Raw genomic sequence first — 72,089 nt, 5'->3', positions numbered from 1 at the left:
AAAATGTTCTCAACGCAAAAAAGAATATCCTTCCACCAGCTTGACAAACCATTCCAGCAATCCTATGTTTACTTGTCCCCCATGACAACAGGATTTCCAACATTCTATGCCTTGGCAAGCTCCACAGCCGCAGGAGCAGGAGCAACACCACCAGTAGTTGGCCTGAAGGATTGCAGAAAAAACATTAGCATAAACCACAAAAGCATGTATATTAACCGAGTCTAGTGCTGGGAAGAACTTACAGCCCCACAAACACTTTGAAAGCATCATAGATACCCCACTGAGCTCCAGTTAGAGTTCCAATCATCACAATACGGAGGGGAAGACCACGGGTAAACAGACCCCATAATCCAAGCTTCTTCACAGCCTACATTGCCAAGAGATAGTAGAAGGGTCAAGGTAAAGTAAAAAAAACTGCTTCATAAATGAGAATTAAAAATCAAACGGATCATCCAAGACACAGAACTTACATCCCCAACAGTTGCTCCTTTGGCATTGTTAAGGAAGGAGACAAGGTTGTCAGCAGGATGCGAAACAATAGCACAGAAGACACCAGCGACATAACCACCAGCAAAACTAACACCAAGCTGCAGACTTTTGCTGCACTGCTCCTTGGGAGTGGGAATACCATACTTGTAGATCATCTCAACAATAGTTTCAAAAGAAGCAAATTTCATCATGGTATCTGAAACAAAGAAAGATCAAATAAACACTCTTACACTTTGCTACACTTAGCAAATGCTAAAACTATGAACAGAAAAAGTGGGTTAGAGAGAAGGGGGGAAAGGGAAAAAAAAGGCATGACCAAATAAAAGTACAAGTTCCCAAGCAATGATAATTGATAATAAAGGCAGTACTCAGCAAACTGTACATGGAAAACTTACATGGAATCTGTCGGCCCCAAAGAGGAACAATACCCTTGTACAATCTGCAAAGGGAAATAGTTAGAAAGCTCATTCTGACAGACGTTTCCTTGTATTATTTAAACAGAAAATTTAACATCGAGCATAGGAGCATACCCAACAGCACCTTCTGATCTGACAAACTTGGGAAGACCATCAGACAGACCCCTAGCAAAACCAGGCTGGGTTTGAACCCTGACCTTGACTGCCTCAAAGGGACAAAGTGCAACATCAGCAATTACCTCAGCAGATGCAGAGCCGGCAAGATAGATGAGAGTCTTGTACTTGGCAAAATATTCAGGTCCAGCAAGGTCAGAATAGTACTTCTTGAAGAACTCATAGAATCCAAACTTGCAAGCACCCTGTGCGCTGTAACCAAGAAGGGTAGGAACCCAACCACGGAAGAAGCCTCTCACTCCTTGCTCCTTTAGTAGAACTCCAAAACCAGATGAAATACTTTTGTACTTTGCAGGGTCAATCTGGCAAAACATTCCTTATGTCAGTCAACTTAATCATTCACCTTACTAATTATAGGTTAAATAAAAACAAATCAACAAAGTAACATTAACTGTTCTGTAAAATTTAAGTCTATGTATGACAAAAATGTCATCAGTTGCTCTAAATATCAACCATTACAGTATAATAAATAGCTAGATTAACTGCATAAAAACAAAAACAAGTATTCCAGGAAATTATGTTTGGGCCTAGGACTAAAAAAGGCAAGGACAAACCAGATATCTCAACAGGAATAAATGAGGTACAATCCCACGCGAAGGATAATGAGGACCTGATTCCTTTCTGCGTAAAGGTCTAATGTATGATTATAGTGGCTGATTCTATTGAAGACGAGACATTACATGCAAGGACACTTAAGACACTAGTCAATCACATAGGGATCCAAGTGGGACCGATTAGCAGGACAATGCATACTCCCTTCACATCCAACAGCACATGTTGAAGCCCTACATGACACAAGCAGCTTCCCCAGTTTTGTAGAAGCGTGTTCTTTTTGGCAAGGAATTAAAAGCCTCATTAAACTTCTCTTTAATTTCTTTTATTTTTTTTTCACTTTTTTTCATTAGACATACCTTCACTAGTAAGAAATGGATAGTATTAAACTTCGTACTTCTCAATATTTGAGTATTCAACTTTAGAGTTTATTATATCTTATGCTAGATATATAGACACAGAAAAAAACCACATACATATTGTGCTTTACTTCAATCAGACTAGTGCATTTTCCACCTTGCGCCTGAGGCAATGTAAGAGCTCAAGCACCTAAAGTGCACCTTGCCCCTTTGACAACATAGAGCTTCCCACACAAGATCATATCTTAAAGGATAAAAATAACCCCATTCCATCAGCTTCTTCCCCAAGATACTTCATATTGTGTTACTCCGTTAAACCACTTCCACAGCACATAAACACTAATCCTACTACCTCTCATCCACCGTATAGACCTCCATTCCTTCTCCGCAACCAGACTTTGTATCAACAAGGATCTAATACGAGATAACAGTTGAGAGATTTGAACAAAAAAAAATCAAATCTCAATTGCAACCGAAGTTATACTCCTAAATAGTTCCGTATTCCAATAAATGACATCCTAAAAAGTAAAACTTGAAATACAAGGTACCGACGTCGAAGGGACAGAAGCCTTGATCATCAATAAAACCGACAGACAGTGATTTTAGTACTGGAACTGAAGCAGTAAAAATTAGGCACCAATCTCATAAGCAAACAACTTGTCAATCAAAATTCTCAAGCGAACACCAAGCTTAGCTCAGATCTAATCTTAAAAAACTAGCAAAAATAAAGAACAATAGAAGGATAAAAAAAAAAGAAGAGAGCCAGATCTGTAAACCTGCATATTACACTTGACGAGGTCAAGAGGAGTAACGGCCATGTGAGTGAGACCACAGCTAAGGATACCGCCAAAGGTACAAGCAGCGTAGAACTGAGGCGAATACATCTCGATCTTCTTCCCGGGCTCATTGGGGGAGGGGATCATGAAAGTTCTCGCCTTGATCGATGGCGAGGAAGAGGCCGCAGGAGCATCGGGTATAGTGGAGCGCGAAGCAGAGAAAGCAGGGCTGTTGGCGTTGAGGAGTCGATCCAGAGAGAATGAGTTGGGGGAAGAAGAGTAAAGGAAGCTAGGGAGAAGGGATTGTTTAAAAGAATCAGAATTGGTAGCCATTGCCGGAGGTTAAAAAAAAGGAGAAATGGAAGCGGTAGAAATGGAGAGCGAAGAAATTGGGATTCCCTTCGGATTTTGTTTCTCTCGCTTGCCAAACGCTGTGTTAGGACTCAGATGTGTCCGGCTTTATTATTTGGCACTGCGAATGAAATGGGAAAGAAAACCCTCGCGTGCTTTATACGCACCATACCTAATTGCCCAAGTCATTTCACGTTAATTACGAAAACGGTCAATCTTTTTTCATAGGGGTGATATACTATGTGGTACCTAAATTTAGCTTTAATATTTAATTTAGTGTATGAGTTTTTTAGTCAAACTGGGTACTTGAGTTTGGTTTCAAAACTCGGTTTGGTAAAAAAATATTCAATTTGGTATCTGAATTTTTTTTAAATTGATACTTAATTTTTTATCCCATTTAGGAGAGAGTTAAAAAATTTGTGAGGTTAGAATTAAATTGTATATTTTATAATAGTAAAAATATAATTTTATCATTTTAATAGTTTATATCTTTATAACTTGTAAATGATTAAATCATATTTTATCATTTTGTGGCCCAAAGTACAATTTTATCATTACTAATGTAAAATTTTATAAATTTTAAAGGGGTCTAAATGAAAAACAATTCATTTTAGGGGTGGCTTCTCTACTGATCTCATTTAAGTTTTTGAATTTAGCTTCAATATTCAATTTAGTAATTGAGTTTTTTTCTATTTCAATTAAGTACCTATATTCTTTTTACTAGAGTACATGTACAAAATATTCATTGAGCCAAGCTGTGATGTTTGGTTTGAGTACCAAATTAAACATTAAAACCAAATTCTGATACTAAATTGAGACCCTACATACTAAATTAAACCTTGAAACAAAACTCAAGTAGCAAATGATATATTAACTCTTTATTGTTTACATCATTGATTTTGACTAAATTTGTACCAGCATATTCTATATGTAAATTACTCAAAAGCCGCGTTAAAATCAATTAACGAAGCAAACGTAATCTATCATTTAAGGCAAATTTGAACAATTCAAGAAAAAATAATGAGTCAAATTTGAGAAATAATAATAATAATAATAGAGGGGCTAAATTTACAGAAAATAAACATTCCAAGGATGTCCTCTGAAATTTAACCTTGTTTTCTTTATATCTTTTCGATTCCTAACCCCGAGGCTGATTCCGGCTGGAGTTAGCTGGACTCGCTCTTCATTGGTCAACTCTGACGGCACCTCCAACCACACCACAAAACAGGAAAATAAAAATTAGATACGTAATGGAAAATAATAAAAAAATCTTCAACCCTTTTAAGGTGATTATTGTCCTATGAACTAAGTTTAAGTTGTTAATTGTATATTTTACAAAAATATATATTATATTTTTCTTTAAATAATTTTTATGTATTTCTATAAAAAAATATTATATTTTTATATTAAATATGATATATTAATAATTTTCTTTTAATACATTTAACCCTTAAATTTTCACATAATATGTAATGTGATATTTGTATTAAAAAATTGTACAATTTAAGACTTGTATTTTCTTCCATGTATATCAACCTACTCCAAAGCATGAACACAGATAAATTTATCTGTTTGACTTGCTTTTAAAAATAATAAATGAATTTCATGTGTATATTTTAAAAATCATTTTTGCTTTTTAGAATGATGATTTGAATTTAAATTATTTTTTAATAGATAAACGTTGGATTAATACGTTATAATTTCATTCTTATCTAATTTCTATTGTTGATTATAAATGGGTGTTATTTTTATGTCCAAGTTCGTTTCGAGTCAATTTCGATCATCAAAAAACTTATTTTATTATTTAAAATTAATAAAATATTTTTAAAAATTAATTGATATTTTATATATTTTATAAGTATATTTAAAATATTTTTACTTAAATTGAATTCCGGCCAACCTAGTTTTATTTGAAACACAAAATCTTAGTTCAAATCAAACCCACATGTTGGGCGGGCTACCCAACCATTGGACAGGTTTTCCGTTCGCCTAATTGGTTTTTTTTTTCTTGTTTTTAACATCCAATTGGTTTTATATATTGATTCTAACAAATTTGATATATCCTTAACCTTCTTTATAATAGTCACTTGGTTTATTATAGAACTGATTTTTTATGTTTTATTTTTATCTTGTATGATAATTTTTTATCTATAATAATAATCATAAATTATGAAGTACACTCCTTTTAAATAAGTTTTTATAACAAATTATTATCTTCATTTTAATAAACTTAGATTTATTCTTAAATGAAATAAAATAATAAATTTTAGTTAAAATTTTATATAAAACATTTTAATAATATTTTATTAAATAAAAATAATTTTAAATAAATAAAATTACATTCATAATTTTTATTAAATATACAATTAAATCTCAATAATTGATAAATTATTCATATACTATAATTTTTTTAAGTTGAAAATAAACTAAAAAAAAGATCAATTACTAGGAATCGCATTCTCGCCCTGTTCTTGGGAGGGTTAAGCTGTCAGCACATGCTTGGTTTCTTCTTATTACGAAATGCAAATTTCATCGTGCGGAACTTGTATTTTGATACACATTCTGACATGGGTGTCCTAATACAGATGAAGTAGTGAAGGAAATTTTAGAGGTGGAAATTATATTATAATTTTATAATAATAATAATATAATTTATGATTTAATAGTTTATATTTTTATACTTTTTAAAAGATTAAAATTAAATTTTATTATTTTTAAAGGGTCAAAATATAATTTTAACTTTATAAATTTAAAATTTTAAAAGATTTATATGAAAAATTTTCATTTTAGTGTCTAGCCATAGGTATGCCCTGCTAATACATGAAAAAACTTTAAGAAGAATTGAAAATATTGTTTGGGAAGCTAAAGCAGAAATACAAATAGAGTGGCTCGTAAGGGTGGTCTATCTAGGGAGGCTGATAGGCCTCTCTAAAATGAAAAATTATCAATTTAAATTTTTTTAAAAATTTTAAAATTTTAAATTAATAAAAGTAAATTTACATTTTAATCTCTTTAAAAATAATAAAATTTTAATTTAATTCTTTAAAATCTATAAAGATATAATTTATTAAAAATTAAAATTTAATTTCGGCCCTATCAAAATTTGTATCATAACCTTGTTGGGGTAGTCCTGTTGAGTGCAAAATATGCTAATTTTTATGTTATTCCCAGCAGTATTTTGCATGTTTTGTTTTAGGATAATTGGTCGGATATCATTGTTTGGGGTAAATCTGTTAGCTTGGAACAGTAATCCTAGTTGTGGAGGTGATTTTTTTGTTGTTTTTGTGCTGACTTCCCTTATCTATGTTTATGTTTTCCTACTGAATATATCCATAAGGAACATGAACCCCTATGGGATATGGCTATCACACTCAAATTGGCTACTCTTCTGTCAGTTAAATAACCAATATACAGTGATATAAAACTTTGTTAGTGGGGCTTTGAGCACTGTTTTTGAGACTTAAAAGTCAAATATTGTAATGCAATCTTTTTGTCATCCAACAATTCATATGCGTCCAGGAAGTCAGATCGCTTTGAACATCTTCCAAAAATGTAGATACCAACCTCTCCCTATGAACCTGCAAGGTCAAATCCTCTCCCTTGGCTTGTATTTCCAAAATCCACTTCTCTAGCCATTCCTTCACTTTCTCCCTATAATCATAACTCTTTATTTTTCATGACGCACTGATAGATAAAGGATATGATCTAAGTTGGAAAAATCTCGAGTATTCCGACACTCACCTTCAGTCCAAGCAACATAGGATATGAAAGCAATTGACTCAACAAAAACTTGTCTATTTGTAACATTTCCATCATTTCCATCATTTTCATGTTCGTGGACTAATAACTCTTTGAAGGCCATCGCTATCTGGCTTGTTGTAACAAAAAAAAATCTTATTATTGCATTAAATCAACAATCAGAAGTAGAAAAAATCCTATTTTCATTCATATGATATAGAGTCAAAATATTATTTCTATTTTTTTTTCTTCCTATTTCTTTTTATTTCCATTTATTTTATATTTTACTAGAATAACTAGAATAAATAATAATAATAATAACACTATGGATTTTGCACAATCCATTTTTATGTTATTTATGTTATGATTAAATCCTTTTGTCGAATCCTATCTATCAAAACTCCTATAACAAAAGATGGCAAGACCTTAAATTTTTTAGGCTCCTATCTTGTAATTCTATCTTGATTACGCCCACTTACAAGGGTCCTTTTATATACAATAAATTTAATATATACAATAAATTCAATAATCGCATTGTAAGGGGTATAATTTAGTGGTAAAAATGTGATTCATATAATTTATTCCTCAACAATATATAATTTCATATTTAAAATACTAGTACTAATCAACTTTGCTTTATGGTATGAAAATTTGCAAGAGACTAAAAGTGGGGATTGTTACAAGAATCTAGAAATCAGTTTATCCTGAAAATTGCATACACTAATACAGTAGTAAAAAAACAGCAGCCAAGCATCTCAGATGAGATTACTAGTTATTTTAAACTACATACATATATGCTTAAACAGTGTAAACGAATCTCATTACAAATAAGAAAAAGAGTTGCAGAAGAGCAAGAATGGCAACATCAGGCTTAGCTGAAGTACAAGAACTCTTCCCCACAAACTCGCCTGAAGATGGTATGGGTCCAAAGGCTCCTGAATCTGGCCACTGTGGGGGAGCTTGAGAAGGGAAAAATGAGGACATATTGGGTGCATTCACATATGGGGAACCAGCTGGAGAGGCTGAAATAGCATGCTTACTGGTCACAATTTGCAAACTAGAAAAGATGATGACCAATGGTACAACAACAGCAAACAATTTAGAGGTAGCCATGGATGTCAGCTGCAAAAGTAGTGAAGTAATCTCTTATCTGTATCCGAATATGGGGAAAGATAGGAGGATAAAGAGCTGATGGTTGGGTGTGGTTGCTGCAGCAGCATCTCACGAGACACACTGTGGAAATGTTAATTTCTACCTAAAATTTAAGGCATAATTATTAAAGCCTTTGTGGTTATTTGTTTCCTTGATCTGTTCGGTGGGTTGGGGTTAAAGAAGAGTGGTAAGATTCTCTGCCCTTTCTCTTTTATTATATATGTGTGTTTGTCGGCGAATGCCTGCTTGTCTGCCACATGATTAAGCTCTTGGATTTTGTACAAAGAGGCCTCAACCTATTTTATTATTATTTTTGTTTTGTTTTTACTTTTTGCTGTATCCATGTGGTTACCACTTAAAAGCTCAGCATTTCATTTGTAAATTACAATAGGCCCCTTAGCATTCAGTTAGTAAGACTGTATTTTAGTCATGGGAGTTTTCTGTAATGATGGTAATTACAGATTTGGATATTACTTCATTCAACAGTGGAATCCTGTCTGCTCATTTGGGCCTTGTCAGTAAGATGTGCTCAACTCTCAACTGGACGTTCGGGTTCATGGCCGAAATAATAATAAAAAATTTACATAGGATATGAAGGACTTAAATTGAGGTCAAATCTTTTTGAATGTGTTTGACTTTTTTTATCATGTTTTTATTTTATTTTCTTTTTTTCAAGTAATATCTGTCTTAGTTATCTCATTTCTTGAGGTATTGCCCTTTACTTGCAAGGGTTCCCCATTTCTAGACTTGTGAATGGCAATTAACAACTTACTAAAAAAAAGACTTATTAATTCAGTTCCTGCAATTCAATAAAGAATGACAAATCTTTCAAAAAAAAAATGAATTGAAGACAGACAAAAGGCAAAGGCAGTTCTCTTTTGGCTTTTGTCATTGGCATTCACTCGTCTTTTGATCTAATGCCCCGTTTCTACCTCGTTTTTCTTGCACTAGGCTTTGTCTGTCACATTGAAAAAAAAGTTCTTTTTCTCTTCTTTTTAAGATACTAATAAACAAGTTCCACTGTCCAAAATTATCCAAATTTTTTAGATGAAAAGGTTAAACTTCTCTTTTTCAGGTAAAACAAAAGCCGAAATGAAGTGAATGCACATGATTCTTTGAATTCAGGTAAACAACAAACATGTTACTACTCTTAACCTTGGAAAAAGAAAGAGTAAGAATCGGGGTCATACATATTTTATTCAGTGAAACAATTTCAACAAGCAACTTCTTCAATGTCATGGCTACCTTGGACTTCCAAGAACATGAGAGCTATGCCTATGTGTGTGTTGTTGGGGGAGTCGTATCCTCAACATATTATTGTCTTTGATTAGGTTTTGTTTCCCAACTCTGTTGAGTGGGATTGATTAGGTTTGTTTCCCTACTCTGTTGAGTGGGAATATTTTGTGCATGGTTGGACTCATCCTCTATTATCTATATTATATAAGTCATTTATGAGAGAAGATGATACAACTTAAGCTAGAGTAGTATCGTCCTCCCCATCAAATGCCATAAATTATAAGGTCAAATCCAACTATGCATAAACTCTTCTGTTTTCAGGATTATTCAAGTACTTCGAGACATTCTCAATTTGTAAATCTATTAAAATTTTGTAAAATTAAGATATAAAACCCAATGAAAATCAATACCAAATATGTTGGGAGACACCTCAATGTTTTAACTAGATATTGCTGAACAAATTTAATTATTGGGCAGGCTAATTGCACCCTAGGAGACCGTGGTAAGGAGGTGGCAAAAAATAATAAAACCAAATATTAAGTCCTATAGTTATAAGTCATGCAGCACAAGAAAATGTGTGAGAATAGTCAACCTGAAAGGCTGCCACTAGGAGTAAATAACAATGAATGCTTAAGGAAAACTACAACATTAAGATACTCTACCAACAAACGCAGCAAATAAAGACAGACTTGATTGCGAACTGCAGAAATGGTGGAGCACAAATTTAACCTCAACCTCCCCAACTTCCAAAAATGCAAGGACCACTGTAGTTTCACATTGCTGATTTCTTTCAAGTGCCATGTTAGAAAATGCCATTCTTGCTCTATTTCCTTTAACTTTCTGTTTTAAGTTCTTGGTCGTAAATTATTTATTTGATGAAATGTTACTTTTTAAGTATTTTAGGGAACAAAACTAAACAAATTTATCAACTTTGCTTTGTGCTAGAGTCCATGAGTTCTCACAAGCCAAGGAAAAAAAAGAAGGCTCTCTTTGTATTAGAGTATTCACAATGAGTCTTCATTGCCAGGAAACCAAAAATAGGAAGAACATTAAAACTGTCATAGGTTTCACATGAAATTACTGAACAAAAATCAACAATGGGAGATGGCAATCCAAAAAGGAGAACTCAACCTGAACCTTATTAAATTACAAGAGAGGCAGCAGCAACAAAAGAGATGTCATTTTGCTACTTATTGAACACTAGTTTATAAAGAAAATAACCCCAACATGCAAGAGTGAAAGGATTCTATCAGCAGAAGGGAAGAATCAGACATGAATGCTCCACTTCTCCCAGTCCTAAATGTTTTTACTGATTCACTTCAAACATGCATGCGAGTAGAAAGCTCAAAACAATGGTAGAATTGAGAGAGTATCGTCATTTAAAGTTGATGAACAAAGCTCTTAGGCAAAAGTAAACTTCTGAAGCTTCGTAAAAGAAGTGGTTCTATGGTATTTAAAGCTTTAGTCGAGGATTCTTAAGCCGTTTGATGCAATAACTACTCATCAACTTGGAAATAGGAGATTATTAGGGGGCGTTTTCAATGCTTTTGGAATAGCAAAAGCACTTTTTCCCCACACAAGCATTGAAGAACACTTGGCTTTTAGAGATTTTACGTTGCCTCAAGGTCAGAAACTGCAGTTGAAGAAGGCAAAAGCAGGACATTTGCTAGCACTGACACTTTTATGTTGAATCCATTTGTTTCATTAAGTACTATGAATGGTCTGAGCTAGAAAAGGTAAATTATGACGGTTTGGAAAACGAAGACTGCCTGAAACTGCACCATTTTAAAAGGGTCAGTCATGAGTCATCCTTTGCATAAAACGCTTTCTAGAATAATTCATATGATGGCTTAAAGAAATCTGAGTTTGCCAAAGAATTTTGCAGAAATCTTGAGACAACACTCACATATATAATCTTTGCTCAACATCAACCAGAAAATAGTTAATAACACATACTAAGTGCTGTTCTCTTATATGTCAAGCAGAGAGTAGATACAAATTCCATAAATAAACATTAATTGGGTGATGAAAACTTCAGGAATAATAAATAGAGAAAAAGTTATATATGGGGTTCAACAAAGAAGGAAATAAGCTGAAACAGTTTTCCCGAAAAGGTAAGATCAGCAGAAAAGAACAACTGCGAAGTGATGACATAAGAACTAGGTTCATAATTGTTAGCAGACTTTCTATTGTAGGAAAAATGAAAGCTTTTGGCATCCAGATATAATCAATAATTTGCACTTTATTTCTTTTAGAGAAATAAGAGTTCTTACTTCATATAAGAAGAAACTGGACATGTATGACTACAAATTGCTATTTTTAATTTCACAAACAAACTGATTACCACTCCATCCAGACCTAGAGAAGAAGACAATTAAATTTGCCTTGTACTAATCAACACACCTCTGAATCAAAATAGAAGATAAGCCCAAAACCAAGCTACTAGGCTGTGCAAAGCTCCACCTGCACATTCCACAGCAAAAGCAACAAGGCATGAAACAGTTAAAACTTCTTTGAGGGCTGTGGAGGATGTTAGTTCAACAAAAGGCAAGAATCAAGAAAAAAGCACCTCTGTAATGGAAATCCGGGTGATGCAGCGCAGAAAGAAGGGGGCAAAATATCCATCCAGTCACCATAGGTTTCTGAGAGGCAAATTATCCATTTTTTCTCACTATTTTTTTCTCTCCAATTATACAATATTGAAAAGCATTACAAGAAAAGGAGGTCATCCTCTCTCAGCCATGCTACTTTTTAATCTTGCTCCCAAAGTTGATAACTTTACTCGCCTGATCCTTCGGAATCATCTTTAGCAGAGGGCTGCTGGTGGTGGTGGTGGTGGTGATTCTGATGTTGCTGTTGTTGATGCACTCTCGCCTGCCCCATCTGCTGATAAATCTGGGTCAAGGCTTGAGGATTTAGAACCCCAAAATGACCTTCTTGAGACAACCCAAGTTCCAAACCAGGGAGCTGTTGGTTAGCCGCACCCAGCATTGAGGTGAAACTCATCTGACCCATGGTAGTAGCTGTCAAGTCAAAACCAGGAAACCCAATCTTTTGAAGATAATTAGAACCTTCACTGCCTAAATTTGTTGTAGATGGAGCAGATGATGACTGAAACCCATAACCACTGACTGGGGGCCATGACCCTGTTGCCACATGATGGGGTCTCCCCAAATTGCCACCAACCATTCCCCAATTGGTCCTACTGCTCCCTGACCCTACACTGGACCCCCCTAAATCTTCCATCTTTTGGTGCAACCCCGCTGATAGAGAGCCCCCTTGCTGTGAAACTGAGGCTCCAGCAGCCGCCAAAGCAGATGCCGGTATCGTTCCGCTCCCCGTGGCGGCTATTATCGATGGTTCAGCTTGTTGTAACAACCACTGTATGGTTTCCCCATCAGATTTGTGACCCAATTCCCTGGTCAACTGAAAGATCCTAGCTGCACATAAGGCAGGCATCCTTATCCTTCTACCTCTTCCTTCAACTTTGATATGCCTGTCCTTGTTAGAACTCCTCTTTGGGGCCAACTGTTGTTTCTTCCCTTCTTCTTTATCTGCAACAACAACATCCTTCGTTTCAGCTGCTTTGCTCTCACCCATGTTTTGAAGCTCTTGTTGTGGTTGTGTTGGCAGGCTCAAGAAGTTGGGTAATTCCTTAGAACCCTTGGGATCCATTAACGAGTAGAAAGGGAGCCCTCTTTGATTGAAATACAAGGTGAGCTGAAAAAAAAACAAATCCTAAACTTTCATAAGTTTTCACTGCTTTTGGCAAAGGAATCCGAAGACGAAGTATTATTTATTGAAATCCCAAAGCACTCCCGAAATGTCAAAATTTTTAAACTTGATTTCACTTTACAAGATGTCAATTTTTCTTCCCCTCTTTCTCGTATATGCTTTAGCCGGCTGGCTCTTTCTTGCTTATTTCTTACCCTTCTTTTTCACTGTCGTAAAGGGTGGGGGTTTGACTGCTAGCTTTTCTTATATCATTGTAATTTTACGGTTAAAGTAATTAGAAGGTCCTATAAGATAGGGAGTGGATGAAATTATTCCTTTATAGTTAAATAAGTTAATATTTATAAAACTATTTTAAATTTTTTCTTTTAATTATAATTTAATTCTAAATAAGAATTTATTTAAAAATCAAAAAAAAAATTAACACCTTAAACAATAAATTATGCTTTTAAAAACAATAAATATTTACTTTTTTTTTATAAAATAAATAATTACACATAAATTATAGTATCCAAGGAATATTTTGAAAAATCTGTAGGTCAATACGAAATTGCTTTATCAAACCTGCAAGGGTTCTCTATTTCAACTTAGTATTATTAAATTTTTAAACAGTAAATTATTAGTCACTTAATTATTAAAAATTTTTATTTTAAATGATTAAAATAAAAATTTACAATTAAACACTCATGTTACATAATTCGATTATTTTAATTATTTCAATTAAAATAATAATTAAAAATCAATACAATAATAAATTTAGCTCTCAACTTTTATAATTTAATCATAATATTAAAAAATTATCTTCAAAATTTAGAGATAATCTTAATTTGAAATATATAAAATACATAAATATATTTTAAAATATAATAATAAATTTAAAAATGTATAAAATGTCAAGAAACGCCGTCCCCACGGATTGTAAAAGCATTCTCATGAAAAGATTCTCGTCCGTCGTCGAAGCGATGGATTGCCGTTTGAATGTTCTATCGGTGACGTTTTCGGTTAACGATCTTTCGATTCTGAAGACGGTGACGGTTTCCGTTACAGGGATGAATTTTATTTTATAAGATAACTACGCCGAAACGGGCTGCTCCGCCGCCTCTTATAGCCCAAAAAGATCTTCGCCCATGCTTTCCGGTCAAGGATTTTTCCGTTAACGTCGACTAATTTAACATCTACGACATGATCAACCAACAAACCGTCCAGCACCGCTTAAATGACCACCGACGCCGACAGTAGGACAAACCCCCGCCCGAAACTCATGAACTTTACTGTTTTTCCAAATGTTATAAAAAAGTTCACCGAGTGTAGCACCGGCGTCGACCCAAGCTGTTTCATCGGTCATATTAACAGAAACAGACCGGAGATTTAAACATATCGAGAACAAAAAAGGGTTTATCAAAAACATAAGATAACCCTTCGTGATCATGGCCGCCGCTACGAATTTTGAGTTGAAACCCAAGCTTTTAGGAACAAATAACGGCGGCGGAAACATGGGGTTCATCTAAAGGAGTGATGATGATGACTGGTTTAGGGGTTGAAGAAGTGTTGAAACGGGCATTTCGAGTGTAAGCACGTAAAACTGAAGTATATGGAGGGTTGGATTTAGAGATGATAATGGAGGAAGCTATGTCGGTGGGAATGGATTGGGTTAAACATTGAAGAAGGTATTGATGAGTAGGATCTGAAACTGCCATTGAATGATAAAGGTTGAAGAAAATCACAAAAAATGTCAAGAAATAAAATACTTTTTAAAAATATTTGTTATTATATTTTCAAAATTTTTATATATATTTTAAAATATATTTATATATTTCTTTAATTTTTAAAATTAGTATCAATTTGAGATGATTTGTACATTTTGAGGATTATTTTTTCTTAAAATTATAACTAAAATGATATAATATGTAAAAGTTGAATGTTAAATTTTTTATTATACCGATTTTTTAACTGACACGTTTAGTTGTTTGTGATTTTAACGAGTGTAACTAAAATGATCAAGCTATATAACGTGAGTGCTTAAATTACAAATCTTTTATTTTGAAGTGAATTTTTGAAAAATACCAATTTTTTAAAAAATTACTAGATTAGGTTGTTTTTCAAAAAAAATTAAGGGACTAAGCCTAAATAATGAAAACGCTTTAGAAAGCATTGTACACTCACCGACTGAAAGATGGAATGTGTGCATCTTGAGTCTCTACCTTTTCACCAATTCGCTTACAAGTGTGGGATCCAATTTACATCCCCTACCCATAGAGACCATGTTAAAAAATCTTGCATCTCTCAAGTATGATTCGATTACAAATGTACGTCTCAAAAATCTAATCTTTAGACTACATATAAAAAATAAAAAAATACTAAATTATAGTATAACAATAAATTATTTAAATTAAATTAGATTAAATATAATAATAAAAATTCTTATCATTTGCAATTGATCGATCAAAATGTACTTTCCATTCAAACGGATTAAAGATTTTGTTATTATTAATTTTGAAAACATGAAATAAATTGTAATAGAAAAAATAATTTAAGAAAATCTTAATACAATCTTAATATATAAAAAAAGTTGAGAGAAATAAAAATTAAGTGAGAAATTAAGAGAAAATTGAGAGAAATTCGACAGATATTTGAGAATGTGAGAGAGATATGTGAGATTGAATTGAAAAAAGAAATGAAATGTGGGGCTTATATAGAAAAAAAAATAATAGACGTTAAGGGGTTAACTGTTGGGTTTTAATGACTATTTAAATAGATTGGGTGGGGTAGTCGGTTGAGGAAAACACTTCCAAATGAAAGTGTTTTTGTTATTTCCACTTAATCCCATATTTTTGAAAAAATAGCCTAATTTAGTAATTTAAAAAAATGATATTTTTGAGTTTGATTTCTTAAATTATTTTTTTAATAATTAAATAATTATCTATATAATTTACCTTTTTAAATAACACAATAACTTAAATTGATATATTTAATAGTAGAAATAAAAAACCTCTGAAGTACATTTACCTTAATTTTACCCTACAATTTTACTTTTAAAAAATCTCAAAGAAGTGTTAAATATTCTTTAATTCTCTATATATTTAGCATATTTAAAATTTGGTTTTTTACTTTTATTTTAAAAATTTTAATTCTTTTATTTTTAAATTTAAAATTTTAGTTCAAAGTCATTACCGTTATTAAATTTCTTTTATTAAATGTATTGATGTGATATTTAAAAAAATAAAATCACTTGGTAATAATGTAAAAAGAGAGAGAAATTACATTGAAAATACTGATTATTTTTTCTTAGAAACACCTATTTAAACTCGTCATGATAAAATTCTTTTTTGGTTGGAATGGCATTATGGTATTCTTAAAAAAAATGACGTTGGCATTGCAATTGAAATAATTAATAACATTAATTATTTAGACTAACTAATGATATTATAAAAGTCTAAGGACCAATTTATGTAAAAAATTAAAGTATATGAATTCAATCCAAGTTTTAGCATAGTATAGGGATCAAATTTGAAATTTAGTTGTTAAGTTAAAAGGCCAATGTGACCTTACTTGCTAAGTTTAGGGGCTGAAAGTTACATTATCCCCATTTTTTTCACGACCATTAATAGAATGAGATTAAATGAATAATAACTTTTAAGTTCAAGGGACAAAATGAATCAAAAAAAGGTTCAGGGGTCAATGTGGACTTATTTGTCAAGTTCAAGAGCTAAAAATTACATTATCCCTAAAATTTACATGGGTGTGAAATTATTAACATATCTTTATGATCATTAAAACATTTTATTTGGTTGAAATATAATATTTTGGTCATTAATTGACGAAATATAATATTACCTAAAAGAATATTTTATTAATTCATTTTTTAAAGGATTTTAATAACTCTCTAATTTTTCATAAATTTATAATAATTGATGAAAATCATATTTATTACTAATCAATTTTAATATTTGAGTTTAATAGATCACCATTGAAAGTTTTTAACAATTCAACTTAATTATGATAATTTGCTTATATGGTTTATCAATTATTTATTTTGGAAAATTTGATGGTTTTCATTAAAACTTGTAATGTGGTTTGATAAATATATATAGACATATTAAAACTTGTAATGTGGTTTAGTTCCTTTTATATGAGTGTAACATTATGGTTTTTATGGTTAGAACTATTCATAGTCCCTTTTCAACCTTTAAAGAAGAGGATAATGCGCTTCAATACACTTGAACTCATATATTCTTATATTAGCAATAATACCAATACCAGTTGAATTAAAACTCAATCGACTTTTGATAAATATTAATAAATTTTGAATAGAATTACATATTTTTGCAAGGGTTAATTATCTTTTGAAAGGAAAAGTAAAAGAACATTTTTAAATCATATTTCTATCTTATTTGCATAAAATAAATGATGAAATTGTTTAAACTAATAAAAGCAAAAGATAAAATTGACCAAAATTTTAGATTCGGTCAAAATGTAAGATTACATAAAGAAGGGTTGGTATTAAGATTATTCACATGTTTAAAATACAAAAATAGTAATCATATTTCTTGAATCATAATCGCTATGAATATAAGATTCAACAACACAATTAAAATACAAAATGATAATCATATTTCTTGAATCATAATCGCTATGAATATAAGATTCAACGACACAATGTTTTTTTTTGAATTTTTGTTTGGTTTTTATTTTTAAAAGGAATAATTTTAAATATATATATTTCATTAATATTAATAAAAAGTTAATAGAAAATTTTGATAAATACAAGCATCGAGCGACTGATGATTGTGGGGTCAATTAGTCTCACAAAATTCTTTTGAAAGAAAAATATTTTATAAAAATTTTAATTAAAATTAGAAAATTGAACCCACAAAATTTTTGAGAAAAATACCCCACAATTAAAAAAACTTTTAAAACCAATTAATTTATATAAAAATAAATTAATCTCTCTTCAATCACTAAACTAAAAATTCTATAATATTTTCTTTCAACATTTATCATTTTTACAATATTGATGAGAGAAAATAATTTAATGATTCTTTTAGTTATTTTCAATTATTTTGTAATAGTTTTACAATTAATTATATCATATATTAATTTATCTGACATTTTAATCTAAAATTTCTAGCTCCAACGCTATAAGCATTTACAATGTTAGATTGTGAAAGACGTAGTTGGGTGTAACAGCTGCTCAAAGGTCATCAACAAGGTTAATTCTTTGCATATAATTGGCATTAACCAGATTTTACTTAGACAATGTTGTGTAAGATGCCAAGGCTGGCTGAACACTTTTGTTTTCAACTTATAACCAAGGGCAATATCTAACTTGCTTAAACAAGACTTGAGTTAAAAAAAAAAAAAACACATTGTAATCTAAAAATAGAAGAAATAATTATAAATAAAAAAATATGTATATCATTTTGTTATAACAATTTAGCTATACATAGAATAGTACAAGGGTGGTGGTTCCAGCCTTTAAAAGGCATGAAGAGCTATTGAGATAAAAATAGTTGACATCGTAAGTAGTGGCGGATGTCAGCTTGGAGGCATTGTAGGAATTAAACTATGGAAATAGGAGGAAGTGTTCATCAAGTTAGAGAAATGATGAATTGATATGTAAGGATTACGTGATATAGTTGATCTTGTATCTTCTTATGAGTATCCTTTTGCCTTTGTATTGAAAAGATCAGCTTTGCATGGCCTTCTACCAAAGACGAAGTCACATCATAATTGATCCCACCAATTTCTTTTTTTTTTTTTTTGTAAAAAATGTATTTTATAAAAATAAATTTTAATTAAAGAAATAGGAAATTGAACCCACGAATTTTTTTGAGAAAAATGACCCCACAATTAAAAAAAAAAACTTTTTAAAACAAATTAATTAATACGAAATTAAATTAGTCTCTCTCTAATCAAAAAAATTAAAAAGTCGGTAGCTTTTTTCTTTCCAGATTTATCACTTTTCTCTCTCACACACTCTAAATTTTTACAATATTGAAGATAATTCAATGGTTTTAATATATGAAGAGTCATTGTGAACACTTGTGAAAATTGTACGAGCTATTGACATTTTATTTCATCTGCCTTTTCTTTTAGCTATTTTTGATGGTTTTGCAATAGTCTTATACATAATTATGCATTAGTTTATATATTTTTTAAATATTTTAATTTTTCAAAATTGACCCTATTAGTCTTTTAGGTATAACTAGGGGTGAATATTCGATCGAGTCGAGAAATTTTTTTGAGTTAGTCGAGTTGATGAATCCTATTTTAACAACCGAATTCAATTTGAATTTTTTTAATCGAATCGAATCGAGTAAAAAAATTTCGAGTCAAGTCGAGTTAATGAATCCTATTATTTATACTCACTATTGCGTTTACATGGACCGATTATTTAACTAGTAGATGAAATACAAGATTATTTAACTCAATATTACGTTTATATGGACTGATTATTTAACTACATAAATAATATAATAGTTTTACCTTTTAACTTAATGGGTAAACATTTATCAAAACGACGTAGTTTCGTCTTTCAACTTAATTATTTTGACTTTTAACTTTAAAGAAGGTAAATATTTATCAAAACAATGTAGTTTTGTTTTTTCTTATTCGGAATTTCGGATAAGTTGAATTGTGTAATTTATATTTGAGTTAAACCGAAAATCTTAATTTTTTATTCAAGTTGACCCGAATAACTTGATTAACTCAAATAACTTGAACTATTTAATTCAAAATTAAAAATTTTTATCGAATTTTTTAAATTGAATTAGATTTTACACATCCCTAAGTATAATGGGTGGAGTGATAGATGTCAACTTAGTGGCATTGTTGGAATTAACTTGAGGAACTAGACAAAATGTTCGTTGGGTTAAAAAAGTGATGATTTTAAAGATGTTGGCATAAATCTTTCTCATATATCTTTTAGAGTCGCGGCATGATTTTTTTAGAAAACTATTCTAGTAATGAAATTATGAAATTAAATTTAATCTAATTTTCTTTTAATCATCATCAACAGGTAAGATAAGGAATATAAACTGAATTCAAAGTTGAGTTTAATAAATTTTTTTTATCAACTATAGTAAGCGTTGATTGTTGTTTATGTTAAATAGGGTGGTACAATCATTCTTGAAAATTAGGTGGTGGTAAGAGCACCAAACGTCCAGCACCTAAAAATTTCAATCATCTTAATTCGTTCACCAAAATTTAATAATTTACCTGCTTTTTCTAAAGCATGTCAACATCAGACCCATAAATGTTGGATGAGATTTCTTGATTTTAACAAAAGAAAAAGTCACACCCAGCTTTTGTTTCCATCAATCAGTCAAACATAACTTCCAAATTTGGTAGAACCATCTCTAATTGGCAGCACCATGGCTCTCCCCTTATCCTATCTATTCTTGCTATTGCTAGCTACAATTATTTCTTACACTTTTTCTTCAATAAAAATTAAATGATTTGGAGAGCTGGATGTCACCCGCCACTGCTTCATTTTTCATAAGAAACACAACCATCACTCTTCTCCTATCAATGATTGCCTTGCTTAATTTTTTGGGTAGAGCCTATAATGTAATAATACATTCTTTTTATTTCCCTTTACCAAAAATAAAAAAATAAAATAAAAACGAAGAGCACACTCCAAATTCAACAATAATGTCAATTTCCATGATATAGAAAGCTAGTACAGTGATTGACAAGGCTTTCTAAAAAATATAAGCTGAAATTCAAACTATACTTTTAAACACCATCACTAGCAGACGGATGACTACAGGAACCAACCAAATTCCACTGAATTCAACGATAATGTAAACTTTCATGCTATAGCTAGGGCTAGTGGTTCATACGAACAGAGAAGTTTCTTGTAAAACCGACTTTGAGATTTCAGAGAAGTCCTCTGATGAATCCAATTACTTAAGAGAGATTGTTGTCTTATAATCCACGATTGGAAATATACAAAAGAACAGACATATATACAGAATCTAATAAACCTTCCACTTCATACAATACACTTCCATATGATAGCCAGTCGATTTCCTAATCAACTACTCAGAGAAGGCCCAAAGTACATGCAAATTGGTGGATTGATCCTCAAGATAGAAAGTATGGCCGATGGTATTGTCCAAATACCGTCACCGCAAATTAAACCTGAAGCAACCGCACCAGCGTAATCCTCTGCATCCTTCTGGTTAATTCGTTCCCATATAAACAAGATTACTGTTCCGACGAACATGTCGACTGCAAAGTAAGCTCCAATGTAGAATGGAACTGCCATAGCCATTGGAATAGGAATGAACTGTGAAATTTCCTTGGGAGTCACATCCTTCAAGAGGTTTACAAGAAAAGCACCAATGAAGAATCCGAAACATAAAGCCAAACAATGCTTGGGAAGCTCCGAGAAGCCCTCAATACCAAGAATGGCCATTTCCCTGAATATCACCGCATAAGGTGCTTTGTATGGACCATCAGGTGACCCAACTTCAAAAGCAGTCCAAAACATCCAGAATGTGAGTGGAGCAATGACACATCCCATGGCTGTTCCCAGTAACTGGCTCACAAACATAGACTTGGCTGATGATAGAGTAAGGTAACCCGTCTTGAAATCTTGCATTAGATCAGCTGCGGTGGAGACAATAGACATCATAACCCCACAGGCAGCCAAACCAGCCATGACTCCACCATCGCTTCCGACTAAGGAAGCTATAATGAAAAGACCAATCTTCCCATAAGTGGAAGACAGGCTCCAGTCTGTAAGTCCAGTTCCATAAGAGTTGCAGAAGGCAAGAGCAGGGGCAATAATGTATGAAACAAGAACCAAATACCACTTTAGGGGTGGAAAGATTATTGGAATAGTAGCTGTTGATATAGCAGCCAAGGCCACATATCCAGAAGCAGCAAACCAAGTTGGTATCCTGTCTTTAAGAAATATGTCATCTCTTTTTCTCTGCTCTGCAAGTACTTTAGAACTCTCATTATCTGCGGAAGCACAACAATAGTTAAATAAACCCACAGTGGAGGACAGAATGCTTTAAGAACAATGAAAAAGATACTTGCATATACATTTTGCCTAGAAGTTCAGAAAAGATTCAGAAGTTTTGACAAGGCAAACTTACATATTCAAATTAAGGCACTAAAGTTGCATCTATCAATGAGTTTTCACCAAGAACTATGAACAAATGTCATATTAATAGAACCCACTCTCCGGTGACTATGACTTCACTATTCCTAAAGCTAGGGAAAAAAGCAACAAAACAGAGATACATGCACATGAACAACACAGAAGAATGCATGCAAAGCAGCCTAACCATGGCATCCTCACAGATGGCCAAAAGAAAGAAAAAATAGGGCATCCTCACCTATAACCTCATTAACAATAGGAAGCTTGCTCAGCTTGGTGCTTTTGTTGCACATTTCCTTTGCAGATATATATATTATCTTGATCAAGTTGTAAAGACCATCCCCAAGGATAAGAGCAATAGCTATGAAGACCTGTGAAAAAGTCATGACCCAGAAAACCTCTTTAGATGAGTTATGAGAAAAGAACATTTCCATTAGGACAAAAGACTGAGCAGAAAACCAGAAGATGAGGGACAGAACCATCAAAACTCTCCACAACAGTAACAGAAGCATAAGCATAAAAAATTTCACTGTACCTTATACCCATAAAGACCTTTAAAATTATTGCTTTCCAGGCCAGAAGGGTACCAATCACCGGCATGTGCAGAAATGAAGGGCCAGAGGAAACCCCACGATATGATAGCCCCAAGAAGAACTGAGCAGTTGACTATGTGAGGGCAAATAAGACCACAACCAACATAGGTTGGACTAAAGTCAAAATAGAACCTGTATGAGGGAGTCAGGTGAAGGCAACAATATTATTAAAACATTAAATACAGAAATCATAAATCATGCTGATGAGATTTTCCTAAAATCCAAATTAATGTCTGATTACATGCCAAGCTACTAGCATAAATCAATCAAGAAATGACATCTTGCATGCATTATAATTATAGACATATGTATGGCTTTGGAATACATGCTAATCAAGTTTGAAATCTTTCTATGTCCTCTTTCTTTCTGTTAGTTCTTTTCCCTCAACTGGTAGCATACTAATCCTATGAAGGACCAACTCACTACACATAAACTAATGCATCACATATATTTTACCATCAACTTTACCTCTGTTTAATGGTAATAAAGGTCCCATTGCCTTTGAATAGTGATTCAAAAAGAAAGATCAAGTATTCTTATTAACTTATACGAGCATTCTTTCAACTGGGGAAAAAGGAAAAAGTGGGAGTTTACATGAGAAACTAAATCTGAGGGGACTTACGTGTTTCTGAACAGCATTAAGCCGAAACTGGGAAAATTATCAAACCCACAGGAATCGCCAATACCACTGAAAAACCACTTGAAACAGCTCCAAATGAAACTTATGCTTAGATATTTTCCAAGACACTTGACTTGCTTCCTGTAAAATACCATAAATGTTATATATTTTGGCGTGTGCGTGTGTTTGGATGTCTGATGTATGTGTGTATATATATAATCTGGAAAAAAAAATGTGGTTTTAAATGTCAACACCATTCTCTCTAGTTATTTATAAAGCAAAAAAAAAAATGTGGTTTTAAATGTCAACACCATTCTCTCTAGTTATTTATAAAGCAAAGGTTATGATTTAAGCAGCAGTTTCATTAATGTTAATAAATGCATGATTGTTAGAACTAGATGGACCTTCCATTCTTAATTATCTAAGTTTGATAACTTAATGAGAAAAACGAATTTCCTTTCCACTAAGTTTCTGATTAAGTGCTACATCAATGGAAACTGCATGTAGATCTATGAAAAGGTAATGAGCACAATGTATGTAATAAGTACCCTGCAAGCTCAGCACCAGAGTGAGTATGAAAACTATTTATCAACATTGCTGTGGCAGTCCCACTTGGATATGTAAGTTTATAATCCAGTACCATTACCTGATACAATACAAAGATAGATTAGAAGGTTGAATTAGAAAATTACAACTACATACTGTGCAAAAACCTTCTGGAAGTGCACTCGTATTGGTAAAAGGATGGTCGTAACAATAAACAAAATATTATCACATCTAAATGACCAAGGTTTTTTTTAATCAAAGCACAAAAAATTACTGATAAGTATAAACCTGTAACACTTAAAATCGATTCACCAAGGTTGAATATAAACAATGCCAAAATTAAACCAAAATTACAGTCACGGATACTTGAATAAAACTAAGAGTACAGAGAACATCACTTTCACAACAAAAATGAAACTTTAACTGAAATCTAAACTATCTCATAAAAGGAGTTTATAATAAAGATTATAACAAGAGCAGTACCTTACGAAGGGGAGTAAGACTAAACAGGCCAAGGAAGCTGACAACAAAGAGAAAACCAGTCATCCACCCTAACCCCGGGTTCTTAATATCTTCAGCTCGGTTTCCAGGGTAATCAGCACCAATAAGTTTATATGTTCTCTCATCCATTGCAATCATATATGACCCAAACCCCCCTGTCAAAGATAAGATATTGCGGCAGAAGACGGAGCTAGTGAGCTTAAGATTCAATTTAATTACTTAATTTAACACTAAATCTAGAGCTTCCTCAGTCCATTTAATTACTTAATTTAACGCTAAGAATTAAGCTTCTTCAATACTTTTTAAGTTAAATCAATAATATGAAATTCTAACAACCTTACTAATACAACTAATAATCGTTTCTTAATCATTTAGAGATAAAAACTGATTAATTTCACTAAAAGTTGGAGGCGTTTTTCGCCAGAGCGAAACTTAACGGCCAAAATCAAGCTTCCAGTGCTTTAAACGGAACAGAAACAAGCTAATCATTTCTTAATCAATAACGAATTTTAATCAAATTTTGCCAAAAGAAGGATCAAATTCGTTAAAAGCTGAAGGCTTTTTTTTAGCAGTTTACCACTAAAAGCAAGGCCATAACAAGCCACGACGCAAGTTTGAATGACGGTGTTTTCTTGTTTGGTAAAAGGTGAGACTTGAAACCCTAACTTAGTCAGAAAACCGGTCCACGACTTCACAAAGAAGAATCCGAGCAACCCGGCGCCGACATTCAACGACGGAATAATCCCGACGGTTAAATTGAGCTTGTGCGTGATGATACAAAAGAGCGTCCCTAACAAGGCGCTTACCACGAGCCCTCTGATCGTTATTTGATCTTTCCATTCAGGGACTAGCTCCGACTCGATGCCGGCACCGTCGTCGATGCTTTCCTTGTCGAGAATCAACGGCTCCGATATCTCGGTTCCCATGATTTTTCGGATCTGGTCGGATTCTAGGGAATATTTGCAGTCAGATGAGGGGATTTAATGGGGAAGAATTCTTTTGTCTTTTGCGGAATTGGACTGGTTTGAATAGAGACGGAAATTTTGGTAAAGGGAATTGCGTTCAAAAGTTTGTTGGCAAATCCAACCAATGGTAAGCCTTGGAGGTTGATTTGTCCAGTGGTAGAATGACGCGTGGCTAAACTAGAAAATAGTTTCTCTTCCATTCTGAGTTATTATACAGCAGAAGCCCATGAGTGGCGTGTCAGAATTTACTAGGGATTCCCCCGCCCAAATCTTTATCTTTATTGGAAACTATTTTTTAATTATTCATTTTTTTATTCAATGGATGATATAAGTTAATTTTTTTTAAAAATAACAAATATTCTTATAATTTTTTTATATTTTATATAAAATTTATTAAAATGATTTTTATATAAATGATTTGAGCTATCTATAGTCTCTCTCTCCAATTAGATTATAAATGTGTTTTAACTCACTTGATGTACATCCTCTTAATACTACAATAATATTTATGTCAATTAAATTAAGATTCAATTATCAATTTATTAAAATAACTTAAATCTATTGTAAATTAAAAAAACACGTACATTCAATGATTTGAATCTATAAGTATGACCAAAATCCTCAAAAGCTTTTTTTTTTTTTTTTGATAGATAAGAGAAGGCAACACATTACCTTAAATTGAGTTATTTAAAAGTATTCTCCTAACATGAGTTGTAGGAACATCAACATAAACTAAATTAATATCATTAGAATGACATGATTTGGTTAGCCAATCAACAACCTTATTTCTTTCCCTATTCACAAACTAAAACTTAATTGTTGAAACCTGACCGGACACTTCCTTGATTTTCCTAACAAGAGTCATTGAATGTGTACTTCTGGAGCATTCTTTAATCATATCTATAGCCATCATGCAATTAGATGCGACAATCACCTTAGTGTAGCCTCTTCTTTGAGCTATTTCTAAGCCATGTAGAATCATCCACAACTCAGTAACCATAGTCGAACCCTTCCCAACAAATCTTTAAAACCCTTCAATCCAATTCCCTAACAAGTTGTGTAATACTCTCCCAATTGTTGACCAATTTCCATCCCTACTAATCGCTTCATCGGTGTTGACTTTGATCCATCCATGGTTGGGTGGACACCACCTCCCCATCACAGCTTGGAAATTGGAAATCTCCGGATCTATTATTCTTCAGATTTGCTTCAATGATATGTTTAGCAAAACACTCGGTGCATGTTATCATATCTTCTACTTTGTCAATCGCTTGCTGGAACACGCAATTATTCCTATTTTTCCATAACATCTAACACAAAGTCACGAAGATGATTATTGACTCAGCACCACTAGATCCGACCTGAAATTGTCCTCTAAGATTGGCAACCACCCATTCGGCCAAATCCAAATAAAAAAAATCTAGAGACACAATCAACAGAAATCGTCTACAACGATACTTCAGTCGCAAAATGACAATCACATAGAATGTGTAAATATGTTTCTTGAGGGCCTCCACAAAGTATACACTCTATGTTGTTAGACAAATTCCTCTTAACCCTTTCACAGTTAGTAAGGAGTCTTCGATGTAAAACTAACCAAAGGAAGTGTTTAATTCTAGGAGGTAAAGCATTATTCCTTATTTCCAAAAGCTTTTTTTTTTTTTAAATTCTTCATGTTTGTTTATAGCTTATGTTAAGAATCGGTGATTGCCTTTCTTAATAAAATCATTTTCAAAGTTTGAATATTTTATCATTTTAATCAAAATCTCATTACATTTTAGATAAATTATTTATAAATGTATTACTTTACAAAAAAATTATATACACATAATGAGTGTATCATAATTTAATATAAAATAATAATTTTATTATTAAATCAAGAGATTATTAACTTAACTATAATTGTTATTGATATTAATTTTATTAATTTTACAAATGATAACATCAATGTTAATAAAATCAAATTGAATATCAATTATATTCAATCTTCAATTTTAATTAATCAATTGAGTTGACACTTATTCAAATTATAATAATTAATAAAATAATTAATAACAAACAAAATATATATTTTACTTAATCATATTATTTTTAAATTTAAATCTTATTTATTAAAAATAAAATAAAAGTATATAAAATTTGATTTTCTATTGTTTTCTATTGTTCTTAATGATCTTTTGCCAGTTGTCGATTGAGTCTTAACTCCATTGACATTGATATTGTTATTAGTGTAGGAAGACGTGGGTTCAAATGCACTGGAATACATTATCCTCCTATTTAAGGGTTGAGAAGGAATTACGAGCAATTCTAGATGTTGTATAAAAAAGCAGATATAATAAAAATCTATAATGAGGTTAATGTTTAAAAAAAAAAATTATTCCAACTCATAGAGTTAGTTGCATAAGAAATTGATTATGATCCTCATTTGGAATTAGTTTTTAAACTTTAAAACATTCTAATTATATCCTCAAACTATCGATGTTATATCAATAATGTCTTTTTGTTCCTAAGATTGTTAATTTAATCATTAAATAAGACGTCGGTGTTATGTGACATAATTTAAAATGAAAATTTAATATTGTAAAAATATTAAATTTGAGGTTTTCAAAACTTTTGCTCACTCTCTTTTTTAGTTTTACTTTAATTTTTAGTTATTAATTCTAAAAGTCACACGACAATATCTTACTCAATTAATATTTACAAGAGGAGAGTAAAAGCCTAACAACAATGCAATTAGCACGATTCGAACCTAGACTATGTCGGGGCAATAAACACCTTAATTATCAGGCTAATATGGAGTTTTATATATTTAAATTATTAACTTGAATTTTATTCATTTTAAATATTTAAATAATAAAAATATTTATTTAATTGGAATGATTAATTGTGTAATATAAAATGAAAGATGTTGTTTGGGTTTCTTTTATTATTTGGGCTATTTAATTATGAATTTGTTTGTTGGTAGGCTTTTGCTATATTCTAGATTTTGGATTTAGTCATTTTATTTGTTAAAATTTAATCTCTTTATTTTTAAATTATTCATTTTCAGTCTTTTTGTTCATTATTTTGTTTAATCATAAATTTAAGCTTCAACTTTTATAATTTTTATTAATTTAGCGCTTACTTGTTTTTTATACTTTAACAATTCTTATGGGATAAGCCAAGATGGTAGGTGTGGTAATGTATATGCTATGTTATAACCTTAAAATTAAAAAAAATTATATATATACAAATAGCTAAAATTCATAAAAAATCTAAAAATAAAAAATTATTTGAAAAAAACTATAATTTGATAAAAAATATATTATTTACATATTTTTCTCTTCAATTTTATAATGGAGAAAATTATTGATTGGGTCAACAACATTTAATAAATAAATGTAATGAGTTTTTTATTTTTATTTGAAAGTAACGTTTTAAACAGTTATAAAATAATAAATATTAAGAAAGAAGGAAAAAGAAAAGAAAAGAAGGTTGGCAATATGAGATCATTTTCTGGTAAAATCTAAAGAGGATTGAAGAATGAATGATGGTGAAAGAAGAAATGCGATTTTTTGGATTAAAAAAAAAAATAGGGGTTAAATTAATAAAAGAAAGCTAAATTTTAAGTAGAGATAAGAAAAGGATTAAAATGAGTAATTCAAAAATTAAATGAACCAATTGTAAGTAAAAGAAATTGATAAATGTAGCCTCGATTTTATTGTTTTGGGTCATGACAATAAAATCATTAAGAAAATAGATAATCAAATTTAAAATTAGTTTTGGTCTACCTTTCAATTTTTGCCTATTAAGTAATAATCTTTGGATTAATCAAAATAGTCACTTTTTATTTTCCTTAAGTTATATTTTACTCACTTATATTTGAATTGTTATGTTTTAGTTACTTACGTTATTGTATTGTAACATTTTAGTCACTGTGTGATAATTACTATTAATGGTAAGCTGACGTAGCACGTTAAATCATCATTTCAAATGAAAATTTTAGGTTAAATTTATAATTGGTCCTTATATTTTTTTTCGTTTTGAGCAATTTAATTTTTTTTCTTTTATATTAAAAGAGATGGAGAAGGGACGGAAATAGAGGGAGAAGAAGAAGAGAATGAAAAAGAAGAAGAAAAAGTTAAAAGAAAAAGAAAAAAATTGCTTGAAATGAAAAAAATATGGGAATCAATTGTATAATTTAACTTAAAATTTTCGTTTGAAATGATGATTTAACGTGTCACGTTAGCTTACCATTACACCGTTAATGGCTCGATGACTAAAATGGTACAACATGTTAACATAAGTAACTGAAACGAATATTTCAAATATAAGTGAGTAAAATATAACCTGAGGAAAATAATAGTGACTATTTTGGTAGTTTACCTTTGTTTGATTTATATGGTAAAACAGCCAACATCTTAAAAGAGCTCATATTAGGTGCCTTAGAATCAATGATTATGATTTCTGAGATTTACCCATCTTACTTGCTACATCAACTGTAACTTAATTCTTAAATATTGATGTTTTTGTTTTATACCAATGCTTATTTAAGTTTTTATTGGATAAAAATTTAAATTTTTGTTCTACTTTTAAGAAATCAATTCATAATATTAACATCTCGGTTTAAAAGAATTAGATCATTAGAATTTTACAGGTTAAAAATAATTATATTTAAAATAAATAATAGAAGAATATATATAAATAAATGATATTTATTTTTTAACATGAAATTTATTTATTACCGTAATATATTTATAAATAAAATAATAATCTTATAAATAAAACAATTTAGGGAAAAGAAAGTTAATGAAGAAGACTTAACGTATTCAACTTTTCCCTTTTTTTTCAATATTAATAATCATCATATTCAAGTTGGATCAATACAACTTGAGGGTATATGCAATTTGGGATATATATCTACATACATATATACATATATACACACACAAGTGAAGATGAAGTCTTGAGATTCAGTAAGTGGAAAGTCATGTTGGCAACTTTGCAACCAATCCTAGTTGGATAGTATGACGACGGAAGATGTGAAAATTGAAAAATTCAAAGTAAGCGTTATTGATGGCAATGCCTAGCACTTAGTAGATTTGACGAGAACTAAAGAATAAGATGGAAATATAATAAACAAATTATTGTTTATAAAATGAAATTAAAAAGGAAAAAATTCAATCTAATTTAAGTTTTGTTTGTGAGTTTTAAAATTATTTTATTTAATAAATAAATTTGATGTTAAAAGAGAAAAATAGATATTCATCTATTTATGATTTTATATGTATTTTTATCAAATTTATGTATTTTATCAACAAATGAACTTTTAAATATTTTTTAAAGATTAATATTTAAAAAAATTAAGAGTCAAAACTAAATTGACAAAATCTATAAAGTTCGTTGTTAAATTTATTGATTTTTTAGAATTAAGACTAATGATTGAATTTGTAAACGTTGAAAGGCTAAAGTTATTACTATTCCAATAAAAAAAAGCTTCCATTAGTGATTTAACGAATAGGTGGCTAAATTATTATATTTCGATAATGTTAATACTAAAATAAAAAATTTTAAACTTGGGTGACCAAAAGAAAATATACTAATAGTAGAGTGACTATTTTTATAATTTACTCTTTAGAGAGAAAAATGGGAAAAACAATGAAAATTTGTAAAAGTTCCATGTGGGATTCACATGTCCACCATCAAATCTGGGGTTTATTTAGCCAACAGAAAGTCATGTATGTTGCACCCTTTTTGCTCGTCCTGGTATAGACTGTAGCACACAGTAAAAAGGAATTTGGGGGCACCCTTTCCCACTTTCTTCCATAAAATAGCCATTAGACATGTTTTATGTCTACTTGGGTCTTCTCTCGCAACCTTGTTCTTCACTCATGTTCTTTAGCAGCTCAAAATGAGCACCCTCAAACCCAAAACCATGAAATTATAAATAATGAGCATCCCCTCAAAGCCCTACTTTACCTCAAATACAGTATAGGGCATGTTTCACCTCAATCAGTATCTCAATAATGAAATATTTCAAGCAATCATAATCAACAAAGACAAAATGTGGGTTGTATTATCCAAACAGAAAAAGAGTACTGGATATGGATATGTGTCCAACACAACTATACTCAATTTTTTACGTGTTGGAAGATCGTATTCTCATACTTACGCCTTAATATGTATTGGATATAGGTGCTAGATGCGGATACTTAAAAAGTTTTTTATGATTAAATGAGCCATAAGAGAAACTTGTGTTTAAAGTTTCATTCACAAAGACTCTTAATAACAACGTTAGCTGTCATCAAATATACATGTAATGTAAGTAATACGGCCCTGCACTTTCACTGTTAGGTAATGATAGGATATGACTGAAGATAAGTATTCAACACAATGGACCATGATTATATGCAGAGGCACATGACAAAAAGTTGCCCTCACATCCAAATTTGGGGGGGGGGGGGGGGTCTAGGATTCAAGTTGAAGACATTTTGGGGTGGCTTTTGTCTTGATGCGAACCATATCTTCCTCCTCGGCTCACTCTAACATCTTAGACTCTTTGATGCTTTTGGGTATACTGAAGTATCAATGTCGGCAACCCTGTCTCATTGGCAAGTTTCTTAATCCAAAAATATACATGCAAGAACAAGAGAGCATGTTAGTACCAATCTTCAATTGCTAAAAAGGCCTCATTATCATGCCTGCATCAAGTGCAAATTCATTATAAGTATCACCAGCCATGTGTATGATAACGACTACGATGACATTACTGCATGGTGGAGTTCAGTTTTTTTCAATTTATGGAACCATGTAAAATCTAAAAGAGACTTGATGAAATTGTTATTTATTCATCTCAAAAGTAAGGCTATATATACACATTTAAATGGCTTAAAAGAGGAAAGAAATTAATCAGAAAATTCCCTATCATTTCCCTAGAATTAACCCTGATATCATGCATAAGATTTGTGTCTAATAATCTGTAACCAGCCTGTAACATTGCAAGATATAGAGATGTATTACCATGATAATTCGCAATAAGTAAAGCTGGGAAATCTAGATTATAAAGTGAAACTTGCCTCTGCCCTATGTCCCATATGAGATGCCCATGTTCTCATTTTAATCAAGGTCTAAAATTATAACGAATTCTAATTAAGAAGAACAAGGAACATGGTGTTAATAAATTCCATGAACAAAATTTATGAAAATGCATGATTACCGATTATCATCTGCAAACAGTTGAGTTGAACAATGTTGCAGGTTTCACCAAGCTTCAATTGAACTAAGCTGTGAAATCAATAATTGCAGTTCCTAACACATAAGATTGTTTGAGCTATTTTAGCTAGAAAAAACCAGAATGACATCAGTACAATAGATGAGGACCTTATTGAGGTAGAAACCTTTAAGTACGTCCCTAGTCCTCGTAATGGTGGCAGCATCCTACAAAAAAATACACATCATAAAGTAATTGTACATGAGATGTCTAGTCTCATTGATCATATGCACCCAATTTGGATATGAATTGTTTGCATGCTTCTCAGTGTACCATAATCTGATATAAGATAGACTTGGTAAAGTCATGGCTGTACAGATCTTGTATGCATTCAAGTAGGCATGCACATACTTCAACAATGCATGTAATGCAGGACAGAGATGACAGTCATGAAAGCAAGGGTCCAGGAACCACTCTCCAACTTTTCAATTTGATTTGATATTGCCAGAGACCAGCCAACCAAAGTCTGTATTTTTCTAATTGTTTCTCTCTAACAATCACTGGCCGATTACTTGCTACTAGTATTGATGAGGAGATCCTGGATGTTTCGTGCATTATTCATCTAAATTATCTATCTCTACACATTCCTCCTATGAAAACCAAAACAATCTGACATCAAACAAGCTCTTCAAAGCGAGAAAAAAATGAAGGTAAGTAGTCTCCAATTCATTAGATTCTTACAGTAGCATAAATGTTAAAGTCCTGCTAAGTTCACCTCTTACTGTTGTTGCTGCAGTTTCTAGGATGGACGTGGCATAAGTTACAGCAAAGTAATATTGAGCCTTTCAAGGATTTCAGAATTGGTATTCCGACTTCTTTCATTCACAAAGCAATCCTGGAGGCATGAAAATCATCACTAGATTGGATCAGCATAGCTGAATATGGATAATCAGTTGACTTGCCCAACACGAACTAAGGCATTAGTCATTAGAATCCCTCGCAGAGTTATATATAGATATAAAACAGATAGATTATAAACCTAAAACAGAGGGTAAAATATAGGCTCCTTACACTACTGTTGAAACTAGGTGGTGACGGCCACATAGCTAAGAGTCAGAACTCGGTATCATTTTTCCTCTAAAGATTTTCTAATGTAGTAGCCACCCATCTTCATGGTCTCAGGTGTATCTTATTTCTCTTCATTTCATGATGGCTAAACCAAGTACATTAATATAAGTGCTTAAAATGAAAATCCATAAGTTCTGCTTAAGCACAACATAAATTCCTTTTTGTGCAACTGTTGTCTGATGTCTTTAAACTCCTGACTTCAGGGAACTACTGCACCTGTCTTTCAGCTTATTCATCCTTCAATGAGCAAGACTCGCATCCTAAGTCAACTTCCAGCTGTGGATATGGATCAAGATACACAACCCAGCGCAAACAGGAAAGTGAAAACTCCACAGATTTCAAAGCTGGTGAAGTAGACAACTTTGGAGATGAAACATCCACTGACTTTCTGACCATTGGAACTCTGGCATCTGAGTGGGCTATTGGCGAGCCTGTAACACCAAGATTCACCATGTTTTTGGAAAACATAACCGAGGGAAAAACAGAGGTGACAGAAAATGATTTTAAGGTCATCAATGATGAACTGGAGAAGTTCCTTGGGCCTGAAGCTGAAGAACATGGGTCTCATGAATCATCAGGAAGGAACAGTCTGGTTAGCACAATTGCACTTAATGGTGAGCCAACACAAGAAGTGAGTGCTGAAGAATATGGGAAGGCAATTGTTTGTCCACTTCAAGGATATCTGTTTGGGTCTTTGATAGAACTCCCAGAAACAAGATTTCAGGTAAAGAAAGAAAAGGCAACACTTGCAGAACTGTTCTACGGTACAAAAATTGCAGATGAGAGTACTATGGAAAAATGTGGGAAAGAAGAAATGCAGACCAAACAAACAAGTAAACCTCTCAAGCATTTCATCAAGAAGATTCTGAAAATGCTTCATGCTTCTTCAAGGAGTTCTATCTCTTTCACCAAAGAAACTAATCCTGTTTCAACCAAGAAAAAACTCCAAAAGGTGAGTCTTCTGTCTTCAGGGGCTGGATTCTCTAACAACTTTATAAGAATTTTAAGGAGGAGGACCTCAATAATGTAAAATCCAATGGTGCATCCCTGCCTTCGAAAACACATATTTTGTAGCATTGATCTTAGTCAAAAAGTCTACAATAATTAAAGAGTACAAGGAGCAGAAGGTACAAGAATCATGTATGCCAATACCATAATTCTCAAGCCTTAGATTATAAACCATTCACTGAAAAACGAGTCAAACTCTGGCAAGTCAGAACATTTCAGTCCTAGAGTCTAGAAGTCCACAACATGGCCTTTTGTGGTAATAAAATAATAAAACATAACATAATTCAGTGGCATATATTTCTGGGACAGTCTTTAACTATAATACTTGAATTTAGGATGAGTCTGTATTACGAGTATGTGTTTAATTTTCATTTTAAAGTTGTTCCTTATATTTGGAATATTATATTTTCGTACCTATGTTCAATTTCTGTGCAAGAATTGGACATCACAGCTTTAGGACTGAAAAGTTCAGATAATATAGACCTAACTCTCTATCAGCAAAGAATACTTGCCAAAATTGTCAATAACATATCAGCTAGGGAGGATTTAGATTTTGCCCTTTTAAACAGAACTCGGTACCTACACTAGCAAGTTCAGAAAAAAAAAGAGAAGTGAAAAACTGAAATTAACCACATGCTAACATGACATATCAACCTTTTTCTTTTGGTAATTTGCAAATTCTATGGATATTCCAATAAATCTAATTATAATCTCACCATTGAAAAACACTTCTTGTTTCTTCCCTGAACATCGACATGGTCAACTGATAAGTCCTATGTTACTTGGACTTAGCTGATGTCGGATACAAGTACGTATCCAACTCAAGTATCCTCAATCTTTTCCAAGTTCATTCATACATTTGTAGAATCATAACTCATACAAATGGCTGAATATGTGATGGATATGGGTATTCAACATGGGACAAAAGAGAAGAGTCAGAGCAACATAAGACAAGTCCAATTCTCCATTTATTTTTATACCTTAGATGGAGCAGATCTAGGATAGTCCTTCAGATTAATTATTCTAATGAAAGGGGTAAAAGGATTTCTAATCCCCAGCATGAGTTTTACTTTCAGTGTGGCTTGCAGGTCACTAGACTGTTTCACAGAAAAATCCATCCTGAAAGCTCTATAGCTGAAAGAGAATCAAAAGTTCAGCATAAGAATGAGATGAATAATACTCCTTACAATGATGGCGATAGTACTGATGGAGAGCAGATGCACCAAGTTGAAGTCAAGAACTGGTTTTCTCAGGGATCAACGTCCAGGGCAGGAACACAAAATTACAAGTCCTCAGTAATGCCTCAGCCTCAATATGGAGTTACTGGTTGTACTGCTGCAAGTTCAAATGGGGCGCACTGGATTAAAACAGAAGCAGACTGTAAGTATCATGCACCCCTTGACATTGATATAATCTTTTGGTATAAATTTCAGCTATCTAGGGCATTTAAATTAATTCCCCAGCCTCCCCCCCCCCCCAAAAAAAACAGCCAAAAAAAATCATAGTATATAGTTACCATTGTTTATGTGGTTGATCCCAAAGTACATTCCATAAAACCGAAAAGAAAAAATAAAATCAAAACAATGATGTCGAAAGGGAAAACGGTCAAATGCATACCATCAGAATGTTGTACTGGACAAATATTTTTCTTGAAAAAGTACATAAATATAATTCAAGAAGTATTTGATACACCACCACAATTGATGTTCATAGTTAACCTATGAATAGGCAATATTTTTGGCATAACCAGAAATATATTGCTAACCAATATATTATTGTGATGTTAACACAAAGACAGTAGCAATATAGACTGTATTGAGATTTGCAATAAAGTAGTTGAGTGATTAATTTTTTCTAACATATGTCTTCCCATCTTCTGCTGCTGCCATTGTAGACTTGGTGTTGGAGCTGTAGAGAAGAAAGGACAACAAATGCTTACTAATAGCTTTCATCCTTCACAATAAGAATGTCAATCTTGTGTCTTCGCAATATCTACTCCATTGTAATGTGTTTAGTTTTGATGAACTCCATAGCCTATTAGAAGAAATCTATATTATCCTTCTGGGTGTCATAATAAAGTTGTTCACTTGGTTTCTCTAGTCTTCTGAAGAAATGCTTATGATTATTTTTAAGTCTCATCCAAATTCTTTCTTGAGATAATCTGATCCACAAGCAATGTACCCCAAAGAAATCCATCATTGAGCTACAGCAATACCTGAATTTAGTCTGAAAACTTGAAGAAAGAGAGGACTATCAAACCTCAAAGTGAGAAATGTCAATAACCTGAGCAATATTCTAAACTAAACCACTAGCTGCTCTTCCCTCAGAAATCCACCCATTTCCATCCTCCAAGATTGATCAACTAACTCTTCTAGCTCTCTGAAAATAAACCAAAATGCTCCATAAGCTGAAAGTATTAGCACATACAATCGAAAGAGAATTAGAAACAACAAAGTTCGATTTATTGCATCTTGGATATCATCATATAAATCATAAAAGGGTTTAGGTACAACATATATCAACTTGGATTGATTAAGTTGTACAACTCATTATTATAAAAGAGTTGTTAGAAGACGGCATTGGAATTGAATGAAGAGAGACGGTTCTTACCCAGTTCTCTTTTACCCAATTATGACATACATAAGCTAGATATTATAATACTCTAATATAACACTCCAATGGAAAAAAACTAGAATGGAAATCAAAGACTTACTTGAGATCATGACTGACAACAAGTATGGTTAATTCTTTCTTCAGATGCTTCAAAAGTTTAACAACATCTGCACGCGCCTTCCAATCTGATTTTGCAGAAGTATAAGGAACAATAAGATTTAGAGGGTAAAGAAATCTGAAAGTGAACTATTTATAGACATGTCAAAGCCAAATCAATTAGTACAATTTCTTGGTGCTTTTGAAAGCACTTCATAAGTCATGCTCTATCCAGGAACTCTAGTTTCTAAACTATATCATAAACAGAAGATAACATAAAATGTAAGAAAACAGAATAGAAAAAGCAATGCCATACCAAGACCAGCGAGAGGCTCATCCAATATTAATAAGTCAGGGACTTGTGCCTTCAGCCATCAGACAATGAAAAAGAACAACAAGAAAAAGAATTATAACCAAAATAATTAGTGGCCAGAAATCATGTCAAGATATAAATAATCACAAAAGAATTGGCATTATGAATATCCTTGTTTAAAAATTGTACTGCAGATTGCAAATAACTCGCTAGGTCCTTACTAATTGAATTGCAAGAGCAAGCCGTCGTTTGTAACCACCACTTAATGAGTGAGGATCTTTATCCAAGGAGATACCATTCAATCCAACCTAACATCATTTAAAGAATTCATCTTAGATTTGGCTAAAATGAAGGCTTTAAGAACAAATACCCACCAAAAGCAGTACATAGGTGAGAGGGAAAGTTTAATGACCCCAAGTAGATAAAAAAAATGATATGAGCATGCATACCCAATTAAACGCTCTTTGGAGATTTAATGCCAGATGCTCCTTCAATTGAGGTCCACCCCTTTGCCTTGGCCAGCCAAATGTAACTTCGTCAAGCACATTGTCCGCTACAAAATACCTAGCCAGCAACATATAGAACTTACAAGAAGTAAGAACATGAACAACGATAGAGAATAAATTAAGTTGACAATATATAAGAAGAGTTCAAACTACTAATTGGTATTAAACCAGTTAAACATTAACCAAATAAAAAGAAGCATTTTGCTTAATGGGCATAAAACATTGCATTAATAACAGAAGCAAGAGTTTTCATCAACAAGATACAGTACCAGGATAAACATGCATGTTCCTAAGACATCTTTGAAAGATTGCAAAAGCAACTACTTAAGAAAACTCAAAAGTCCAGCAAACATGCAAAAGATGACCCATGAAGAAAAAATTACAAGAATGTAGCTATCAAAGAGATCCAAAATCCAATCAAACAAACAAAGACGAACAGAATTTTTCAGTTGATATGATGTACCTCTCTGGGAACTGGAACACAATACCAACTCTTTCTGGAACCAATGACTTCGGAGATTGAGTTGGTTTGCCATCATCTGTATATCTCTGAATAAAAATAGAGCCTGACGTTGGTTTGCTCAATCCTGCAAGTAGCTGAAAGGAGAAAGAAAAATAAGAGACATACAAGGTATATAAAGTGAATGATCAAAAGCCCACATATACATATATAGCAGACCTGCAAGAGCGTAGTTTTTCCACTTCCACTCTGTCCAAAAATTAAGCCAAAGCTGCAACAATTCACACAAACCATTTACTCCATAACAAAAAGTCAGCTTTGAAGGTGCAGCAGGATATTCCAATGTTGTATGATCATTCTCTTTTTTTTTTTTTTCGAGAGCTTACATCCGATCAGCTGATAAATTGCCCAATGTTCCTAAGAGTATTCCCTATTCAACATTGATTTTAAAATAGTAATATTCTATTATTGACAAATAAAGCATTTACCTTCTCTCCGGAAGTGAAAAGCTAACTCCATTCAAAAGGTTAATCTGAGTCCCTGGAGGTCGATAATGAACATCCTTAACCTTGAAATGACAAGATGCAAGGTTTCAGCAAAGTCCATCACTTTCAATATTACCATTCAATCAAAACAAACAAACCCCATTAATAATAGCATTAAAAAAACCATCCATCTGCAAAATAAAACAGCTATAAAATACAAATTTAATAGTCATATTCACCAAATGCAATCCCCCAAACATGTTTAAGCTACCGCTATAATTATCAATTTGGTGCGTGCAAAATAATAACATCAAAATTATTACTCTAAAGAAAACTGACGAAGTAAAAACAACAAAAAGAAACAATTAATTCCCTAAAACCATAAAAATAAGATTAAAAGAAAAAACTTACTTCCAAGCAAGAGTAATCACATGAGATTTTAATGACTGGAGTTCTTTTGAAGTTCAACCTGAAAAAAAAAAAAACATTCTTTGAACAAATTCCTTTATTCATAGGGATTAGTGACGTTCTGCTGGTTAATAAGCTTACATGGATGGCGATTTCGAGGAGATTAAGGTTAATGGCTCGGTAATTCTGGAACCGAATAAAGAAGACGCTGTGAAAGTAAAAGCCGCCATGCTGGGTCCGAAAATGAAGTGAAATTCAATATTAAGATTATCGAAATGAAGAGAGGTGAGTGAGTAGGGGAAGAGGAGGAACACGGCAGTCGACGGTGGTGCAGCAGGCGTTTGGCGGGACTGAAAGTAGATGAGGCTTTGTATTATTTTTGGTGGAATTAGTACTCATTTTAATGGATCACCTCAATTTACCAAAAACAATCATTGGGCCACCGCAGCAAGCCCAAAAATAAAAATCTTCATTATGTTATAAAATAAAGAATAAAAAAGAAAGATAATAAGGAATAACAAACATAAAATATCAAAAGAGAAGTAATTTTATTAATCAATACAATGCATATTTAAAAAATATGAATGAAATAAATTTTTATTACTAATGAATTTTAGAGTTGTAAAGTATATAAAAGTTCTTATCATGGACATCCATTTTATAATAATAAAATATTTATAACATTTCCCTTCAATGTCCATTAATAGATAATGTGTAATGGCTTGATTTCCAGTGGTATCAGAAAATATGGTTTTAGATCCCGTTTTCATAAACTGAGTCTGTAAATATTAAATAAGGATATTTTCAGAGTTAATATTTAGATGAATTGAAATTAAGATAGTTAATTAAGTCGAAATTGTGTTTAATTAAGACCCATAAACTAAATTGTCAAATACAATTGTTATGAATTTTTAATTAGTAAATGGCTTGGGGACTTCAATTGGAATTAACCAAATATCCAAAATAAAAATTAGACCATGCTCAACCATGAGATACTGGACATTAATGGTAGGAGTAGATTAATTTAAGTAATTAAGGGTTTATTTAATTAAACATAATCAATTAAGTAATTAAAGGTTAATTAACATATAAATAACAAACAAAGTGGAAAGGAAGAGAAAATATGTCATCTTCTTCCCCAAGCTATGAGAACCAAAACAAAAAAAAAAAGAAAAGAAGACGCTTTAAGGGTTCAAACAATTAGCCAATAATTAGGTAATGCAATTAAGTAATTTTTTTTTTTGTAGTTTTTATAAATTTGAAGTCATGGGAGCTTGATTTAACTAGCTCAAATACCAATTTGTGAAACTGTTAGAGTTTTAGAAAGTTTCCATGTTCTAAAGATTTAGGTGTTAAATTGATCGAAATTAAGCTTAGTTTAAGAAAATGACTTAATTGTAAAGTCTAATTGCTAGTTTAGTATATTATGGACCAAATTGAATAAAATGTAAAACTGTTAAAAAAATTGATAGGAATAGAAAATAGAAGTTCCCTAATGAATATATGTGAAATTAGATTTTAATTCGAAGGTCTAAATTGAAAGTTATGCTTGTCTTGGAAATATGTATAACTTTGTAATTGAATGTGAATTTGATCTGGAATTTGATATTGCATATTTTTGTATTATTATTCGTATATAAAGATGACGTAGGACCGCTGAAAGGGAAAGGAACTCGAGTTTTCAATTTGTATTCCAATGATTCAAATCATTATAGTTGTTGCATATTTATACTGTTTTGCATAGTATGATATTGAGGTGAGTTGAAAATGATTACCTGGATTGAATTGTTATGATTGAGATTGGTTATTGAAATAGATGGCTAAACTGAATAGAATTGAAAATAGTGTAACTTGATGAAAATATGAAATTGCCTTTGAATTGGGTTGAATCATGTTATGTTATGTAATGAAATGATGAATTGGTTGATGAATTGAAAACGATGAAATGTAAATTTAGTTCTATAATGAATTGGATAATTGCTTACCCTATTAATTATTTGAGCAAAATCGGATATATTTGGCATGTCATATGATAGATTGAGTATAGATTACTTCGGCTATATGTCGATGAGTGCTGGGCATATTTTCCTTCAGACATTTCGATGAGTGCATGGCATAACTTTTATTTTGGTTATACCGATGAGCACTGGGCACAATCTATTTACTTCAGACATTCCGACGAGACATTGGGTGCCAAATTGGTATGTTGGTTGGGATCCGTGTATCCGTTCGAGTCTGAGTCATGCTAATAGAGAACATAAATGGTGAATTGGTTGATTGATATTTGGAAAATGATTAAATGTTATAAAGTTGAATTATAGGTATTTATAAACAATATTGATTATTGATAGCATGTGAAATACCATACGAATCGATTAACGAGCCTGAGGGTCGATATGGTAAGATAACAAATGAATTGATTCGATTCAGAAACGAAATGTGATATGATTAAATGTTGAAAATTGAGTAGGAATGCAAATATTATTGACATTAATGGTATTGGTATGATATGGATACTTAGATTGATAATTTAGGTAATGTATAGTTGATCCATTTGATAGAATTGGTGTAATTTGTAGCATATATAGATATATGTTGATATGTTGATTGAGGATGAACATGAATTGTATATGAATTGATTGTTATTAGGATATGAAGTTGAATATATGCAATTGATTGAAACTTATATTATTTTGATTTGAATCATGAAAATACCACTAAGCTTTATTGCTTAGCGTACGATTTGTTTTCTCGTGCACAAGTTTAGGTACATCTCGAGGTCCCGAGCATTGAATCCAGCATCCAACCTGTAATCCTCAACTCATCAATGTTTTTAAAGTCTCTTTTTGGTTTGTTATATGACATGTACCTAGTTAAAGTCAATTTTGAATTAAAGTGTGAACATTTAATGTATAACACCCCCTAACCCTTATCTGTCGCCGGAATTGGGTTACGAAGCATTACCGGACATTGTAGATCAAATACGAACATTTAAAAATCATTTAGACATCATAATTTAATCATATTGTCCCTCTTTTGAGCCATCGAGACCCAAAATATGTGTTAGAAAAAAAACGAAACTAAACTGGGTACTCTAGAAATTTTTCCTAGGTACAGGGGACACGCCCGTGTGGTCAAAGGACATGCCCGTGTGGCTATTGGACATGCCCGTGCCTCAGGCCGTATTTGACCCAGTGTAACTCTCTGACTTAGGTTACATGGCCAGTCACACGCCCGTGTGCTAGGCGTGTGCCTCACACGATGAGACATACTCCCATGTCTCTGCTCGTTGAAATTACCTGGGCATTCTGCTTGAAATTTTAAAGTTACAGTGGATACACGGCCAAATCACACACCATGTGTTAGCCGTGTGTCTCACATGGTCCAGTCACACACCCGTGTGTCTGGCTGTGTAAACTCAAAATATACCTTAAACATCAAGTTTACCATACCCTGCAGACTTGAACAGCGAGCAACTCAAAAACCATTTATTCAACCAATACAAAACACAATCAAATACATTTAAAACATGTCAAAATAATCAACCTAATGACCTAACCAATGTACCCACATGGTTACTTCACATATATTATCCAAAACAATCCAATGAAACATCATTCAAGCCAATTCTAAATTCATACCAATTTCAACTAAAACATACCATTTGATAGCCTCAACATAAAGCATATGTTCATATACATATAACCAACCAATATCAACTTATAATATCATTTACAATCACTTCACAAAATGATAAGTATTAGATAACCTAGGTACATGTCGACACAAAAAGAAATATACAGCACCACGTTTTGAGTTCGAGATCGTTGTGGATGCTGAATCGATGATCAACTTTTAAGTACTTAACCTACGCACAGAAAACAAACCGTATGCTAAGTATAAACTCAGTGGTATTTCTATAATTTGAATGCTTAAAAATAAAAAAAAATAACATACATAAATATATTAACAATAGTCATTCAATTGAACAAATTATTTATAACACATTCAATTATCATCAATTACTATCTCAATTAGCATTTCTCAGTATCACACAATTCATATGTCTCATTTCTAATTTCACATTCGGTATTTTCAAATACCTTTCATAATATCACTTCATTTATTTACCCCTATTAACAAGACTCAAACTTAGACGGATACACGAATCCAACCAAAACACACAAGTTTAGCACCCAGTGCCTCATTGGATAATTTGAAGTAATAAGTTGACAACCAGTGTCTCATCAGCTAAACCGAAGTAAATTGGTACCCAGTACCTCTTCAATTTATCAGAAGTAATAATTTGACACCCAGTGTCTCATCGACTCGAAGTCGAAGTATCCCTGAACTCTTCCAATCCTATGGTATGCCATCTATATCCGACTTAGCCCGATACAACTAATAGGGTTTCAATTTCACTTTTGAAAGTCACATTCATCCAATATTCAAATATCACAAAATCACATACTTTCAATTCAATGTCATAATGATAATTACTCACCTCATTTACTTACCATAACATTTAATCAAAATACAACAAATAATAATTTCTAGATTCGGATTATAGAAATACAAACCAGAATTTCTGAGCTACTCCTCGTCGACTTCATCTTTTCTTCTCTTAGCCGAGGTTTCTGACACAATGTTAGCTACAGAATTGAAACAATTGAAATTCATCAATACAATACAATTTCACATTGAATATTTCAATTTGTATTCAACTTTTGCCTAAATTCCAATTTAGTCCCTAAATCGAGACTAACTTTATTTCTTCAAAACTAATTCCATATTTTCATTCAATTTCTACTTTAGACTAAACTCAACTCTCTAATTTTACTTAAATCCCTAAATTTTGAAATTTTTACAATTTAGTCCCTAATACTCAAAACTTATAATTTATTTTACAATTCAATCCCTTTTTCATTCCTAACTTAAAATTCTATCAATTTAGTCCCAAGTACTTAAATTATTCAACATGAACAACATCTAAAAATCCAATAATTTATAAAATTTCAACTTAGGTTAAGTAGTATTTAATACTAGGACTCTAAAAACATAAAAATTTCAAGAAAAAAGGGACTAAATTGACTTACCAATTGAGTTTTGAACCTTAAAACCCTAATTTTCTCCTTCTTTTTCTTTCTCCATTTTCTTTTCTATTCGTTTCAACTTTCTTTTTTTTTCATTTCTTTATTTGTTTTGTTTTATGTTTTATTATAATAATATAATAATAAAATAATTACTTAAATAATAAGTAAATAAATATAATATAATTTAATATATGAATTTTATTTTAACACATGTCATCATCTACACCATCCACTTGTCAATTAAGGTTTAATTGCTTATTTAGTTCCTTTACTTTTCTATAATGTATAATTAAACTTTCTCCTATATGCAATCTAGTCCTTATACCTAATTACTCTTAATTTAAACAAATTCACCTAACCAAAACCTAATTAACCACACAACTAACTTCATAAATATTTGTTTTCCAAAAATGGAGACCCGAAAGTACACTTTTCGATTACCTGTAACTATCGGGTCGTTACATAATGTTTAAATGACATGATCAATAGCTTAAATCCTTGAAGTAAGAATTGGTATATAATGAAAATAGCTCAATTGTAGCCATTTTGGTTCTCTATACATATGAATGAATAGGAGGATTTGGCAAATGCTAAGAATGGTTCAGATGTGAGATTTCAACATGTATATTTGAACTTTATGTGTATGAATGGTATGTTAACTATGTTAGAATTCATTGGATATGTGTTTTGGGTGTTGAAATTGTAGTACAAATGAATTTGAATTTTATAGGTGAATGTAAACATATACCAAAACTTGACCATTTCAAGTCAGAATGTCATGTCATGATGTCGAATGTCTATTGCCGTGATGAAACCAGGTTGTCATGCCATGACGTGATACCGGGCTTTGGTTGTTGTGACGAGACTTACTCACTATGTTGTGTCACGACGAGGAACCTCATGATGTTGCGACACGAACCCAATAATTTGAAAATATTAAAATTTGGTCCTATTTTAACCTCGAGTTAGTTTTAGAGGTTTCGTAAGTTCGTATAAATTATTGTATATTGTATTGTATGCATGATTAGTTGAAATTGATCATTTAATAGTATAAATTGAATGTAGTTGATAAATTGAATGTAGTTGATCGTAGTTGCTCTGGACACAAATGTGACACCTTGTAAATTGGATCCAGCAATCGGGTTGGATATTGAGGTTTGTAAAAACCTTACTAAGATAAAAATCCTTCTATAATACGCATAATTTGCTGCCTCATTAAAAAACTTACTAAGAAACCCCAGTGTGAAAAACCTCGATTAAGGGAAAAAAAGTACAATGAATATTAACCCTTTATCATAACAACATTACATAATACCTCATATCTTATGTATTCCAATATTTAATACTAGCTTTTCAAATGATCACTTGAATGATTTTGGTAAACATTTATTTCACCATTATTCTGGAAGTCATGAGTCAGGAAGAATTTTAGGGAAATATATTTTGATCTCATGAAAAGTTCCAACAATAATCATAGTAAAATTTGATTATGGTCCTTCTACAATAATACATATGTTCAAATCAAATCCATAAATATTTACGCAAAGGTATTGAAAAATTTTCCAGAAATTTCTATATGCTTCTATCATTTTAAATCCTTCAAGGATTTTAATAAAAACTTGAGTATATAATGATTCGTATAAAATATGTATCAACAATCACTAGACACAAGTAAGATATTTCATGAATTGTTAGACTAATAAGATATTTAAAGGCCCTTGCATCCATCACAAAATAATATTAAATTTTCTCATAATCAATGTCAACTTAGTGAAAAACGTCATTCTCTTATTTCGTTTTTGTAAAACTACTTCATTTGTACCCTCACTAACTTTATACTTTTAGATATTTGGATTACTAGTCGAGAAACTTCAAAAAAATTAATTCTACTTGAATTGCATCCTTCTAATTTTTTGACCAATTTATTCCGTGTTTGTATTTCTCAACAAATTCATTTAAGATCCTCATTTTCTTTTATTATCTCAACAATATTATTACATGCAAAATCTTTGTCGATAACTTTTCTTTCTTGGTTCCACATTTGCTCATATTAATATAACTTATTGAGATATCTTTATTTTTATTATTTTTATATTTAATTTCAAGTACCTAAATCTCTTTCGGAGTTTTAATAATTAGTTGCGTCTTAGGTTGTTTCAAGAGCACATGCGTCCACTATATGACCAATGTGGCACAGTTAAGAAATTTCCATTTGGCACAATAAATATTTCCCACTTGGCACGATAATTATTTGCCACATGTCTTTATTGACTAAAGTTTAAAATGTATATTATTTCAATCTAATTTCCTTATAAAAATATATCAACATTGAATATCCATTCATATAACAAGGATCATATATGTCAATAATCTTTGATATGATTGATTTAGTCATAGATTATGAATTTTTTTAAATATGTACACACTTAGTCCAATTTTATTTTATTTCTTAATATTAATTCCTTATACAATTTTTAATATCCAATATTGGAAAATACAAATATGTGCTTCAAGTCCGTAAAATTTAAATTTTACACATTCATTCATGCACTCATTTTTAATTATTGAAATTTGAATTTCATACAAATAATTTTTGAGAAAGATATCAAAGATATTATTGAAATCATATAAATTAATTTATTAATTTAGTTAGCAATTGTATATTTTCTTGTTCTTTTGAACAACCATATTTTTATATAGCTGTTTTTAAAATTTTTGTTTAATAACTTAATTTCCATAATTTTTCTCTTTCAATTTTAAATTATATTATACATCATTTTTTAGGAGTAAAGCTAAAATCATAATTTGGAGTAATATCAAATCATTCAAGTTTGTTTTAAATATTAAATCGTGGCCTTAATTTATATTAATTATAATTTAAACTATCATCATTTAAAAATTAAATATTTATATTATTTTTACATTTTCAATAATATTATTTATGAAATGTTACAAAATTTTGTACCAATTTTTTAATTTAATATAATATATTTTAATTAATACACACAATTAACCTATGCATCGCATGGAGAAAGAAACTAATTGATTTATTATTTTCTTTTACAAGAATTTTCATTGTTGGAGCCAATTAATCTATCATGCTTTATGCATGCATTACTTTCATTTCTTTTTAACATATTGTCCTTTTTAAGGCATTTTTTCATCTAGTGCCTGGAACAATGTCAACTAACTATAGCACAGGTTACTCTATAAAGTTGCTATGTTTGGATTTATAAATTTGGTAACAAATATGTTTGGTATGAGATCTACTTGGTTGATTGAGATACTTGTCAGCCAATCCTTAATATCCAATCTAACCATGTATGGTAACTTGAAGACTAATTGGGATTAGATCAAAGCAATTGATATCCCTTAATCTAAGGAGAATATCGAATCTTATCTTGTCAAGAAAATATATCCTTAGTTGATAGAAGAATTATCATACAGATTTATGCAATATTTATCTTAGTTAGTTCAAGGGATAATTGATTGTATAGAATTGATTATGTAACACCCCTTACCCAGTCCGGTTTCCAGATCGAGCTATGAGATGTTACTACAGTAATCAGAACTAAAAATGTTAAAAGAATCATGCAATAATCATTCATATCTCAATCATGATCATATGATGTCATTAAAATAGAAATTGAGACTAAATCGAACTTACGGAAGCTTTATTGGTGACCTGAGCATGAACTAAGACCAAATTGAAAAGTTTAGAAAATTTAGACTCTACGTCGTGATGAGACATTTCCCACGTTGTGACATCGCTAGACATTGAGTCACGTATCAACATCGGACCACTTGATGTCAGGACGTCATAGGCTGTTGGATAATGTTATGACGAGAAGAATTCCATGTTGCAATGAGGACTCTGTTTTTAGTAAAATTAGGTCATTTCGTACCTAATTCATGCTACGCCACACCAAAGTCTCAAGTGATATTTATTTTGCCATTCAAACCTGCACAAAGCCGACTTAAATACATACAAAAAAATCTATTTAACCAACCACAAGAATAAACAATCCATTATACATGAATTTGACATTTTCTAAAGCATAAAAACTAGTGTTTTCATCTACCAATCAGACATAACTCGTCATTCATATCTAACACTTATATTCAACCAAAAACCCTCATCAAAATATGCCATTATATACCTTGACACATAACTTACCACAATACCGTTAGTGAACATATAAGCTTACCACACAAAACTATCCAAATTCAAGCATTGTCCAAAGATCAACCTATTACATCCATGTAGTCATTTTTATCTAATAATGTCTAAATTCATTCACCATACGTTCAAGCATACCAAGCTTAACATATTAACCAAATATCCATATTCAAGATTGACCATTTTCATCCTTCATGTATAACTACCACCATGCTACTAGGCACATATTTATACATTATACTTAAAGATTCACATTCAAAATGATATATATATACACATTACAATCGCTATTTACATGCCACATAATTGAGTTTAGCGATTAAAAGACTACCGAGATAGAAGCTGGATAGTGTGAGCTATGGAATGATCTGATAGCCGAGTTTTGCAAAGTATGACTACAAAATAGAAATATAATCGAGTAAGCATTTCAATGCCTAGAAAGTTCATAGTTTAAAACATTAACTCACCTTGATATACATTAACTAAATGGAATATCTAGATACATAATATCTTGTTTTCACAATTCACAAATATACTGTGAGTAACTCATTTGCAATTCATATAACATTTTAATCAAATTAGTATAATACATGCCAATACCATTTACTTCGATTTGTCAAACATATCCACTATTATATCCATTCAATCAATATAACCATTTTCCATTCACATCATATACATATCAACAGTCACATAAGTTTTCATTTGCACCTTTAAGCCCGATGAACTATAATAAACATATATGGATACGTAGGTAACCACCAAAACACACTTGATTGCTCAAACAAGCTAAACCACCAAAACACACTTGAACACTGAAGTGCTAATCCCGTAGGCTACACATCGCTCCTATAACACCCTTACCTATATCCGTTTCCGGAATAGAGTATGGAGCATTACCGAGGAGTACGAAACACTTACAGATAATTTAAATTTATTTTCATAATAACTTGTCTTGATTTTATACTATTTCATATTTAAGCTTTACTTACCAAAGTATTTGAAATATCATCTTTATGCAAATAGCACACATGAGGTACATAATTCCATAATTATGAATGAACACATTTATCAAACATATTCCATATTCATATATCAATGTCTCATGTCTCCATATATCAATAATCGTAATTTTTCTTGTTTTTCAGATAAATATGTGTAACCATTCATAAGCACGCAATTTACTGTTTCTTCCTGTCAATCACAATTTCAAATGACAAATTCATGTGAATGAGCTCAACCTCATTAGCTGTTTAAATTCTGTCACTTTGATTCACATACTCATAATTTACTAACATAACCTGTCAAACTCAATATCTGAATGATGAAATCACATAATTGAGCTTAATTTCAATGTTCACTAAAATCTATCATATAAATTCAAATAATAATTACCAAAACTTTGTCAACTTGGAGAACATCTTACGTTCATTGGTCTACACCGGTTTGCACTAAATTTTACTGATAACCATTGATGCCGTAACATAACTATGGTCTTTTCACTAAAATGCCATGGCTCAGCTATGGTCTTACATCTTCACTATCATTATACCATGGTGGAACTATGGACTTATCCGTCAATTCATCACTTTTTACTAAAATGGCATAGCCCAGCTATGGTCTTACACGGAAATCACTTGTCACTTGTAGACGAAGATACCACTATTCACTGATCAGGTAGCCGGAGCTACCACTTCTCACTGATCAAATTACTTATTATCAAATTAGGAAACACCTTACGAAATTGAGTACGTCGTTGCTCAGTGCCATGATTCACAATTCAGTATGGTTTTCCTCATTGAAATACCATACCTACATTTCACAACTCGGTATGAGAAATGCCATACCTACGTTTCTTAACTCAGTATGGATAATACCATACCTACGTTTCACAACTCAGTATAGTTAATACCATACCTACATTTTACAACTCGGTATGGATGATACCATACCTACGTTTCAGAACTCGGTATGGTTAATACCATACTTACGTTTCACAACTCAGTATGGTTAATACCATACCTACGTTTCACACTTTGCCGTGGACCAACCATGGTCTTTTCCGTCAATTCATCTTGTCACTGAACTGAAGTGCTCAATTTGATCATTTATTCAATTTTCATGCTTTTACATTATTCACGATTTTATCAGCAATACAAATGAAATAACACATCAGGAAATTCATAAAATTAACAAATGGTCATTAAAATTTAGTTATATAAACTCACAAGTTCGATTTTTGTATTATAACGATAATCGTAATTTCATAATAAAAATTCCAATTAAAACATTATATCATTTCTAATTCAACATTTATCGATTATAATTAGGTATGTGATCAATTTATACACAAGTCATTCATATATATATTTTTCCTCCTTTTCCTCTCATCCACATCCTTAGTATAAATAACACACTTGTAAGTAACATTATCCATAATTTTCACTATTTACTTATGTGAATATTCAAGCTATCCATCCTTGTCATAGTCACTAAATTATTTTTATCTTGAGCTACAGAACTCCAAATTAAGATCCTGATAAACCATAATTTATACATATTTTTATCCCATGCTTAGCACCTTTATGAATGATTTCTCCTTAGATTTGGTGAATTCGATGCTCCTAATCCTTTAATTTCATGTTTTATACTTAGGTGAGCATATGAGAGTAAAAAGAGCGAGAAACGGGCCGAAAACGAAGAAAATGGGCCAATGTGGGAAATCAAAACGGCCTAAAATTCCTCACACGAGTAGTTCACACGCCCGTGTCTATTTAACAAGTTGCAACACGGCTTAAGCCACCTCACACGAGCGTGTCACACGGGCGTGTCCCTGTCGAGCCCAAGTCTAGTCCTATTCGGAAAAGGCCACTCTTGTGGGTTTAGAAGCATTCTAAAGCCTATATAAACACCTTAGGAGGTACCTGAAAGACACACAGAGAGGAGGAAGCAAGGAATTACTCGAAGGAAGCCGATTGATCCATCTCAAAAGCCGGATTCGCCTTTAAGACTAAAGATCTCCCTTCAATTCCCTTCAAGAGTTCTTGGGTTTTCTTTATGTTTTGTTATCATTATTCTTTTGAGATGTTTTCTTTCATAAAAATGAACTAAACCCCCTAAATACCTAAGGGGAATGAAACCTAAGACGGATCTTGTTATTATTATCTAAATTATATGATAAATATTTGATTTATTCTTAATTATGTGTTCTTAATTCTTACTTTGATATTCCAGGATATTAATTCAAGTTTTGATGTGCTTATTCAGAGGAGCAAAAGTCTCTGTCTAAGAGTAGATCTAACATAATTAAGCGGAGTTGATTGTACGCCTAGAGATAGGGTGAGATAATTTTACTGGATTAGGGTGAAACCTAATAAGGGAATCCATAAATCGAGTTAATGCAACACTAGGGGTTTTAATTAGAAAGAGATTTCAATTAATCAACCTAGGGTTAGGCATTGTTAGTCTCGAGAGAGATAATAATATAAATTAGGAATTTCTACAGATCAAGTCAAATGAATCAATCGTCTGATTCAGAGTCAATAACAAGTGAAGTCTAGGTGGATTTTTCCTTAGGTATTGTCCAAATCATTCAGTTTTCCCAAAAGTTATTTTCCTAATTCACTTTATGTGCATTCTTAGTTTAGTAATTAGTTTAGATAAAACAAACCCCTTTATTTTTAGGCTAGATAATAAAAAGAGAGTTAATACTAGTACTTTTAGTTCCTTTGGGTTTGACATTCCTGTCTTGCCATAAGCTATACTACTGTTCGATAGGTGCTCTTGCCTTTGTCATGATAATAGTTAGTGTTAGAATTAAGTGACCCAAATTCTTATTTAAATAAAATACGATGGAAAATAAAATAAAAGTAAAATCCATATAGAGCTAGACTTCTTTTATTTTATTTTAGAATAAGGTTTTTAAACTTTATTAAACTCCATCTATTTTATATTGATTAGGATAAGGTGTTTCAATCCTACTAGAATATGGCTTTGCAAGCCTATAAATAGACACAGTCTATTCCTCTTGTATTTGAGTAAAAAATTTTTGACATAGTGAATTTTCTTCTCCTCTCGCCGTGGTTTTTTTCCGAAAGGGTTTCACGTAAAATTTGTGTGTTCTTTATTTTATTTATTTTATTCTATTTTATTTTTCACAAATTGGTATCGAGCTTCCGGTTATTCATCTCGATCACGGTAATGGCGTCTTTGAAGTATGAAATTCATTGTTGGATCGCAACACAGATTTGCGTTGTGGCAAATTAAGATGCAAGCGATTCTTGCACGATGGATCTAGAGGATGCCCCGCTAGGATAGATAAGATGCCTTCGACATTAACAGATGAAGAGAAGAAGCGTAAGGATCGAAGGCATTAACACAATTACATCGCATTTGTCCAACGAAATTTTGCAGGATGTGATGAAAGAGAAAACCGCCATTGCATTATGGAAGAGGCTAGAACAAATATGTATGTCGAAAACTCTAACAAGCAAGTTGCATATGAAGCGGCGTCTTTATGCTCATCGTTTGGAGGAAGGTGCGTCAGTACACGAACACTTAATGGTGTTTAAAGAAATTCTCTCAAACTTGGAGGCCATGGAGGTTCAAGATGATAAGGAAGATCTAGGATTGATTCTACTTTGTTCGTTGCCCGTCTTATTCAACCTTTAGAGACACGATTTTATATAGCCGCGAGTCTCTCACAGTTGATGAGGTTTATGATTCTTTAACCTCGTATGATAAGATGAAGCATCTTGTGGTTAAACCCAACTCTCGTGGGAGAGGGTCTCATTGTTCGTGGGAGACAAGACCGAATGTTGATGATGATCGTGGTAGAACACAGAACGGAATCCTCGTGGTAAATCTAAGGGTAGATCAAGTCTTCAAACAGAGGTAAAACTTGCAACTTCGCAAGAAGAAAGGGCACATTAAATCTGAGTGCTATAAGCTACAAAATAAGATTAAAAGGGAGGTGCGAATCAAAAGGAAAACAACGGAAAATTCGGTGAAGGCGATGTTGTAGAAGACTAGCGATGGTGAACTTCTAGTCGCTCATCAATGATTCTAAAGTAAGCGAGGAGTGGATACTTGATTCAGTTGCACCTTCCACATGAGTCCCAATCGGGATTGGTTTACAACTTATGAAACAAAGATCTCAAGGTGTTGTTTTGATGGGAAATAATGCTTCATGTAAAATCGCAGTGTTGGAACAATTAAAGTTAAGATGTTTGATGGAGTTGTCGAACACTTAGTGACGTGCGGCATGTTCCGAATTGAAAAGAAATTTAATTTCGTTGAGTACTCTTGATTCAAAAGGGTGCAGATACACAATTTGAAAGTGGGGTTTTAAAGATTTCAAAGGGTCCCTTGTTGTGATGAAAGGGCAAAGAAAGATTGCCAAGTTATATGTTTTCTGAGGTTCTATCATATCGGTGATGCAAATTGTCGCTTCCTCTTCCTTGTCGATGATGATATTACTAAACTTTGGCATATGCGCCTAGGGCATATGAGTGAGAATGGCATGGCGAATTAAGCAAAGAGGACTTCTTAATGGGTAAGGAATTTGCAAGTTGAATTTCGTGAGCACCGTGTGTTTTGGGAAGCAAAGAGAGTTCGATTCACTAGAGGAATCCATAACACGAAGGAAACATTGGAGTATATCCATTACGATCGTGGGGCCGCCCAGAGTGCCTTCGAGAGGTGGAGCTAATTATATGCTAACCTTTATTGATGATTTTTCTAGAAAAGTTTGGGCGTTCTTCCAAGCGAAAAGCGATGTGTTTTCCGCATTTAAGTCTTGGAAAATTATGATTGAAAAGCAGACGGAAAGCAGATAAAATACCTCCGCATGCACAATGGCTTAGAGTTACATTACGATGAGTTTAATAGATTGTGCAAGTCGAAGGGATCATGAGACACTTGACGATTCGTCATACTCCACAAACAAAATGGCGTTGCGAACGAATGAACAGAACGATCATAGAGAAGGTTCGATGTATGTTGTCAAATGCCAACTTACAAGTCATTTTGGGCGTAGCGACCTCATCTGCATGTTTTTGATCAACCGATCTCCATCCGTTGCCATTGAGAAAAAGACTCCACAAGAGGTATGGTCGGTAATCCCGCTAATTATTCCGATTTAAAGATTTTTGGGTGTCTGCGTATGCTCATGTTGATAATGGAAAATTGGAACCGAGATCCATTAAATGCGTTTTCTTGGTTATAAAGTTGGTGTAAAAGGCTATAAGTTATGGTGTCCGAAAATAGAAAAGTTGTGATTAGCAGAGATGTTGTTTTTGATGAAACGCTATGCTACCTAACTTATCTCTTAAAGACTCTTCCAATAAAGAAAACCAAAAGCGGTGGAGCATCGATTAATCTGAATCAACTCCTCAAGCTAGTACAAAATTGAGAATAGAGTTGCTTCTTCACCGCAATACTCTATCGCCAAAAACAGGACAAGAAGAGAAATTAAACCTCCAAAGAAGTATGCCGAGGTTGATCTAGTTGCTTATGCTTTAAATGTGGTGAAGATATAGATGCGAATCAAGAGCCATTTAATTATTCGAGGCGATTAGTGTGAAGACTCGTAAAAGTGGATGTTTGCTATGCAAGAGGAGATGGAATCACTCCACAAAAACAGAACATGGGATCTTGTAAAACTTCCTAAAGGTAAAAAGGTCGTTCGTTGTAAATGGGTGTTTAAAAAGAAGAAGGGACTCAGGAGTTGAAGAACCCGGATATAAAGCAAGGCTTGTTGCAAAGGGTTACTGATCAAATTCCGAGTGGACTTCACAGATGTGTTCTCTCCGGTTGTTAAGCATAGTTCGATTCGAGCTTTGCTTGGTATTGTGGCCATGCATGATTTGGAGCTTGAGCGAGTTAGATGTAAAACGCATTTTTGCATGGAGAACTTGAGGAAGATATTTACATGCAACAACCAGAGGGTTTTATAGTCTCGAAAAAGAGGACTATGTTTGCTTCTTGAAAAAGTCCCTTTACGGTTTGAAACATCACCAAGACAAGTGGTACAAGAGGTTTGATTCCTTTATGACTTCTCATGATTTCAAAAGAAGTAGTTTTGACAGTTGTGTCTACTTTAAGAAAAAGCAGTGATGGTTCTTTTGTGTATCTACTTCTTTATGTTGATGACATGTTGATAGCAAGAAAAGATAAAGAGAGATAAGAAAGGTTAAAGCCCAACTAAGTGAAGAATTTGAGATGAAAGATTTAGGACCAGCAAAGAAGATACTTGGTATGGAGATTCTCGAGATAGAAAAGCAAGTAAATTGTACCTAAGTCGGAAGGGTACATTGAGAAAGTTCTTTGCAAGTTCAATATGCAGAGTGCTAAGCTGTTAGTACTCCTTTAGCGACCATTTCGGACTTTCATCGGCCTTATCTCCTCAATCGATAATGAGATTGAGTACATGTCACATGTTCCATACTTTAGTGCAGAGGATCTCTCATGTATGCTATGGTTTGTTCACGCCCGATTTATCATATGCAATCGGTCAGCTTAGCGATACATGGCGAATCTCGGTAAAGAACACCGGAAAGCGATTCGATGGATTTTAAGATACTTACGAGGCACTACTAATGTTTGCTTACAGTTTGGAAGAACTAAAGATGGAGTTATAGGGTATGTTGATGCTGATTTTGCTGGAGACCTTGATAGAAGAAGATCTCTCACAAAGTTACGTCTTTACAATCGGAGGTTGTGCAATTAGTTGGAAAGCCACTTTGCAAACTACGATCGCTTTGTCTACCAATCGAAGTGAGTACATGGCGATTCTTGAGGCTTGTAAAGAAGCTATTTGGTTGAAGGACTATTTAGTGAACTCAATGAAGACCTTCAAATCAGCACAAGATTTTGTGACAATCAGAGTGCCATCTTTCTTACAAAAGATCAAATGTTTCATGAGAGAACAAAACACATTGATATTCGGTATCATTTTGTTCGTGATATTATTGCTCGTGGTGATATTGTTGTGAGCAAAATTAGCACTCATGAAAATCCTGCAGATATGATGACTAAGTCACTTCCTATAACCAAGTTTGAGCATTGCTTAGACTTGGTTGGTGTTCATTGTTGAAGTTAAACCCTTAAGGGGTTTTTGGAAGAGGTGAAGAACTTGTTTATTGAAAGTTCGCGATGAAGAACTTGTTCATTGAGAATTTGTGTCAAGGTGGAGATTGTTAGAATTAAGTGACCCAAATTTTATTTAAATAAAATACGATGGAAAATAAAATAAAAGTAAAATCCATATAGAGCTAGACTTCTTTTATTTTATTTTAGAATAAGGTTTTTAAACCTTATTAAACTCCATCTATTTTATATTGATTAGGATAAGGTGTTTCAATCCTACTAGAATATGGCTTTGCAAGCCTATAAATACACACAGTCTATTTCTCTTGTATTTGAGTAAAAAATTTTTCGACATAGTGAATTTTCTTCTCCTCTGCCCGTGGTTTTTTTCCCGAAAGGGTTTCCACGTAAAATTTGTGTGTTCTTTATTTTATTTATTTTATTCTATTTTATTTTTCACAGTTAGTTTTCAAGAACAGTCATTCATAAATTATAAAACTTATCGCGATTTACATCACATTAGATCCTTTAATTTTCTCTGAAACTAGACTCACGTATCTTTTTACCATAAGATTTTCATAATTTTTTGTTTAACCAATAAGTAAAGTTTATTCTTTAAAGTCACCTTTGTTCTGCTGTTTGATAGTTCTGACCCTTCTTCACTAAAAATTAATTATCTCCTCATACAAGATTCGAATGATGTTTCCATTTGTTTCTCTTGAAAATAGACTCATTCAGGATTCTAAACATATAAAGTTAAGCCCCTAATTATTTTTATCCAATTTTTTATGGTTTTCCAAATTCAAAACAGGGGAACCCAAAATCATTCTGACCTTGTCTCACAAAATTTATTATATCTCATGATTTACAATTCCATTTCTTACATCGTTTCTTCTATAAGAAACTAAACTTAATAAGATTTAATTTCATATTTTATTCATCCTCTAATTCGATTTTTACAATTTTTTGTGATTTTTCAAAGTTAGACTACTGCTGCTATCCAAAACAGTTTTAGTGCAAAATGTTGATTTCCATTTTGCCCCAAATTTCACAGTTTATAAAATTCAGTCCTTACTCAATTAACCCCTCAATTGAGCTAATTTTTCTCAATTAGTACTTTATTCTATCATTTTAAACGACTTCATAACCCTTGAAAATTAGAACTTTAGCACTAAACCTTATTTCCAAACTCTTTCACAATTAGGTCCTAAAATCAATTTCCATCAATTTTACTTGATAAAATCATCATATGTCAAAATTAAAGCTTCAATTCTATGTTTATTCATCATATGCTTCCAGCACTCATCCATAACAACTTTAAAAATTAGCCATGGAATCAAAAACTAATGAAATAGTAAGTTGGACCCAATTGTAAAAGTCCAAAAACATAAAAATTTCAAGAAGAAAGTAAGAATTAAACTTACATGAAGTTAGAGTATGAAAACCATCTTGAACCCTATTCCATGGTTGTTTTTCAGCTGATGAATATGATGAGAAATAAAGAGAATTTAGATATTCCAATTTAATCCCATTTTTATTTAGCTAATTTTGGCAATTTTCTAATTTTGCCCTTATTTCACCCATTTCCTGATTTTTCTCAGCTGTTTCCGCCCAAAATATCTCCTTTGGGCTTATTTTCACTTTAGGTCCTTCCTCATTTGACAATGGAGCTATTTAATTCTTTTAGTAACTTTTACACCTTTTTCAATTTAGTCCTTTTTATTTAATTAACCACCCAAACGTCAAAATTTTCTGACGAAATTTTAATACTACCTCACTAACATTCCATAAATATTTATAAAAATATTTATGGCTTGTTTTATGAAGTCGAGGTCTCGATACCTCATTCTCGACCCAATTTACCTAATTAATTCTTTTAAATCACCAAATTCACTAATTCAAAAATACTTCTATATTCACATTTGACTCATAGGTATTACTTTATTAAATTTTCAAATCACTCATCGGATTTAGTGATCTCAAATATCTATTCCCGACACCACTGAAAATTAGGCTGTTACACCTCTAAAACACACCTAGATCTCCGTAGAGATAATAAGTAGCAGTGGTTTCTATTGAGAAAAATTCAGTAACCTGCAACAAATGTTGGATTCCAGTACAATCAATAAATTATCGTACGTCAATCACATATCATTTATAATCCCATACAACGCACAAATAACCCTATTGGCATGCCAATTGTATCCTATCCTATCGTTCATTCGAGCCCAACTTTCACAACAATATTATTTATTGTAATTCATTCCATTTCTCACTTTTTTGTACCAATTTGTATCTAAATTCAGAGCATATTCAATCAACACAATATATAATTCAATCATAACATCTCCATATACATATACATATACATATACATATACATATACATATACATATACATATACATATACATATACATATACATATACTACATTTTATGAACTTACCTAGAAAAATGATAATAAACGAGGTGTCAAGGACTAGTCTACAATATTCCCTTTTCCTCGACTAAGTTTTAGTTGATTTGATTCTTAATATGCAAAGACCAAACCTCAAGCTCTTAAAAATGGCTTTCTTAGGGTAATTTTGATTGAAGAAACGATAGAGAGAAAATGAGAAAGAAGATGACAACTTTTTTTTATGTTTTAATTATATTTTTAACTTTTATTTAACATAAATTTTTAAGGGTTAAATATAAAATTGGTACCCGAACTTGTCCATTTCTCCCAGATTGGTACTTAATATTTTTTTGTCCTAGATTAATACCCAAACTTTTTTTCCGTCCATTATATTGGTACTTGAGACTAATGATGTTAATCATTGCTGACGTGGCAATGTTGGCAAATCACACGTCGCCACGTGGCATCCTATTGTACTTTTTTTTTAATTTTTGTTTTATTCCCCTCATTTCCTTTTCTTTTTTTATTTTTATTTTTTCTGGCTTTATCTTTTTCTTTCTTTCTTCTGTTAGGAACTGAAAAAGATTTCCCTCACTTTCTCACCATCCAATCAATTCTAAGTTGAAAAGCTTTGTTAATTTATCAAATTGGTGAACTAATGCTAGAAAAAATTGCAATCAATTTATTTCACAATTTCTAATATGTTTGTTTTTTAGAAATTAATAGAAAAAACAATTAAACATATTAACTATTGAAATTAGACTCATTGGAAGTGTTATAGTACATTAATGGTACCAGTATATAGAAAACCTTAAGAGTTGTATTAGGAAAAAAAAAATAACACTAGCATTCAATTATGTTAGAGATGTGACCCATATTCATGATAAAATAAAATACAAATGGCAAAATACAAGTGTGCAAGAGAAGTTTGAATAGTAGTATACTTCCTCTATTTAATGTTGATTTGAATAAGGTGTTTTAATCTTACTACATTACTTCTATTTTTCTTTGATTAGAATACGATTTTACACACCTATAAATAGATATAGTCTACTCATCTTTTAATTATTCAAATTCGACATAGTGAATTATCTTCTCTTATACTTGTAGTTTTTTCCTGCAAAGGTTTCCGCGTAAAAATCTATTTTTCTTTCTGTTTCTTTTACGATTTATTGCCATTATCGACTATATATTTTTCACAAATTACATAATAGTGCTGAATTGCACAATTCTAGTTTTTTTTTTGGGATGTATTAAATAAAGTAGTAGGTTTTTTCGTGGTTTGCTAGCGTATACCTGCAATCCTAAAGTGAGAGAATCTGTATTTAGTTTTTTTTACAGGTTAAAAAAAGAAACTTGGGTCTCTTATATAGTCATTGATGTGAAAAAAAAAAATATGTATTTTGTTCTTTCTCATATTTTCTCAGGAAACAAACAGAAAAAAAATCCAACTACCCAAAAACTGAAAAAAAAAAGAAACAAAATTGAATGAGAAAATCCAAAAATGAAGATGAATCAAGACTCTAAGTGTAAAATAGAGATAACCCAAAAACTATGAGCTAAAAAGAAAGCAATGTAAACAAAAAAACCCAACAGAAAAAAAAAATCCAACTACCTAGAAATATTATTAGTTGTCGGGTTTCAATAAAGAGCTCTTCATTTTGGGTTTATTGGGTAATCCAGATCTTTGTAGCTTGAATTTGAACCCACTTCCTCTATGCCTGGGAGTCAAGCTCAATACCTTCTACGTTGAACAAAGAAGTAGTAGCAGTAGAGAAAAGAATGAGAAAAGGGAATTGGGAAGAAAAAAGGTGACCAGGAAAAAAAGAAAAAAAATGAGATTAAGAAGAAGAAACCTCATTTGGAAAAAGAAAGAAAGAAAAGAAATAGTTTTAAAAATATTTTTATTGATTTTTAATATTTTTATTATGACATTATCATGACGTAATTTATTCCACATGTCATGATCTTATTCCGTCACTTGTCCTGAATTTAACGTCGTTAGTCTCAAGTACTAATATAGTAGACGGAAAAAAAATTTTTGAGTACCAATTTAGGACCAAAAGAAACTATAAGTACCGATATGGGAGAAGCGGACAAGTTTGGGTACCAAATTTATATTTAACCATTTTTTAACATAAAAACAATTTAAATACTAAGCCTTACAATCCACTAATATAAAAAGTGGTAAATTTTCACATAAAACCTTAATAATTACCTTTTAAGCCTTTTTAACTAATCAAAATCAATAATGATTAACTTTTGTGATTTTTACAATTTAGTCTTTATACCTTATTTAACCATCCAATCAAAAAAATTATCAGACCAAAATTCAATAGAACACTAATATAGACTCATAAATATTAATAAATAATGTTTACTGACTCGATTATCGAAAAACGGGATTCTGAAACCGCCATTTTTTGTAGCACTAAAAATTAGCAAGTCCATACTCATATAAAGTAAGCGAAATTGTATAGGTTTTGTATTGAGTTTAGTGAACCTATTTTTTTAAGTGAGGAACTTATTTAAAGAGTGCATTACTTTTGTAATAATTAAGTGTGCTGCTTGGTTGAGAGTTTCAAGGGTAAAACTTAAAGGGGGAGATGTTTAGATCTTAGGTACAAAAGTAAAAAGTCTATACTGATGGGTGTTAGAGCTTGGATACACTTGTTGTATGAGGTATTAAGATAATGAATATTGAGCTTGAATACACTTGTGGTATGAGGTACTAAAATAGTGAATTCTCTCAAGGCAAGGCCCCACAGATGTAGGGAAATTGAATTATATAAACATCCCTTGTCATGTTTACTTTTTTCCATTTTACATTTCTTGTACTTGAAGTAGTTAGAACTGGACTTAGCATTACTTTTGGCACTGCTTGTTTTTGTAGTCAAATATCAATTCGGACCCATTAGTCTTATTGGCTTCTGACACTTTTGTTGTTTTTAAGAATTCCAAATTTTGAATTCTCTATCATTTTGGTTATCAAAACAATTAATTTTCATTAATTTAAAAAAAAAATCTCAACTTTTTTTCAAGAAGATAAAATTTCACATCAAACAAGTAATAGTTTTTTAGCGGTATTAGTGTGGTTTGGACTAAGACAAAGGCAAAAACAACCAAGCCAAAGTTGGAATGATAAAAATATTATTTTTTGGCATTATATAGATAAGAGTTTGAGCCTTGTGTAACAACCCGATTTTCAGTGGTGATGGACCAGTGGTTCGAGACCAAAAATTTTCATCGTGTTGACTCGTAAATATTATTTTTATAATATTTATAGAGTCATTAGATTCGTATTAAAATTTAGTTTAGAAATATTAACGATTAGATGGTTAATTAAAGAAAAAGGACTAAATTGAAAAAGGTACAAAACTTGTAAATTAAAGCAAATAGGTGATGAAATAGTTTAATTAATATTGGAGGAAGGACTTAGGTAATAATTATGCCTAAATTAATATAGTGAGACGACATGTTAATGCAAAATAATAAAATAAGGTAATTATAATGGCAAAATTATAAATTACTTGAAATTAAAATAAAACAAATTGAAATTTTAAAGTTTCCTATTCATTCTTCTTCAAAATTGGTTGAAACCATCATAGGATGGAGCTCTAAGTTCGATTTCTTCATTTTTACTGCATGTGAGTTCAATTTCTACCTGTTTCTTGTAATTTTTATGTTTTTGAGATCATTGCAACTAGGCCCAGCTAGCTCGTACCTTCATTTTTGATTCTGTTAAAAGTTTTGGAAGTTTCCATTGATGAATATTGAATATTTTTGATGAATATTAGGTATTTGGAGCCTTTATTATGCTCTTTGATGAATTTGTGAAGAGATTTTTGTTAAATCTTAATTTTAGGATTAAATTGTGAATATGTCAAAATATTAGGGTTGATAGTGAATTTGATGTTTATTAGGGGCTGTTTGAGGGCCTATAATTTATGGATAATTTCCTGATTTGAGAAAATTAGTTAATTTGATGAATTTTGAGTTAAGGGACTGAATTGTAAAAATTATAAAAGTTTAGGGTAATTATATAAATATAAAATAAAAGGATATTAATTGTAGAATAGATTTTAAATGAATTATATGTTAATAAATGAGAAATTTTACATTATAGATCAAGAATCCGTAGATATTCAAGGAAAAAGAAAAATAGCAGAGTAGTCCCTGAACTTCTACAATTTCTTCGATCCAGTCCAGGTAAGTTCGTTACATGGTTACTATTAATTTATTGAATATTCCATACTACTCATTATTTGTTGAATTATGGATTTTATTGAGTTATGCTTACTGGAATAGAAATACAGTGATTATTCGGGCTATGTGCCTAGCAGGTTGTGTGTCGGTGATTATTCGGGCTATGTGTCTTGCAGGCTTTGTACCGGTGATTATTCGGGCTATGTGCCTAGCAGGCTATGTGCCGGTGTATTGAAAATTGCATTAATTTAGTTGTTTCCAGTTAATTATAAATGAAACTAATATCGAACTTACTAAGCTTTTTGATGCCTAATAGTTTGATTTATTCTTGTAGGACCTTTAAAATCGTTGCTTTAATTAGATCGACTTGGAAGCTCACAGACTATCATTAAAATTTCGGTAGTAATTTTGGTTCTTACTAGTTGGTTTAAGTGGCATGTATTAGGAAAGGGTCTACAGTAATTGAATATTTTGTATGGATGTAAATGTTGTAAATAACTTATTATGCCTGTTTCTAGTAAAAATAGTTAAACTTGTGTGCTTAATTAGGTAAACCTTTTGGAACATATATATAAATAGAAGTTGTATAAATCTTATGGTGTCAAATGATGATGATTGAATACTTCAAGTATGCTATGTGAATTAGCTTAGTTATAAGTTGTTATAATGCTTAATTTTTGTTAAGTGTTTGGCATGTTTAGAAATATGGTGAAATGGTACTTTGTTGAGAATGACATATATGATGTTAATGCTAGTAAATGAATGACATATTTTTCACCATTTGGTATGTGGTAAGTAAACTCAATGATATGTATAATGCAAATATGTTTAGAATTTAGTTGAATATTTTGGCCAAATTTAGTATATGATTTTGCATATTACATGTTCTCATTCGATGTGCCTAAGGGAATATTGGTTGTATGTTCTTATACCATGATTGATTAGTTAGAATATGCATGATTTTGGTACCTTATTATAGCTTGTATATATGTGAAATTTTGGTTGTAGGTGCATGCCAAAATGGGTGAGAAAAAAGGCTTGTAAAAGGACCTATTTTCATCCACATGGTTAGAGACACGGGCGGGTGTCTCAGCCGTGTGTGACACACGGCCAGGCGACACGGGCGTGTGTCTCAGCCATTTGTGACACACGGCCAGGTGACACGGTCGTGTGTCCCTTGTAGCTTTTAAAGGGTTGCAAGTCAGGCTATTATATGGCTTACGACACGGCTTGACACGCAGGCGTGTGGGGTTATTTCAAAGGGTACACGGCCTGGCATACGGGCGTGTGACCCAAGTCAGTGAGTTACACGGGCACAGATATGGGCTGTGTCACGGTTATGTGTCCCTATTTGAATACCCATACGGCCTGGCCACACGGCTGTGTGACCCCGGTAGTTTTGAAAATTTTACTTGTTTCTTAAAAAAATCTCTAGGTTTTCGATTTAGTCCTGACTTGTTTGTAACGTGTTTTTAGGGCATCGAGAGCTCGAATAGGGAACAATATGTATGATTGGATTGGTTTTAAAATGATTATTGATATGATTTGAAATGTTTGAAAATTATGCTCATTTGAATTGTAAACACTAGTAATGCTTCTTAACCCTATTCTAGTGACAGATACAGGTTAGGGGTGTTACCTATCTCTCTATCTCAAATTTGTAATGATAAAAAAATTAATAAAGAAAGTAAAATTAAATCTCAAAATAAAGATAGTACATTAAAAACCCCAATAATACATAAGCTTAAAGACTCTATATTATTTGCATATTTAGAATTTAATATTCTTATTTTTATTTCAAGGAATTTAATTTATCTGTATTTCAGATTTAAAATTGCAAGTTTAAGAGAGTGACCAGTGACTGCATGGAGGAAAAGAGGAAGACGAGAGTCTATAACGATGCATGAGGCGTTTGGCAGGACTAGAAGTGGGATGAGACTTTTATTGTTTTTAGTTTATTTAAGACTCATTTTAATAGGCCACCTCAATTTATTTGCCTTTTTCCTCACATTTGTTACTTTGAAATTATTTACAATAACTGAATTTTTGATTTTTTTCCTTTTGATATCTTGTAATTTAGATTGCATTTTTGAATATGATGGTCGGTTTCGTACCATGACCATTGTGCATTGCCTTTTTATATTGGTGAAAATTTTGATTTGCAGTATCAACTTCTTTTATCTAATTCTATTTAAAAATATGATAATACTAATTAGTACATAAATAATATTAAAAATATAAAATTCCAACTTTTAACTATTATGATAATAAATAATAAAATTTTAGCTTTAAGAGTTAAAAAGCTTAAAGTTAATTGTAACAAATGTAACTTTAAAGTTGTCTATTTTTAACATAAGTTGTCTATTTTTAACATTCTTTAAATTTAAAATATATAAACTAAAAAATAATAGAAGTAACCTTTTCAAAACATTTGATATGTATGTATGTTTTTTTTTCATTTTTTGGGTGGTGGGGATAATATGATAGGAAATCATAAGTAGTTTCATTTAAATAACAAGGCATAAAAATATAAACTATTTTAGTTCTATATTTAATTTTTTTTCTTTTAGTTTTAAAATTTGTATTATTTGTCAAATTATTTTAAAATAAATGAAAAGTTAATGTCTGCTAACTTTGCTGATATGATGTCCACGTGACAGTCTACGTTTATGCCTTGTTAGCAATAAATTAAGTTTTAAAAAATATTTTTTTATAATTTTTATACTTTTGATATTTTTATTTTTAATAAATTTTTGAATTTTTAAAATTTTTTAAACATAATTAATTGCTGATGTGGCTGCTACATGGCAATCCACGTGTATATCACATCAACAAAGTTAACATACGTTAACTTTTTTTTATTATAAATTTTTGGGTGATTTGGCAAACAACTTAAGTTTAAAGGCTAAAAAAGACGAAAAATTAAATAAATGACTGTTAAGTATGACTTCTATTTCAGTCAACTTTGAAAAATAATCTTCCAGTTAAACTCTATATATTTGTTTCATTCAAACTCTGATTAGTCTAAATCATTTTCTTATTATTTGACCAATGAATTTAGCCTATAAATAGATTCTTTTACAACCTTAGAAAATACACCAATTAGAGATTAGAACTCATAACGCTTTTGGAGAATTTTTGTGTTTAAGTTTTGAGGGTTCTTTGTTTTTGGGTTTTTGGGGTTTAGTTTATTTTATCTCCATTTTTTGTACTCTTCTTTCTTTTGTTATTATAGTAAAATTATCTTTGCCTATGGTTTTTTATCCTCTTTAGAGGAGTTTTTCCATGTTAAATTTTTGTGTTCAAATTTTTAGTTTCTTTTGCTATTTTTACTTGTTTGTTGTTTAATCAGGTCGATCCCCAACAAGTGGCATCAGAGCTAGTTTAATTTTGTAGATCAGCCCATTCAGAGATGACAGCAATAATATTTGAAATTGAGAAGTTCGATGGTGACACAAATTTCAATCTGTGGCAAGTTTGGACGATGACAATTCTAGTTCAAACTAGTCTAAAAAAGGTTATTACTGGGAAAAAGGTTGAGAATTTAAATCAAACAAAATGAGAAGAGCTTTATGAAAAGGCCTTGTCTGCAATCCAATTGTGCCTCGCAAATATGGTATTGCAAGAGGTATTGATGGAGGAGACCTTATCCCCGTTGTGGAAAATGTTAGAAACGCTTTATGTGTGTAACACCCCTATCCCGTATCCGTCGCCGAAACAGGGTCTCGGGGCATTACCAGAATTACATCATAGACAATCATACAATTCTGGGTTATAAATTTGCGTCCAAATTAAAACCATTTGTAATTAAGCAGAAAGACCCTAATACGAGCCTACGAGACTCAAAACATGCTTTGGAAGTGGTTCGGGACTAAACTGAGAACTTTAAAATTTTTTACAGAACTTAGATAATTTTCCATTATTCAGGGGTCACACGCTCGTGTGAATATGGGACATCCCCGTGTGGGTAGGCCGTGTGGTCACACACGCCCGTGTCCCAACCCCGTGTAACTCTCTGACTTGTAACTCATGAACCAATTGAGATCACACGGCCAAGTCACACGCCCGTGTGCTAGGTCGTGTAGTTAATTAATTTAATTCAAATTTGGTGCAGGTGTCACACGGCCAAGACACATGCCCGTGTTCTAGGCAGTATGGCACACACGGCTGAGGCACACGCCTGTGTCTCTGCCCATGTGCCCAATTTTGAGCATTCTGTTTCACAAAATTAGGGTGCACAGGACACACTGCCTAACCACATGCCTGTGTTAACAGGCCGTGTGTCACACACGGTCTAGACACATGCTCGTGTGTCTGCTCGTGTGGACAAAATGAAGCCATTGTCTAGCTTCATTTCTCACCTAAAATCACCCAAAAACCTAAGCATAAAACACTCAACCAATTCCAACTATTTCAAGCATTCCATTTGAACAAATCCATCATTCATCAAGGCATACCATTTCATACAGACATGGTTACAAACTCACCTTAGCTTAACTTAGGCACTAACAACATTTGATCACATGAACTTAGCATAACGCATATATATATATATGTATATATCACATTAGCTTACTAAATCATACCCAAAGAACCATAATTAGCCATTCCAATGGCTAGGATACAAAATAATATTTCAAGCCACCATTTACCAAATTGCCCTATACATGCCATTATATCAAAATAATTCTACTATATATACCCAAGATAACTAGCTGATAGTGTGATGATGCTCCAATGATCTCCCAACCTTCATGAACTTCTGAGCACTATAAGACATGAGAAAAATAAAAGGAGTAAGCATTACATTCTTAGTAAGTTCGTATAACGGAAATTAAACTTACCAATCTTGATTATTATATCTAAACATAAAATATCATGTTTCCATCGAATTGGCTAAATTCGCCAAAGCACATACATTCAATCAAACATGTTAGTCACCAAAATCTTCATATAAATCAAGTAACATAGATAAGCTCATCAAGCAATATTCTATCTAGTCATTACTATTTCATCTCAAGGTTTTCATGCCAAGTCAAGAGTTATATGTCCTTTGAATCATTGAATTCCAATGAATGCTCAAGTAGTCCACTTGAAGTGTACGATTCTACAATTAGTCAATTTCTTATTCAAGGGTACCCATTAGGGCACTTAACCAAGAAACACTCTCTTGAGCCACGTATCATTTAATAGGATTACCAGTTCAGGCTAAATCCTTTATATAACGTATGCTTAGGGGAGCTCAATTAGGATTACCAGTCCAGGCTAAACCCTAATCTTAACGTGTGCTCGAGAGGTATTATATCAGGATTACCTGTCTGGGATAAATCCTTTTATAACAAGGTCAATGGGATTACTCATCTGAGCTAAATCCCATTTGCAACAAATGCAGGACCTTATCTGTTTCAGGAGAGCACATTTAATCATAGGAATTCAACATTCAGTCGGGACTAACCCTTTATCATCATTTCAAGCACTTATAAATTTTCCATCATAACATACATATAAGGCACATTATATAAATCAAATTACATACAATATAACATTTAATTAACATAATTGCATATCCGATTAAGTTATACGAACATACCTCGACACTTGTTCGCGTAAAAGTCTACTAATCTGAAATCTTTTCTTTTCCTTAATCTAGCCTCGAGTTTGTGTTTTTTGGATCTATATAAATGAATTTAATAATAAATTTCATACATTTCATACTTAAACGGACTCAATTTATGCCCTAGGAAAAATTACCATTTTTCCCTTAACTTTTCCAAAAATTCCATTTTCGTCCCTAGGCTTGGAAAATGAAACTTGTGCAAATCATTCCCTATTCCAAGCCTAACCAAAGCCCCATCAAAAATGTTACAGCACATGTATACCTAAAATTTTATAATTTTTCTTCAAATTTTACAACTTTGCATTTTAGTCCCTAATCAAGTTTTCATAAAAATTACATTGTAAAAGTTGTTTATCTATCAATAGTCTTTCATTTTCTATCCTCAAACATCAAAATACAAACATATTCATCATGGGAAAAATTTTAGACTTTGTATTTCTTTCAAATTAGTCCTTGAAATAGCTAAATCAAGTCACAACGATCTCAAAAATATAAAAATCGTTAAAAACGGGACAAGAGCAGATTTACAATCGAGCTTGGAAGCTTAGCCAAAACCCTAGCTATGGAGACTCTTCAAATTCGGCTAAGGGGGACTAAATTGAGAAGATGGACACTTTTATTTGATTTATTTTGTTTTTATTTACAAAATGACTAAAACGCCCTTAATGCAAAACCTTCAAATTTTACCTAGCCATGTCTATTTTTTGTCTATTATGAAATGTAATGGTCTAATTACCATTTAAGGACCTCCAATTTAAAGTTTCATAACAATTAGACACCTTTAACTTATAGAATTCAAGTTTTGCACCTATTGCAATTTAGTCCTCTTAGACAAATTGGGCTCTCGATTGAGAAAATTTCTTGACGAAATTTTCACACAATTTTTCTATCATACTGTAGAACTTAAAGAAATAATAAAATAAATATTTTTATTGTGGATTTGTGGTCCCGAAACCATTGTTTCGGTTTCACTGAAAAATGGGCTGTTACAATGTGACTAAGTCTCTAGCTAGCCGTTTAATGTTGAAACAACATCTATTTACATTTCGCATGAACGAAGTTGAGCTTTTTAGAGATCACACCAATCAATTCATAACTCTTTTAAATGATTTAAAGAACGTTGAAGTTCAGATTGACGATGAAGATTAGTCTGTGCTATTATTGTGCTCTTTACGCTATTCATACAAGTCTTTTAGGGAGGCCCTGATTTATGGCAGAGACAAACTCTGGTTTGAAAATGTGAAGGGTCATTTGTTGAGTAGAGACAAACTTAACAATGAGTTTGGTTCGGATAGCAAGGCAGATAGTCAAGCTTCTGTTTTGATAGCATTAAAGAAACAAGACAAAAGGTGTATATTGTAAAAGATTAGGTCACGTCAAAGCAGATTGTTATAAGCTGCAAAATAAAAGAGCTGCTGAGAGTAATGAGGAAGATGTAGCTGGTGCTAATTTGGCTAATGAAAGCGGTGATGATTTCTTGTTAGTGTTAACGAGCGATAACTCTAAGCTCATGTCCGAGTGGATCCTAGATTCGGGATGTTCTTTCCACATGTGTTCCAATAGAGAATTGTAACACCCCTAACCTGTATTCATCGCCAGAATAGGGTTACGGAGCATCGCCAGAATAGGGTTACGGAGCATTACCAAAGATTACAAATCAAAAGGACAGAAATTACAAACATTTCATAACATATTAACAATCACATTAAAAGCAATCAAAATCATCTATATTGTCCCTTATACGAGCCCTCGAGGCCCTAAATACGCATTAGAAACAAGTCAGGACTAAATCAGAAACTCAAAGAATTTTTCAAAAAACATTGAAAAATTTCAAAGCTGCAGGGGTCATATAGCCAATGACACGCCCTTGTCTCAGGCCGTGTGGGTATTCAAAATAAGGACACGTGATCGAGTCCCAGCCTATATCCGTGCCAGTGTAACTCACTGACTTGGGCTACACGGCCAAGCCACACGCACGTGTGCTAGGCCGTGTACCCTTTAAAGTAATCTCACGTACCCGTGTGCCAGGCTGTGTAACAGCCTGACTTGCAACCCTTTGATAAGCACAAGGGACACACAGCCATGTGTCACACACAGTTGAGACACACGCCCGTGTCTCTACCCGTACGGATGAAAATAGGCCATTTTACAAGCCATATTTCTCACCGAATTTAGTATAAACCTATACCCAAAAATGCACATATACATAAGCTATAATAAGGCATCCAAAACAAGCATAATCAAGCCTTATACAAATAGTATGATCACATACAATGAATATGCCCTTAAGCACCTCAAATGACAACTTATAAACATGACTAATCATGTGTTCAATATAACCAATTGTTCAACTAACATATATGCATATTTACACCAAAACTTACCATGTAGATCATTTAACAAAACATACCATTTGGTACCAAAACTCCTTTCTAAAACTAGCATCAAATGACCATATAAATCATTTCCACCCAAACACCAATTTACCACAATTACATCCTATCACAAAGCACATATTCAATATGCATATTCATACCACAAATTTCACCATCCATAATTCAACCATACCAAGTTATTCATCAAGCTTTAGAGAGTAACTATTTACATGCCATATACTAGACTTATACTATCCTCAAAGTGCCAAAACACTAGCCAAACAAATGGCTAAATTATCAACAAAGCATATAGGCCAACATTAGCCAAAATAACCTATACATGCCATTATAACCAAAATTAAACAACCGAAAGTACCGAAAGAGCTGATGGATAGTGTGATATAGCTTCGACAAGCTTCCAACCTAAACAAGCTTCTGATTCACTAAAAACACAGAAAATACACAGAGTAAGCATTTGAGCTTAGTAAGTTCGTATAACATAGAATTTAATTTACCATTTAGTTAAAAATTAAGCAAGTAAACATAGCATATCCCAACTTAATTTGGTCAAATGCCTAAACACATATTCAATAACATGTTAGCCATGTAAA

At 32.1% G+C, this 72,089-nt stretch overlaps 6 protein-coding genes across 17 annotated transcripts in view; 1 reads left to right on the top strand and 5 right to left on the bottom strand.

Annotated features, from left to right (window-relative positions):
• LOC108489078 (mitochondrial phosphate carrier protein 3, mitochondrial-like) overlaps positions 1–3,280 on the bottom strand; it is a 3,412-nt gene extending 132 nt beyond the window's left edge. The window contains exons 1-6 of the mRNA XM_053020054.1: positions 2,767–3,280; positions 1,020–1,381; positions 885–928; positions 471–685; positions 243–367; positions 1–162 (exon numbers count right to left, since the gene is read on the bottom strand). The exon at positions 1–162 is cut by the window's left edge and continues 132 nt beyond it. Coding sequence (XP_052876014.1) covers positions 105–162; positions 243–367; positions 471–685; positions 885–928; positions 1,020–1,381; positions 2,767–3,099 — 1,137 coding nt within the window. The 5' untranslated portion in view covers positions 3,100–3,280 and the 3' untranslated portion in view covers positions 1–104. The remainder of the gene's footprint in view (positions 163–242; positions 368–470; positions 686–884; positions 929–1,019; positions 1,382–2,766) is intronic.
• Positions 3,281–7,529: 4,249 nt separating this feature from the next.
• LOC108488600 (uncharacterized) lies at positions 7,530–8,189 on the bottom strand. Its single transcript, XM_017792889.2, has one exon. The coding sequence runs from the start codon at positions 7,966–7,968 to the stop codon at positions 7,654–7,656; it is 315 nt and encodes a 104-aa protein (XP_017648378.1). The 5' UTR covers positions 7,969–8,189; the 3' UTR covers positions 7,530–7,653.
• Positions 8,190–11,467: 3,278 nt separating this feature from the next.
• Positions 11,468–13,215, bottom strand: LOC108487414 (transcription factor TCP20). Its single transcript, XM_017791757.2, has 2 exons — positions 11,813–13,215; positions 11,468–11,706 (listed from the first exon to the last, which is right to left on the bottom strand). The coding sequence occupies exon 1, from the start codon at positions 12,916–12,918 to the stop codon at positions 12,022–12,024; it is 897 nt and encodes a 298-aa protein (XP_017647246.1). The 5' UTR covers positions 12,919–13,215; the 3' UTR covers positions 11,468–11,706; positions 11,813–12,021.
• Positions 13,216–20,618: 7,403 nt separating this feature from the next.
• LOC108489351 (probable metal-nicotianamine transporter YSL6) lies at positions 20,619–25,469 on the bottom strand. Its single transcript, XM_017793844.2, has 7 exons — positions 24,927–25,469; positions 24,332–24,504; positions 23,851–23,948; positions 23,306–23,443; positions 22,626–22,815; positions 22,329–22,461; positions 20,619–21,948 (listed from the first exon to the last, which is right to left on the bottom strand). The coding sequence occupies exons 1-7, from the start codon at positions 25,273–25,275 to the stop codon at positions 21,014–21,016; spliced, it is 2,016 nt and encodes a 671-aa protein (XP_017649333.1). The 5' UTR covers positions 25,276–25,469; the 3' UTR covers positions 20,619–21,013.
• A 6,076-nt stretch (positions 25,470–31,545) lies between these two features.
• LOC108489468 (ABC transporter I family member 11, chloroplastic) lies at positions 31,546–39,964 on the bottom strand. 12 transcript variants are annotated; one of them, XR_008272987.1, is made up of 16 exons: positions 39,662–39,964; positions 39,524–39,581; positions 39,116–39,195; positions 38,847–38,898; positions 38,631–38,764; positions 38,111–38,225; positions 37,883–37,969; positions 37,665–37,713; positions 37,353–37,437; positions 36,923–37,018; positions 35,827–35,996; positions 33,575–34,554; positions 33,245–33,398; positions 32,674–32,730; positions 32,510–32,577; positions 31,546–31,912 (listed from the first exon to the last, which is right to left on the bottom strand). XR_008272987.1 is itself a non-coding variant. In XM_017794033.2 (11 exons), exons 1-10 carry the CDS (start codon positions 39,748–39,750, stop codon positions 36,940–36,942), a joined length of 828 nt encoding a protein of 275 aa, XP_017649522.1. In that variant the 5' UTR covers positions 39,751–39,964; the 3' UTR covers positions 36,283–36,800; positions 36,899–36,939. The 12 variants fall into 12 exon arrangements, 3 of the variants coding, with proteins under 3 accessions (XP_017649522.1, XP_017649521.1, XP_017649525.1); XR_008272990.1 differs by having other exon boundaries at positions 31,546–31,994; positions 32,510–32,601; positions 33,279–33,398; XR_008272989.1 differs by having other exon boundaries at positions 32,510–32,601; positions 33,279–33,398.
• On the top strand, positions 33,208–36,080 carry LOC108487966 (protein LAZY 1). Its single transcript, XM_017792292.1, has 5 exons — positions 33,208–33,213; positions 33,300–33,366; positions 33,835–34,583; positions 35,728–36,019; positions 36,073–36,080. The coding sequence occupies exons 1-5, from the start codon at positions 33,208–33,210 to the stop codon at positions 36,078–36,080; spliced, it is 1,122 nt and encodes a 373-aa protein (XP_017647781.1).
• Positions 39,965–72,089: the final 32,125 nt, after the last annotated feature.

Source organism: Gossypium arboreum, chromosome 10 (genome assembly GCF_025698485.1).
Source record: "Gossypium arboreum isolate Shixiya-1 chromosome 10, ASM2569848v2, whole genome shotgun sequence".
Lineage (NCBI taxonomy): Eukaryota > Viridiplantae > Streptophyta > Magnoliopsida > Malvales > Malvaceae > Gossypium > Gossypium arboreum.
Note: the sequence above shows the minus strand (reverse complement) of the source record. Positions and strands in the feature narration are given on the sequence as shown.

Bases quoted from the DNA above. Each gene is read 5' to 3' on its own strand.
- LOC108489468 (XM_017794033.2), bottom strand. From the start codon at position 39,750: ATGGCGGCTTTTACTTTCACAGCGTCTTCTTTATTCGGTTCCAGAATT. The intron at 39,582-39,661 runs GTAAGCTTATTA...TTTTTTTTTCAG, and splicing joins TCCTCGAAATCGCCATCCAT to GTTGAACTTCAAAAGAACTC. The intron at 37,438-37,664 runs GTATGGCATTGC...CTGCAAAATCAG, and splicing joins TGAGCCTCTCGCTGGTCTTG to ATTGGAAGGCGCGTGCAGAT.
- LOC108487414 (XM_017791757.2), bottom strand. From the start codon at position 12,918: ATGGATCCCAAGGGTTCTAAGGAATTACCCAACTTCTTGAGCCTGCCA.
- LOC108489351 (XM_017793844.2), bottom strand. From the start codon at position 25,275: ATGGGAACCGAGATATCGGAGCCGTTGATTCTCGACAAGGAAAGCATC. The intron at 24,505-24,926 runs GTAAACTGCTAA...TATCTTTGACAG, and splicing joins TTATGGCCTTGCTTTTAGTG to GGGGGTTTGGGTCATATATG. The intron at 22,816-23,305 runs GTAAGTCCCCTC...TCCCTCATACAG, and splicing joins TTAATGCTGTTCAGAAACAC to GTTCTATTTTGACTTTAGTC.
- LOC108488600 (XM_017792889.2), bottom strand. From the start codon at position 7,968: ATGGCTACCTCTAAATTGTTTGCTGTTGTTGTACCATTGGTCATCATC.
- LOC108487966 (XM_017792292.1), top strand. The intron at 33,367-33,834 runs GTATTCCGACTT...TCCTGACTTCAG, and splicing joins TTTCAAGGATTTCAGAATTG to GGAACTACTGCACCTGTCTT. The intron at 34,584-35,727 runs GTGAGTCTTCTG...TGTGGCTTGCAG, and splicing joins CCAAGAAAAAACTCCAAAAG to GTCACTAGACTGTTTCACAG.